Genomic DNA, 71097 nt, shown 5'->3' with positions numbered 1-71097 from the left:
CAACTATATGTGGCTATGGAGCAAGTTTGCAATCAGAAAGAAAAGTCTGCAGTGGAAGATACGGTAAAATATGATGCAAATATATTGCAATGTGAAATGGAGTCATAGTCCAGGAAAATGTTATCGGTGAAAAAGAAGAAAGGTTTTGCCCACATTCAAAGGAGAAATCTATTTTAAAAGACTGAGCAAAGAGAGACTCAAGCCTAATGTGTGGATGAAAAGGATGGCCGCTGAGATAAACAAAAGAGAAAAGAAAAAAGATAATGCATTTTTGTAACTTTGTTTACCAGCATGACTACTTTGCATGACTGTCTTTTCTGCAAGCCCTTAGTTGAAGACAAGGGTGCTAGAGAAACAAAAAAGTATATATAAAATGAATTTAAAAAAAGTTATATGCAATTAATGTTTAAAAAAGATTATAATGAGAGAGAAGAGCTATATTTTGTTTTGAAAAGTGAAAATGTGAATATTGAAATATGTATGTTTGCGAAGTACACCCTGAAATATGTTTTTAAAAAATCTCTCTGCTAATACTGCCCCACATGCAATCTCACTTTAGTCTTTTTAGCTGCTGCCATATTTTTTTTAATGACATGAGCTGTATATTTACATTTCTGAGCACTCTTTGGAGGCTTGGCAAACATTTCTAGGAAGGACAATTGTTTCATTTTAGTATGTATTTTCTCTAGTTTATTTGCACAGCTACTGTAGCAACGAAACAAAAGGCTCTCCATTATTTGCTTTATTATGTTCATTTTTATGATATGTTTTCTTTTTTGGCAATAATTCAAGTTATTTCAAGGTTGTAGCAGGGCAAATGGAGAACCTTTGGATTTCATATCATCAATGCCTCACTGTTAAGTAATGTATACAGGTTTAGAATGTCCCAGTGAAGGAGCTTGCTTTATAGGCTGTTCTGATTCACTCTTCAGTTTGAAAATGGGAAAATAAACCTCAAAAACATTGATTGCAGATATGGTGTTGAAAAGCTGAGAGGTTTTGCATGAAAACAACTGCCATTCCAAAGTAAGTCTACATGTGGGATAAAGGACTCAGGTGTGCAGACAGTATGCGTGTATGTAGGTGTTTCGCTATTTTATTTCTAACATATTAAATCCTAGTATATAACAACAATAATGTGAACACCTCACAGTGATGTGTAAACGCATGCTTTATGACTTGATAATCTCTCAAGAGGGGAACAGAGTCTTGACATATCCCCTTAGGCTCCTACCATTGTATGTCATGAACCCAGTCCTGATAACTTTGAAACACTGTGCCGTGGTGTAGAGCAATGTCTTCCTTTGAGAGGCAACTGAAAACTACTCACACTTGCAGTGTCAGCATGAGTGCGTAGCGATAGCTTGTCTTTGTTTTTAGATGGTCAGGTCTTGCATCATAACTCATGGCGTCATCCAGTTGGTTTGTAGGCAGCTCATAACAGCACATGACTCATAGCACCAATCAAAGAAACCCAGAGCTTCCAAAATGATGTCAGTTTAGTCTTTCAAGTGCGAGGATGAGATGCCAGTGTCCACACAGAAAGATCAAGAAGAAAATCACATCTTATATATCTCCTTGTTGAGCGCTCCTCTGCATCTAGTCCACAGTTGGGTTTCCCATGAGTTTCGGCCCTGCTGGTCCAGGGTTCAGCTCAGGCAGCTGAATGGTTGTCCATTCCTCTTACTTTGCAAATGGAATCTCATTTGTTTGAGACCTAACAGGGCAACATAGATCACAGATGTTACAGTTTCAGTCTAAACTGGTAGAACAGGGTCTAGAACTTTCACAATTTACAAAAAGTCAGTGGAAATTTCAAGTGTAGGTCACATTTAAGGCATTTAGTGGGTTTTATTTGGATAGCCACAAAGACGCTCATAAATATTGTGTGCACACTTGCAGAGGTATTTTTGTCACTCACTTTTTACAGTTCATTTTCTAATTTCTTGTCTCATTGTAAGGCAAAATAGATGTCTTAAGTTTATTTCAAATAATACTGCCTCATTTTGTCATGTTGATTAGGAGGAGTTACAATGTTTGGATCGCTAAGTCTGTTTTTGTAAAACACTACCAATCTTTCTAATGTTACATAACCAAAAGAAGCAATTCTTTACATGTTAAATACTGCCAATGCAACATAATGGTATGACAAGTGTATAAAAGATGTGGCACTGCCCTGGGATAATGCTTATTCATATGCATTTTATTTATGTTTATTTATGTTGTCCTTTTGTTTTGTTCAAGCGGACACTGTATGCAATCTGCACCACAATGCCACTGATGGACACTCACTGTATGCTCCCTGAGACACAGACGCTCTGTCATCAGTTACAAATGTTTAGTGGCTTTATGGCTTACCATAGAGTAATTTAGCAATCAGAAATAACTTTATTTTAAAGTGATAAGAGCAGAATTGTTTTAAAGGAAATGCTATTATTCTAAATAGATTTTAATACTGTATATTAAACCTACTTAAATGATAATGTGATATATAATGCGACATGTCTCTAGTAGTACACATAATATTCACCTTCTGTAGCCATTCCAAAGATTAATTTTACTGCCCAGACAGGATTTAAAACAGACTTAGGAACTAGTCTATTGTATGTCAATCTTAGTAGGACAGTAAATGGGAAGAGGAGGTGGTCACTGGAGTATCTGGTTGTATTTTCTGCCGGATTTTGTTTTTGAAATGTTGGACAACACAAAGAACAAACTTAGAACTGTATAAAGTATATTTCAATGGAATGTTCATAATTTATCTTTTTATATTTTGAAGATAAAATAGAAACATATCAATAAAGTGTCATAATTGAACATATTTCTACTACTGAGACTTAAAAATGTATGAATGTCAATGCGATCTAATGTGAACCAATCTCCATAGCAGCTTGAATGAAACACTGATTAACAGTTGTGAGATGCTTTTTCAGAGACCTTAAAATTGCTTAAAATCATTGAAATGAACGTTAAAAAATAAATGAAAAAGTGACATCTATTGTGTTGGTAATTCCTTTTTTGTTTGAGTTAAGGTTTTATTTGACGTGCTGCCTCCGCCTGTCAGACCGCCGCAGTAAAGACATTGATCTCATTAGACATGAAAATAGAATGACAATCACGTCTTCCTCTAAATTGAAAGTTAACACAAGTAAGGGGCTCTGTATTTCTGAGAAGTTCTGTGCCTCAAATGTGCATATGGATAATCTATATTTTCCAAAGTCAAATGTAACTGAGTCATGATATCTGAGAATAATGAGTTCACATTTTCCCCATACTGCTCAATATCAAGTGACTGCAATATGATATTTGTGAAACCAGAAACTCACTGTATGTTCCCATACAGATCTGTCACACTGAAAAAGGCAACCCATCAAAAAAGAAAGTTGGTTAAATATTCATTGTAGGCTTGGCACCATTATTACTATATCGACTTATCATTCAAGATATGAAATATATGATGAGACAATAGATTTTGGGGATCAGTATTTATCATGTGTGCATTTTCTTAGCGGTAATGGAGAGATTTTTGTTATTTTAGTTACAATATGAAATATTTGAACTGCAGAGGGTTGAAAAAGTGACTACTATGGCTGATTACTGGATCATTCTAGTATTTATTAACTCAGGCCTTTTTAAAGATACTGTTTATTTCAAAATGTTTTAGGAGGAATATCTTGCATTATTGTTATTATACCAGCAGCATAAAGTACTTTCAATATTATCATTTATCTCTGTAGCGATATTGTACATAATAAGATTTTATAGTGACAGGCCTAATTTAGTGTACCATTAACAATTAAATGTGATCCCTTGTAATTCTCCAGTACATGTAGTAGGACAATCAAATTTTGCATGATATCAAATGATCTAACCCAGACCAGTAATTAGACCTGCAGTATATTTAGGCCTCAAGTTCACTTTATTTGCGTCTTGGGAGTAATTCATAACATCATTCAGTTATCTGTGGGAAAACAGTATGACTCCACCATGCAAGACGAGAAGGTTGCACATTTGCAGAGTGCAGTGGTTGATGAACATTATCTGAGAGGCATAATCAGTTCTCACAATATTTGCAAATTAGCTGGAGCTGCTCTCACAGTACAGCAGAGAGTCAGAGAGAGGAATAGTAATATAATATGAGGTGATGATTCATATTCCTCGACTTATGGCTGCCAACAATCTCGAGGTGTTCAACATGGTAATGAAACAGGCTGCCATCTCCAGGGAGTCACATCTCATGATTACTGCACATAGCTGCTTAAGAGATTTAGAGCCCTATCACACCACCACAATCACCTATAGCTACATGTGCTGTACGATGCATCATGCTCATCATATAACTGCATTTGTATAGGTATCACGTGGCTGATTTATACACTGGACTGAAAGATTGGTCCAATAAATACTGCGGCTGAATGTTCTCTCTGTCTCATCTGACCATAATATGAATATGGCCCTAAAGTTGTTGGGCTGACGTACAGTAAACTGCGTTGTCTTGGCGTGCTGAATTGATAATTGGAGCGGTGCAGATGAGATAGTTGTGAGAGCCGCTATGGAAATGTCGGCTGAGCCCTCTTGTCAGTTTATCTGCAGTGTGTCAAAACATCCACTCCCCCTGGTGGTGGTACACAGTAATGACTGTGCATGTTCAAACTAAGGGAACAGCTGATCTAATCAATAATCTAAATTAAATTTAAATATCAATATATACTATATATAGGAAAAAATATTTTTATTGATCAGTGTAACAGGATGAATGTACATTAGTTTTGTTTTATTTTTCATATAATGTATAAGTGCTATATTTATCATTTGGAATCAGTTAGGGGCATTGGAAAGACTGGGACTTTGGCTTTGAGCCATCAAATGTAGCACATTTGGTTCCTGGGTTGTTTTGATGTAGCTTTACGTGACCTTTCAGGACCAAAGGGGATATCAATGTAACCATTTACCATTGTTATAATAGACCAGGAAGGCTGTAGCACAGTACAATTTGAAACTACTTCTTCAGTTTACACATAATCTGCATGTTCTGAATGCGATCTAAAATTTTAAAATGTATTTCCTTTTTTGGTCAGTCTGATAGTACCAGTACTACTAAGTTTTGAGTAAAACAGAAAACAAAAACAAATATCAATATTTACACATTTGTTTTGGTTGCCATGCAGGCAGCACAAATGTGACAAATCATCTCCTTGATCTCTCTTTATCTGATTCTAATCTGAATGAAGTGAACAGTGATGCTTCAGCCATATGCCAAAGCTCCAGACTTATTAGAGAGGGTAACACCAGTGCCAGGCAAAGGTGACATTTGAGAGGGAGGCTGAAGGTTGTCTCGCCCTATAGAAGTGGAGGGGAAAGGACCGGGAGGGGTTTGCGCTTGGGGTCCAGCTGAGATTAAATTTCAACAGGACAGCATTCCCAAAAAAAAATTCAAGACAGCCAATGTGAGGCAGCAAGTGAACGAACAAGCCTCTGTATGTTCCTTGAGAAAACAACTGGTCGCAAATTTAGTACGCAGCTTTCGGGGACTTTCACCCAATTGGCAAAGGAAGAGTGTGCCTCAGTTTGGACAACCGGAAAATCACAAGTGAGGGGCAAGATGACAGATAGACAGCCAAGCAACCCGAGGTGCTACGAGACACAAACAATGTAATTTCTCAACCCGTCCTTGTGCTCTGTCAACAACTTTTTCAAAGTGAGTAAATAGGCACATCTGTGAATCTACTCTATATTTTTATCACAACTGGTGCACGTCTTACTCATAGATAAGACACATGGTTTGACAGCAACAGCAAATAAAAAATGGGGTTTATTGGTTTGGTGTTTAGATACACTTCAGTGTATTTATTACGTACAGTAGTTTAAATCACTAACAAACAACTGTCATTTCAGGTACGGATTTAAGTCCATCTTGAAATTACTGTGGCCAAAAAAATTGAATTACTGTTGGGTAGCATTTGGTGCCAACAGTGATGGAAAGCAGTGATGATGAAAGAGGAGGGGGATGGAAGGACTGTGATGGAGAGAAAGACAAACAGCTGAAAGAGCAGCTCAACTGTGAAGAAAAGGGAGTAATTGAGCTCCAAGAAAATGACAAAGAGAGAAGAAAGGACGGTAGGAGATCTGGAACATTGTGGAGGAGTGGGTGGGCACTAAGTGAAAGACTTGCCATCAATGTCTCAGGGATGCGCTATGAGACTCAGCTTCGTACATTAGCCCAATTCCCTGACTCTATGCTTGGTGATCCCAGACGGAGGTCACGATATTTTGACCCTCTACGAAATGAACTCTTCTTGGACCGAAATCGGGCCTGCTTTGATGCTATTCTGTACTTTTACCAGTCTGGTGGGAGGCTTCGTAGGCCCACCAACATACCTCTGGACATCTTCATGGATGAGCTACTGTTTTATGAGCTGGGGGAGGATGTCATAGACCGATTCAAAGAAGATGAGGGTTTTCCAAAAGAAGAGGAGAGGCCTCTGCCAAGCAATGAAATCCAGAGGAGATTGTGGATGCTGTTTGAGCATCCAGAGTCGTCATCAGGAGCACGCATCATAGCCATTATCAGTGTGATGGTTATTGTGGTATCCATCCTCATCTTCTGCCTGGAGACCCTCCCAGAGTTCAGGTTGGACAAAGAAGCACGAGAGGCAAGTCATATATTACTTATGGTAAACGTCACATACAGTAAAGAATAAATACTTTACTGAAAAAGGCTGTTGAAACAAATAATCCAGTTAAAATATAGGGGACAGTAAAAATCTGCGTTCCAAAAATGTAGCCATTGATAGTGGAAATGAAAATAATCTACATGTTTTGCCCTTAGAAAAAAGGCTGGTGCCATTACTAACATGAAGCAAGCAGTGTAGGCTTTGCTATCGATAGCATCCAAACATGACAACTCTTGGGTTATAATTCACTTAAAGGGATGCAAGCAATGGTTGGGTCAGATGTCTCCAGGACAGTGGGTGTTTATGTAAACACTGACGGTGAGTACAGTGTGCTAAAGGGGAAACCTCTGAGACAAGACCTATTGACCAATAAGTTTGCAAGCCAGCCACACTGTGAGAGAAAGTAATGCTGTGATTATTTTAGTCAACTGTTAAATCTGATACACATGGATTCATGAGGTGCTTATGGGTACTGGGAGTTGTAGGGGAGTGGAATACAAATGGTAGAAGAGAAGGAAAACAAACTAAGGTGGCATGGTGAGGTAAGAAAAGGTCAAACAAGTGACCAAACATATGGTAAGAGTTGCGCCAACGCCTTTCATAGGCTTAGAAGTGGACACTAAAAGGTCTCTCAGAATCAGCTGCATACATTGGGTCATGTTAACACATTCCTCCCAGGCTGCTCTGCCTTTGCACAAGAGCACTGCCAGGAAACTACTGTAACATGTATCTGAGTCTGTGGACTACCCACCAAAGCATAGTGACTGTTTTACTGCTGCCAGTGCTCAGCATATGGGATAGCAATGAAGGTGGACATAGATGCTCAGAGACACTCTCATGTTTCCCTTGGAAGATCTCACAGGGTAAATATAGTCTTAGGAGAGACCTTGGTGGAGATCAACAAATACACATACACCATTAGTAATCAACACTTTGACTGACCTGCTACTGAAAGCCATGAGCAGAGGTTAATTTAAAGTACTATAAAACTTAAGATAATGCATTGCTCCCATAATAGATTTAACTAATCCATTTGACAGTGACAGTTGACATTATAAACCACAGTACAGGGCTACAGTACGTTCTGCAGCTCGAGGCTGCAACCTCACATGGCAGGTGGAGAGACAGGTGGACGAAAAGAGAGATTGGATCGACTATGACTGAAATGTAGAGCTGACACTTTTATGATGCTACACCAAAAGTGAAGCTCAATGTGGTGGAGGATGGGGTATAGAAGATCAGTGCTGCTATGTAGATGAGTCAAATGGCTTGTGACTTAACATATAACCTTCAAATGTATGTTTTTACACACATTTCAATTTGGGTCATAAGAACATGTTGAATACATTACGATTTGTTTGATAGAAAACCGGACTAACTAAGTAGGTAGAAAAAATACTTTTGTTAACCCTTCCCTTCTTTTCTTCTCTTAGGAATATTTGTACAAATATCACTCCCTTCCCAAGAATGTCTCAGAGAACATGCCATTGCCACAGAGTGTCTTCCAGGATCCCTTTTTTTTAGTGGAGACAATGTGTATATGTTGGTTCTCCTTTGAGCTCTTAATGCGATTTGCTTGCTGTCCTAGTAAGACATACTTCTTCAAGGATGTCATGAATATTATAGATTTCAGTGCCATCCTGCCATACTTTGTTACTTTGGGCACTGAGTTGGCCAAGGACAATGACGCTACTCCGGCCACTTCCTTGGCCATCATAAGGGTCATTCGGCTGGTGCGAGTCTTCAGGATCTTTAAGCTGTCTCGTCACTCCAAAGGGCTGCAGATTCTGGGTCAAACCCTCCGAGCCAGCATGCGTGAATTAGGTCTGCTCATATTTTTCCTCTTTATTGGAGTCATCCTCTTTTCCAGTGCAATATACTTTGCTGAAGCTGACCACAAAAACACAGCTTTTATCAGCATACCACATGCTTTCTGGTGGGCTGTGGTTACCATGACCACAGTGGGATATGGTGACATGTGTCCAGAGACTGTTTGGGGAAAAATGGTGGGCTCTATGTGCGCCATTGCCGGCGTGCTGACCATTTCACTGCCTGTGCCTGTCATAGTGTCCAACTTCAGTTATTTTTACCACCGTGAGACTGAATGTGAAGATCAAACAGAATACAACCATGTCAAGACATCACTGTGGGAAGATGAAGAAGAGGAAGATGAAGAGGAACAAAAGGAGGAAGAGGTGCAGGACCCAGAGGCGGAATACTATGCCATTGAGGGCAGATACACCCCAGTAAATAGGACTCTGCTGGACGGACCATGTCCAGCTCATGGTATGGAGTATAAAGAAGGAAACGCATGTATGAGAGAACCACTGGTAACTCAAGTGTAAAGAAGGCATGCAGTTTGTATGGAGAGCCATATGTGATATTTTAAGACTGAGCTGAAAAACATTATTTTAGCAGCTGGTAATATGTCAGCGGACAGGTTTTACATTCTCAGGGTTGTGTTATGAATGCTGTGATATTATTGCTTGTTTTTATGTTCAGTGTTTCAAACTCTGATGTCTTAATGTGGGGAACAGAATAAAATGTGTCTCTAGTTCTAAATACCCATGTTTGAAAATTGAAGTACTATACAATATGAACAAAATACACAATGCTCAAATGCTTTCTCATTTACTTTCAATATCACTGTATTTGTAATTTATCTGTACATTTTGTCCTTCTCTGAATACAGATCAACCAGCCATTACTTGTACCTTGTAGAGTCTAGTACTGGCTAATATTACCTCAAGTAACAAATGCTTTTCACAGTTTAAAAGTACATACTGACAGTTTCTTTCTTTTTTTTCTCCTTTTTTTTTTTTGAGAGATGTGATTGTGTGCTTTTCTGTTAAAAATCAGATGAATGTTTCTAATAAAGATTATATTTTATTAATTTTGGGAGATGTCTGTACATTGTAATGTACACAGAACATGTTTATCATGAAGTTATGCAAGACAAGGCATTATTTCAGTGTATCATATTATATGGCATTGTTTTCTAGTTATTATAGTAGTAGTTTTTCTTTTTTTATTTGTTTATTTATCAGGTTCAAGGCACATAAAAAAAGAAAACATGACCTTTGCTAAGAGGTAATATGTTTGTGCCAGGTTATAGCAAGATTGCTAATTTGCACCTTCAGTCCCTGGACAGGTTGATGTCATAAATGACGTAAATGCAAATACAATACAATGTATATTAATGCAGTCATTCATACAACTATAGTCCCATTATAATCCCATTTACACCTCATGTCGCTGCATTCATTCAAGACATGTTATTATTTGTGTACAGGTTAGTGTAGTTAAAAGCCATTGTTTGGTTATACATGTAAACAATGCATAATTTGTACATGATATGATCTCATGTGGAAGGGTGAGCAGAGGCCTATAGGATCTGTAAGAGAATGACTAACTGGTTGTTGTCATTAAAGGCATGAAAATATGTATTTTAGGCCTCAGTTTTGTAAATGTTTTTTAATGTGACTTTCGTTTTGTAGTTTTAAGACAAGTAATAGACCAAAATATTTAAATTAATCTATTGCTGATGTTTTATCAATTTACTAAAATTGCAAAAGCCTGTGGGCATTTACACTTAAAAACAAAACAAACAAGCAAACAAAAAAACACACAAAAAAAAAAAAATTGTTTTATCAATATTTAAGTTAAGGCAGGAATTCTGAAGCCAAAAGCCAAAAAAAGTTGCAAACTTTTCCATTTCCCAATTGTTCAGTTAGTAATATATATATATAAAAAAAAAATTATACTTAAACCTGTCTTATAAGTGTAAAGTAAACTTGTGTTATTGCAGTAGCCTTACAAATTTTCTTCAAATATTATTATATATTATAATACAATAAAAAAGAACATTAATTTGGTCTCTCATGTGACAGTTTATTCATTTTTAAGCTTGATGTTTCCCTAATTGACCACTAGGGAGCAGCACTCTAGTTACATACAACTACATCATACTCACTGAGAATTCCAGCTCAGACAAACTAACAACTACTTGTAATAAATCTCACATTGAAAAATCATAAATTAAAAAATAAATAATAAATAATAATAATAATAATTATTATATAACAAAATGTGCAAACATGTCACATGCTACAAATTAAACAAACAATTAAATAAACTTATTCAATAAATATGTCTGTGAGATTGTACAATAATATAAATATTAAAGCAGTAGACTATTTCTTAATAAATATTTGTGGACTAACCACAGCAGTTTCCATTCCAAATGGGTCATGAGAGTCCAGGTTTACATAAGGTTGTCTGCCGATTCCTTCTGCAGTGGCAGCCACCTCAGACAGAGTGTTTCTAAGAGGCAGAAATCTTGTGAAGGAGACCACATGTCGATCCTGGGAATGTTTTGGGGCCAAAGAAACAGGAAGTCCATAATGGGAACAAATAAAGCGTGTGTATCCATCAGCCAGAAGGAGTTCCCTGAAGGTGCAATCTGCTTCAGTGTAATGGCTCTGGGGAAGAATGATGTCAAATGTAAAAACTTAAACAGAATCTAACTCAGCATGAGCACTGTCTACAGAAGGTTCTCTGTTTACCTGGCCTCTAAGACGTCCTCTGCCGTCAACACATAGAAAGAGAGACGACTTGCGTCCTATGATGACCACCTCTCCAGTTTGAACAGATTTAAGCTCTAACACACCTGCAAAAAAGGATAGTTGTAACAATTTAAGTTTATGAGATATCTGAAAGTCAGAAAATCTGATGTCTTGTTTTGTGTGCTTACTGTATTGAGTTTGGCTGTCACTCCCTGATACTTGTCCATCCAGTGTTATTTGGAGATACATTCCTCTTCTGTGATTGTCTAAGATTGACAAAGAGAACAACTAAATGTCTTTCTTTCCGATGATAAAAGATCATGTAAATATGCCATTTTAAAATACACTTACCTGTGTAAAGATGTCTTTCTCTCACCTGGTTACCAAAGGCTAAAAGTGGGTTTGAGTCAGGAATATAAAATGACAGATTACATGGCAATAAAAAAAATAGGAATAAAACAATCAGTGGGTATCGTTTATCAAAAAACATTTGGAAATTGCAGATTATAAAAACAATAATAATAATAAATAAATAATCATATGAAAATAAATACATTGGTTAGTTTCAATTAAACCGTAAAAAAGAAGCTCAAGTGTTGTAAAATCTTTAGCATGAACTAAGGTCCTGGTCCTTATAAAGGACTCAGGGGCCCTCCTCCCACATGAGTCAGACTTGTGCATAAATGAACCAAGATTTATAACTTTTTCCGCACGCCATGTATGGATTTTATCCGGTTCAAGAGATCCTTAAAAGGTTCAGTAGCATTTGGTGGGACACCTGTCATACCTTAAGACAGTACTAATAGCCACTGCTTGATATTCAGACTACTGCTATGTGCATTTTAAGAAAAACTAAAAATAATCTTTATTAGATATTACTAATTATACATTTAATCTAAAAACAAACTAGTCAATAATATCAACTGTTATATTTCCAGTTATATGAAACTGTAGATACTTACGGTAATCCATGTGTCTTCTGAACTCCTCCATTCATCTTAAAACACCAGCATTCTTTGCCGCGTCACCATTTAAATAAATAAAACAATTGTGAATATAAACAATTACAATGGGACTTGGTGAATGTGGAAGTAGAAGCCGGAGAAACTGTTTATCAGAGAGCAGCTGTGGAATTACCAAAGGAACCCCTTTAAAAACTCACACATTAGCCAATGCTGTGTGTTCTTTCATTTCAGACTGTATTGTCATCCACCCGTATGTTAGCCAAATGAACTTTTAAATAGTCAAAACTCAAACACATTTATTATTTACAATGCTTTGGATTGGAAGTTTATATAGGCCTATATATATAACTATTAAACTGAACACTTTCTCCTTTCCATCTCCAAGTTTGATATTTTTATTAAATTGAGTTAATTTGGCTGGATTGCATATTTTAAGTAACCTAACCTTAACTTATCTCTAAAATGTAATTTAATTAGTAAAAGCAAAGCTTCCTACCTGTTGAGAAGAGCAAGAATGAAGACCCAAGTAAGAAGGAATGCCTTTTTTCTGCAAAAGCATATAAAATCATCCCTTTGTATGCCATTGGTTGCTCCATTGATGTAAGTTTTAAACATTCATGCTAACTTTTTTCCACAAAAGTTTAACTTAGTGCGTGCGTGTGTGTGTAGAGCTCCTAGAGCTGCATGGTGGAGACTCTCCTACTTTGGGAACGCCAAACGAAACGTCACTTCCTGTCAATATATACGCAAACCATTTCTTTTCTATTTGAATAATTAAAAACCCGTGACACTTTTTACAGTATGTTTTAATTACAGCTTTACAATCATTATCATTATAGTTGTCATATAATATTCATTTATCACCACTACTCTCCAATAATATTAATTTAAATCAACACCATTTCTTTTCAAAATTTACACATACAAGTAGCATATCTCAAATGTTCATATTTTAAAACATATTTCATTTTTTAATCTAAAATGAAATTACAGTCTTAAAACTAAGTATGAAATGAACATACTGTTTTAATACACACACATACATACTGTACATACATACAATAGAAAAATGATAAAAATAAAATACAGACATTTTACAAAGTCCTTACTCAAGCTTTTACATCATAGGATGATTGATATCATGATGTTTTGTCTAAAATGTTCATTTTGGCATGCATATTAACACAGATGCTTGAGTCTTTTTATCACTTTGAATTTTCATATAAAGCACTTGCTACTGGTCTCATTGTCTGTCCTATTCACATTTGTGCATCTCTTTCTGTTATGGCTTAAGAACATACAATCCCCACCCCTCCCCATGTGCACTTTCGTCCGTGTAAACCACTCCTTCCCCGACTGTATAGTATAAGATGTTTCAAGAAGTATGTTCTTTTTCGTCAAAAACAAGTTCACCTGAAAGGATGTGTGCCACATTACCCTTTTCCTCTTCTCAACAGGAATGCATTTCTCCATTTATAAAAAACTATAAATTCATTGTGTCAATACTGCCACCTCACACTCAAAAATAGAAAATTAAATCACAATAGGCGATGGTCACTTTCTACAGTCCACTTTCTACAGAGTCAAACAGTGTCATGCCACAACTATGGGTCAAATGGAGAGAAACAGATGGATAAGCATTCACTCTTTTCTCATCTATACACAAGTCGTTCACTCAGTGTCTTTGATTCTTCGAGACTTGGCTCGAATGAGGTTGGTCATCTTCTTCTAGAGTTCATTTTTATTTTGATTCTTAAGGTTATTTTTTCTTCAAAATATTTTTTCACCTTGGATTTTGTTGGGAATGGGATTCTAGAGCAAGAAGTATAAGAGGACTGTGAAAATGTGTGGTGATGATATATGTAAAATGTTGGAAAGGGCTGCTCACCTGCTGTGCTTATCTTTTAACATGAATATGTTCTGACAGACCCCGACTCTGCTCTTTGACCAGAATTGGCTGTTAGAAAGAAATATATACATTAAAAGGATGGTACTTGGGCCTGAATTGGATTTACAGTACTGTTGTTGGTGGCGGGCTCACCTTCACTCTGCACTTTCCTCAGAGTGACTGATGGAGTAGCTATGGCCGAGGCACGGAAGTTGGCAGGTAATGTCTCAGCGGAATCTGCAGTCACCCCGCGAAGGTCCTTCTCTCGGAACATCTTCCTCCATGACGGAGAGCGCGTGAATGTTTTTGTGCCATCCTGCAGGGACAATCACATAATACCAGCTGTTGTATAATAATGGGGGTTTATAGTAATTAGTACTATTTGACAAAGTAAAGACAATGTTGTGACAGTGTTGCACTTTAAATCTTGTATTGCCTGCAACTAAGTAGTTAGTCCAGTGTAAACACAGCTGAACCAGTTGGCTTCTTAGTAATGGCAAATGATAGTGCCACCAAGTCTCTACAGACAAGACCCTAATGTTGCTACGACAATTGAACAAATAATCAAATAACTGCTCCATGAAGACATAAAATCCCATTTGTACATGTGTTTGAGTATATATTTGTTTCCATATTGTTGTACCTCATCTGGCCGCCGCTCAGTTCCCATGGAGATGAGAGCATTGTACTCTTTCTCAAGGAGTTGCCTTGCCTGAAAGAAGTATAAAAGTGTATGTATGTTGTATGTTATTTATGGTGCTATTTGTTATGATGGTTGTATATTCAATATTGTTAACATACCTGTGTATTTTGATTTGGTATCTGCAGTAAAAGTGCCAAATCAGTGTAGTCAAACGTGTCATCCAGTGCCAGCAGGGCCCCATGGACCCCACTCTCCAACAGGTTGTCCGCAAACTCTTTTAGACCAATAGACTGAACCCAGCACATCACTCGCTCATTGGACCACACCATCACATCTGAGAATGAACACAAAAGTTACAACAAAAACAGGAATGTACCATAAACATACCTATTGGTCAAAATTGTAAACCTTGATTCTGATGCTGGCTCTCGTCTCGCCTTCTCTCCAGCTCCTTTCTGTCATAATTCAGGCGTTTCAAACACATGATGCCATAGTGGAGACTGACCCTGAACATGAGAACAAAGTGAAAACTGAAATCTTAAAATATGGTACATACACAACACATTGGGGCCAAACATGTTGAGCACCTGATTCAGAATTTGGCCCCAAAGTGTAATTTAAAACAAAATGTGATACATCTTTATAGATTAATGCTTTGTTTATGAATTTTAGCCCTACTGTAGGCTTAGTGCAATCCTGTTATACACTTGGTTTAGATCTAGTCACTGGTGACTTGAATGACTCTTTGGCGATAATATCAATTTGTTTGATCCTTACCTGTGAAAACTGTCCACCATTTTGAGTTGTCCCCTCAGTTCTTTCTTTGTGAGGTGATCGAGCATGCGAGCATCCACTAAAGATTCCATGAAATAGGAGCGATACTGTGGAAGACCCAGACTGGGCAGCCATTCATTTCCAACCCATTCATGGTTCATGTCTCCATAGGCCAGGATCTGACAGGGACAAAGCGCAGGAGCACAGGAGAAAATGATGATAGTTTGAATGGCCTCTCTTTCCCGCTCCCAAATTCCCTTGCGGATGGTTCCTGTTATTTGGTGACTCATGCACTTATTCTAGTCGGAGATGAAAGAAACCTCATGTCTGAAGCATGTGACACTTAGCTCTTTATAAATATTTGTTTAAGAGAGGAACAGTGGCCCCAGAAAACACACGTAATATAGGTCCAGTCATGTGGTGTGAACTAACCTGATCCCAGCTGAACTCCTTCTGCTCCTGGTGGCCGTGGCGGAAAGGAAGAGCGAGAGAAAGGGGACAAAGAGTCGCAAAGAGAAGCAAGGGTCGCCAGGAGGGCAGTGTTGTGGTGGCAAAGGGGGGTCAGGGTGGTACAATGTAAAGAGCAAGGAAAGCAGAAGGAAAAGTCTTGTTAGTTGAGTGAGAATGAGACGGAGAAACACTACATCAAAACAGAAACTGGGGGAATAGCAAGGGAAAGGTGTAGCCAAACACGCCTAATCAGAGACACAGACAAAGACAAAAACTTAATCAAATGGCAGGATCGAGTGAAATCTCACTCTGAAATAATAAAAATAATTGAGCTAAAAAAAAACATACTATCCCCCACTAACATTTTACCCCAATAAAAAGATATTTATACCACATTTGAGTCTTACTGGTTTGGTGGCAGCAGCGAGAGACTCCATCTCAGCATGTGTCATCCAAATATTACTTGTAGACTGCAAAGACAGTACACAGATGTTTTGTTAAATTCCACTTAGACAAAAGTATGAATGATGTCACTGTGAATGATCTTGTGTTTATTCTGTTTTTATGAGGTAGACCCTTACAGAGCGTGTGCTTGCTGGAGCAGATGGGCTGGTGAGGGACACCATTTCCTGGATGGCCAGGCGTAGTTTGAGTCTGTGCAGTGGGTTGCTGATACCAATCTCTCTCTGGATCTCTGTGTCGGAAAGGTTAGCCATAATGGCGCCACTTTTCACATTGGCACGGCATGCTGCCACATACCAGGCTGGCATCCCAACCCACAGCTAGGAAACGGAAAGCAGTGTACAGTTATAAGTAGAAAGCAATTCTAATAATGCTATTTAAATGAACCATGTGGCCTATTAGAGCAGTGCCAGGTTGTACCTCGAGCCATGTAACAACAGTGGGACCGTCCCACGAGGCAAAAGGCAGACCCTGACGACAGGCCTCCTCCAGCAGGTCGTGTCTGACAGAGAGTGGAAAGCCAAGTTTGACAGATTACTTTAAGAGATTAGGCTGTAATATCTCACCCCATCTTCATGAATAGAAATTCACAGAGCACATTAGCTGCTCAACACTATGGTATTTTTTGGCAATGTTCATTCATGTAATGTAGATGGGTTATATAGAAACAGAGCTGTAAATATTTCAGAAATGTGAAAACAAAATATAGTCACAAAAGGTTTTACTTCTTTTTGCTTCTGCGATCTTTTTCCACAGTTCCTGTCCCAAGTTTAGCTAAGCCTAAGGGGTCAGCTGATCCCAAGTCATCAGATGGAGTAGATGCTGAAAAAAATGTTATGACAAATATAATTTCAACATTTCCTTTTTGGGAATCTGAAATATGATTATTCACAAACCGAGTGATGCTGATTCCCGACCAGGGGCACCCATTCTTCCCTTTTCCTTTTTACCAAAAAGACGTCCAATAGATGACTTAATGCTTTTCTTTTTGCTGGCTTTGTGCAGGGAATCTTGACTAGCAGTTGTGGCTCCATCAGCAGAGAGGCTACACATAGACAAGATCAAAGCCATTGCCATAAATATTACATTTTTGATTCATATATTAATAGTTTCCTTTTTTTATTTACCTGCGAAACTCTCTGTGGTCATCTAGACCTGCACCTGGATGAGTGTGTGTCATTCTGTCCAGTCTCAGAGCTCGGGGAACAGGTGGAGGGGTGGAGTCTATCAGGGCAAGAGCTCGGCATTCTTCACCCTCTTTGCTATTCTATAAAGGTAATTTATAGCATTTTAGTAGTGAACAGTATTTTAATAAAAATGTAATAATCTATAAAGCAACTCTGGTGTGGACCTGTCGTTCTGTCTCCCTGGCAGGAGAGTGGGGCAGGCGAGGGGTGGAATGTCCTGAACTAGGAGGTGAGGGGGACGCTAAGGTGGAGGAGGTGATTGAGGGAGTGATGTAGCCCCGACCCCCCAGAGACGAGGGGGGCAGTGCAGGGGCATCTAGAGCCACACTGCTCACACGGCTCTCGATCTCCTCTGCTCTCATCTCTGTGCTCTCCTTCTCCTCCTGGATCAGTCTGTGAGCAGGAGGAGAACTTCAACATATGTTCTTTAAGTAGTCTTTAAATAAAAGAAGTAAACCCACTTAATCTCTTTGTTGATGGCCTCCAGTTGCTCCTGAAGCATGATGGCCAGAGTCTGGACATCTGTCTGTCCACTGGGAGATAGCAACTCAGAGCCGAACAGTGTCTCCCTGTCATCTTCATCGTCAGAGCAGCCTCCCTCCACTCCACCTTCAAATCCTGGCATTCCACTGCTGTCCCAGTCACCATACTGACAAACACATCAACAGACCAAATGGGTTCACGAAACCACCTCCAAGCAAACAGTTTACAGCAATTTATCATACTCATAACAAAATACTAGTTTGATTTTAGATTAAATCTGTCTTGTTTGAGATTACCTTATTACTATCATCTCTGCTGCCCCATCGGCCCCGGTGTGTCCTCCTGACCACCACACCACCTGAGGAGTTGCCGTAGCCTGCTGGCAGGGAGCCCCCTCCCTGGGGGTACCGTAACTCAGATGAGCTGCCAGGAAGAGATCTTCGGAAAAGGGTGGAAGGGAGAGAGCTCACGCTGCCTGCCCTGAGAACACAAAAGCAAAATACAAATACAACTTAATCACACATAGCTGATAACATTTTGTTCTAAAACTGCCAAAAAATGAATGTCATATGAATATTAGTGATGTGTCAAAAGGTTTGTAAGGCTAGGAACAGGTTAGGTTTATATGCATACTTTAAACACATACTTTCTTTCATGGTTTGAAAATCAGGTACACCAGCTTTAATCAAGACACTTCACCACACTGACTAGTATGAATGTCTCGTGTGTGAGTGATTGGTCATTGAAAGGGCTGATGTTGCAGATTGGCAGCATCACTTCCGTCAGCCTTATGCCTTATGCATCTTGGATCTTGCAAAGTTTACACATGAAATTTCACTGTTGAATTTGAGGGCTTCGAAATATTTATGATGAATATTTAAAAGGTGTTTTTTTTTATTATTTTGAAATTATAAACACATTGAAAAAGTATACCTAAAAATTCATCAACTGAAATTCAGAATAAAAATAATTCAAACAAAAATTCAAAGTTCTGCGGGATTTAAAATTCAAAATCTGATGAAACAAATTATCTTCCATAAAAGAGTAGTGAATATTTTTTGTACCAAAATGACTATGTGACACTGTCGAATTCTATGTGTATCAATAATTAATAAAATAAAATTCAAGAACAAGGTAAGTGCAGAGCAGTGGGCATATGGGCATAAACAGCAATATGGCATCCTTAAAATAAGAGATTAAAAATTTATTCCCAAAACAACTTGAAAGCGGAAACAATTATAGCATGGTTAAAATCTATTTTGAATAATATGTCTGCTTTAAAAAAAAAAAAAAAATTCTACAGCATCACTCACAATGTTTGGCAAAGACAATATTTAGGACATAGAGCAGGGGTTTCAACACTAACCTGGAATAAGAGGATCCAGGCCGGCCCCTGAGCTGGTCCAGCTCCAGTTGGATGCGCTCCAGTTCAGCAAGGAGCTGTTCCTAAAGCACACACAGAGCTATCAGCACATAGCCTTGGCTATATAATGCACAGAACAGGGATATTCTTTAGTAACAAACAGTAATAGAAACTTCACGTGGGCTTTGTCACCTTCAAAGTTGGAAATCACAGCAATAAATGTGAGAATAAACAGAGAGCATCAAGGATTTTAAAAGAAGACTTCACATACAAACAAATGCAAAAAGTGTAAGTACCTTATTTGCAAGAAGATCATCCTGAATCTTCTTCATATTTGACAGTTCTTCTGAAAGTGCATTCTGTACATAAAGTAAAGATTAATGTTAACGGTTCCCCTTAGCAAACAAACACAGCATGAATGATGAGTGAAGCACCTTCTCCTCCAGGGCAGCCATCCTCTCTTTGAGGTGCAGCTGCAGTCTCTCATTAGACTCAGACAGGAGCTTGTCCACAGTATCTGACAGACGCTTGTTGTGCTCGTCATTCATCTTCTCTCTCTGCCTCGCCTGGAAACACATGGACTTGAACACTCAGGAAAACCCAAATAAAAAAAAAAAATTTCATTAATCTGTATCATTGTACCCTCTGAAGCTCCTGGTTCTTTTCCTCAAGTTGGGCCTCCATTTGTCGAAGTCTCTCCTCAAAGTTGCCATGCCGCTCTTCAGCCTAATTTACATTATAAAACAAGAATATTAAGTTCCAATAGGTTGAGGACAACCTCAAGGGCCACAGCCAAATGCCTGAGCTCAGATCAGAATGGGCTGTACCTTGTTGAGGGCTGCCACTCTTTGGGCGAGCTGGGCCTCGATCTCAGGCAGGGTCTCAGCCCTTTGCAGGGTCTGCTGCAGCTTTTGTTTGGCCTCATCCAAACGTTCCTGGAGCTGCCGGTTCTTCTCTTCACTCTGATGATTCACATGATGAACAATTCCTTGTGATTACTAAGCATGTAAGTAATTTTAGCTTATCATTAATGCATTTATATTGGTAAACTGTGATGCCATTCCATTCAAGAATCAGGATGCAAAAAGTATTTTTATTTAGTTCAGTTTTGCTTTCTACTTACTACTGTAAATTCAGTGCCCCTTACCTGTCTGTACAGAGATTCTTTGCTGGCCAGTTCATTTTCAAGCTTGTCTTTAATATCATGGAGAGAAGTCGCCTCCCTTTGGGCACTGAGGTACCTGCACAATAACATTTAAAAGACAGTGGTTCAATTACATAATTTGTATGAAAGTGTACCATAAATATATGATCGGACAGTGTCTTGCATAGTTATGTCTGTCCTTTTTTTCACTATTATCTCTTGTATATTCATTATGAAAAAGGGTAATGAAATTTATGTATGACGTCTGGACTGTATAATTAAGTGTCAAAACACTTTTACACACACATTGTCAGCCAACAGGTGAAGCATATGGCCCTTCTCTTAGTGCCTTGGGTAAGTTAAAGGGAGAATTTTAGAAATTTTATGAAACAGAAAGCATACCTGCGTTCTAGTGTTGTGATTCTTTCCTCCATATCCTCTCTTTGGCATAGAGCCTGAAAACCACAGATATACATACAGAAACACTGATTTATTTTCCTACATATGTGTAAATGCACGACTTTACATGTAATAAATATTTGTATAAATTAAAAACTACATTTGGCTGATACATTTTATCTGACTAATTATAAAATACTGGATTTTGGAAGTATAAAGACAGATCGGCTTGACAGACCTCCTTGACTTCCCTTTGCAGCTTCTGATTGGCCTCCTCTGTCTTCGTCACTTCTCTCCTGGCGGCCGCAAGCTGTTCCTCTATTTCACCAACCTGATGGGACGCCGCGAATGGACACAAGACAGCAGTGATGGAGAATGTATGAGTCAGTGCTGTCATAGTGTAAACACAGATGTAACATTGAGTGATTACAAAGGCCCCTGTGGTAAATCTATTGTTCCAGGGCAAAAAGACTGATGCGATAGATAACTCCACACACTGTCTCAGGAAAATCATAATCTATCTTCTTTTGCTCAGGTATTTGGCCTCACACTGCTCAATCAGTGTTTATAACCAATATATTACCAGCGTTTATAACATCCAAACATACCCATCCCTATGCCATACTTTAATTGTGATTACAGCTGTAGTAACCTAACTGACCACCAGAGGGAAGAGAAAGACTAAAAGCATGTGTGGCCTTTTTATTGTTTTATCTCTTTCTGGGATCCATAGTGGTGAGGACACATCTCTTTCTGCCTTCACATCAGGTACAATATCAGGTACAATAGGGTGCTCACCTGTCGACACATGAGGGCTAGCCTCTCTCGGAGCTGGGACAGTTCAGCTCTCTGCCTCTCTATCTCTCCCTCTCTCTGCCGCTCCAGCTCTCCATCCTCCAGGCTGGAGGAGGGGCCATTAGGAAGGCGCTGAAGTGATGACAACACACAATGAAATGCGAGTGATAAAGAGAGATAATCAGTTAGAATCAGTTGAGCTTCCACATGAATAGTGAGTATATTTAGAAGCACACTGACACGCCATGATACCCATACATCTACTGCTCTACTGACTGTGTGGACGCTAACACAATACACAAACAACTGGAGCCAACATGCATGGAGCCCTCCCTTACATCTTTCCCGCCGTCCACCCCTTGTTGACGTCTTTTAATTTGGTCTCTTAAAGAGATTACCTGCAAAACAAAACAGACCACACCAATTAGAGTACTTTCTTCATATACAAATAAATTCAGTGGTGCCCAGTAACCCATATAATAATGATACCTCTTGAGAAGATGCTGCAAGTTGATCTTCTAACATGGACACTCTCTCAAGGGCCACGCGCAGCCGTTCTCGGACCTGTAAATTACATTGAAAAGCAGAAATAAAGTACAGTTGGAGGGAAAAAAAGATAACTCTGAATCTGATGTTTGTGTTGTTTTATATGAGACATGACAGCACCTTTTCATCTAGGGCCTTGTGGTGCTCAAACAGGGACTTGAGGGCCTTCAGGACTTCCACCTCACTGCTGACCCCTGCTGGAGACTGCGCCTGTCGCTTCACTACAGTCATCCTCAGACTGCGCTCGTGACGGGACACCAGACACTCCAGGTGCTCCAGCAACAACTAAACATACGGAAGAAAGTTTTGACAAAAGGTATAGAGAAGAGTGCAGATTAAAATATACTAAAATAACACAAACCTGAATCACTGAATTTGATTTCACTAGTTAGCTTTTTCATTCAGTGTGTCAATATCTGTGACAATTGTAAAATTGTAATTTCGCTCCAAATTGCACTGTTATACTGTGAGAAAATAATTATATCAGAAACTTAAAGGTGCACTAACTTTTCTGGTAGGGCATTACCACTTGTCTCCATGGAGATGTTATTGCTGTGCTTGTGCTAGGAATGCTTCAAAGTATGGCATTAAAATTATTTGTCATTTTTGAGTGTTTTTATTGCACAAAAATACCTTGAAAAACACGTATTCTTACTTTGAGCCACTTTACAGATCTTACAGAAGCAACAATATCTCCATAGAGACAAGCAGGTAGTGGACCCAGAAAAGTTACATAGCGCAGCGTTAAATTAAGAGGAAAAGCACTGAGGCAAAAGAGTAGAAGAGAGTCGCACCCACACAACCAGAGCGGGTGAGGAAGCCAACACTGAGGCTGTTATCGTGCAAAAAAGCAAAATGGCGCCTAAACATCTTACACGTGTGTTGTTTCTCTCCGCCTTGAGCTCGGCAATCTCCTCCTCTCGCTCTAGAAGCTGCTCTCGGCAAACGTTCAACTCCTTCGTCAAAACTGCAAACTCCTGTGGAAAAGACATGCTGCTTTTAGGTGTGAACAAAACAAATGTACATTCTGCGGGGATGGGTGTTACCTCATGAGTAGAAACAAACTGACAAGGTTTATATTTGTATTGATATGTTTTTTTTTAACAGTGAATATTTGGTCCTTATTTAACCGCTATGGGCCTGAGGCAGTGCACAACATAGGAAGTGTTAATAGTGTAGGCTGCAATAATTTTGGTAATAAAATGTCCTTTACAAACAAGAAAATATGTTCTTTATATTGGAAAATAAAGTTAAATTAGCAATGTAATTATTTTTCTTCAAACATGTTCACAAACGTATCGATGTACTCTTAAGAAATAATAGTATCAGTTATTGAAATTTCTCTCAAATGTGTACTATAAACTAGGGCTTAATCAAATTGAAATCTTGTTGTCAATGATCAGCCTGGCTCTTTGTAACTGAGAGGGCTATGGGCAATCCTCTGTCAGTCTGTATTTCAAAATCAATCATGATTTTAGAATTTATTTTTGATGAGGTAGTGGAACTGAATTCAGATTTGAAAGCATACATTTTCAATCTAATTGCAAAGCCCTGGTAAACAATGGTTACAGTCACCAGACAGACTCTGTGGTGTTTTCAACTCTGAACTACAATCAGAAGGAATACTATTGTGTACAGAAGAGTGACAACAATGATGGCATGCTATAATGGAAAACAAATCTGTTTTTGAACGTTGGAACTATGGATGGACATGGAAGGCTAAATCTAACATTTACCAATAAATATCCTGTGCCAGGGTAAAATCAAACGCCAGGATAAAACTTTTTCCATAAATCAAAAAAGATCCATGAAGAATTTGCTAAAGATGGATAGCCAGAAGTATTGAGCCCTATGAGTCCATTGTCCAGTTTAGACACAGTCTCAGGCCCATTGTGAGTCCATTACTATCAGTCCTAACAAGAAGCACTCTGACTGCCTTAAAATGCCACTGTTGATTGCAAAGGGTAAGGTAGATGAAACAACAGAGATGGTAATCACCCAGCATATATGATGTAAAGTACAATAAAAAACATGTAAATCGCTGACACACTTTCCCCTCCTGCTCATCTGTGTGTGTGAGCACTTGTGGACGGATTGCATCACAGTGTTACACAATGGCCCAGTTCAACAGAGCACACCGCATCTCAGCATCATTCACATCACCACGAGGAACACATTTGCAATGAAATCAAAACAGCATCCTAACACCTAGGCCTGTCATGATATATTGTTGAACAAAATATAGACAATTAACAATATAATATTAAAAATACATTTATACCACTTATTTATAACCCTAAAGCAGGAAACCTACTCTAAATCTACAATATTATTAAAAAATCATGAGCTGCAATAAATAAATAGCAGAATGAGACACTTTAGTACTCAGTTTGTATCTATAATGAGTCGTAGAAGTTTATTCAACCTTTAACAACTTAAATCTTAACATATAGCCAAAAAAAACAAAAAAAAAACAAAGATTATCAGCAGTGCAAAGAAAATGAACAAATAATAAATATTGACTCCCAAAAAATATTTTTCCAGCTTACATGCATTGATCGATCAATACAGTAATTACCCTGACAGACCTGCTAACCCCATGCTCAAGGTTTAAAGATTATTATTGACAATACCAAACTGACACACTAAAATACATGATATGTAGCCTAAATATAAGTAAAGATGGAAAAAGAGCATTAGAATCACTGTCCACAGATGGTGACACAGTGGGCCCATTGGCTCTTGGCCTCGTGGAATTGGTGTCTGCTTTGGATAAGGGTCTGTGTCACAGTTAGTGTCCATGTCCAGCCCTGTAGACTATAGACCTCATGAACTTATGGACAACAAATTGTACTGTAACAAGTCTGATCATGTGGTTAATTTGGGATAAAAACACAATTCTGAAAAAGCATAAGAATACAAATATTATAAGTAGGGATGAATAATACCGATACTGGTATTGAATATTGGATATAAAATCAGTAGTCAGTTTCCTAGTTGGACTCTTCTGACTGATGTAGGCCCAGGTCATTTCATGAACTTTAATTCATACAAAGCTGTTCAGTAAGTACTTTTTTATACTGCATTATTTTTGTCATGCACTACTTTGGATAACAAGAAAAAAAACTAAACAGTGAGAAAATGGGCCAATTGTTGCAGCTACTAAAGCGTAATGCAAAAGGGAGATAGAAGATCATTCACTGCATTAGTGAGAAGATCAACATTAGCAACGAAATGTCTTCAGACGTGGAGCAGGAAGTATTTAACATCCACTCTGTGTCTCAGTATGAACTGTCACTGTTCAGGCTTACTGTCTCATAAGCCCCTTCACAAGAGCCACCAAACCATCAGGAGCAGGAGCAGGATGCTAACAGCTGTTTTGCCCAGATTACATATAAGAGAAATATACAGAGCTAGCACTATTCTATCAGTGATATTCTGTTTAGTGTTTGGTGTTCTTCCATATCATCAAAGCATAACACAAAACCATCTGATAGACTTAGACTAAGACAACACAATACTTGCAGCAGTTGCAGTAATTTTAAAGGTCCTATATTATGTGAAACTGACTCTTGTGAACTTTAAGACCTGTTAAAATGCTGTTATGTTTTCAAAAATATACCTGGAGTTGTGTTTTGTTTTATTCAGCTTAAAGCTTAAAATGCTCTGTTCAATCTTGTGATATCATGAAGTTAACAGCTACCTTTTACCTTTAGTTCGGGGCTGAAATAGTCCAAATGATACTAATAAATGTGTATGGTGTTTAAAAACACAGTGGAGCACTTCCTATGTTACCACAGGACATCACAAGGTTTAACAGAGTGCTTTCACTTTGAGAGAGGAAATAAATATACAGGGTTTGTGTGTTAAACATGTGCTAATGAAAACAAAAAACAAAACAAAAAAAACACAAATCCAGGTATGTTTGTGATGATGAAACAACATTATAACATAAAATAGAAAATAGCATAGTATGAGCCCTTCAATGTCAAAGCAGACCGCTTTTGGCCAAATAATATTAGAAAGTCAAAAAAGCAACAATCTTTGGTAAAATGTCTCATCTGAGAGATTACAGTTCTGTGACAAATATGTAATGGTTAAGGTTTTCAGTTACAAGTTGACGATAATAGAGAGAAAATGTTCATATATTTTAATAATTCTCAATGACAGACTATATCAACTTTTGTTACATTTAAGTTCATGAATGTGAAATACTGTGTGAAATTTAAGTTAGTCTGGCTTTACCATTTACTGTTCTTTTAGAGCGAACTCTTTCAAATTATAATCAGGATAATTTGTAGCGCTGCTATTGGAATTAGACTGGCTGTCCGGCCTCCTCTTGGTCTGAAAACTGCTGACAGAGCCAAACTTTTGCATTTGAATGTTTCTCCGTGACAAAAATAGCTGCATGTGTCTTCAGAGAGTGCATACCTGTGGCAGTGCGATGGACAGCTGCCGCTGTAGAGACTCCTTCTCGTGTCCCAGTTCTCGGAGGCGAAGCTGAGCTGTGCCTAAACTCTCCTGCGTCTCCCGTAGGTTCTCCAACAGACGCTCCCTCTCCGTCAGCATGTTGACCATCAGGGACTCCAGGTTGCCCGTGCTTCCTCCTTCATCCCCACCCCCTCCTCCTCCTCCTCTGGGGTCCCGGCCGCTGAAGCCCCCACCGCCGCCCATGGCACCCCCAGGACCTCCACCCGCCCCGACCCCTGGCCCGCCCGGAGAGGTGGGCCCGCCGCCTGACCCACTGCGCCCATCCTCAGAAATGGTGGGCATCACTTCGCACATCATCATGAGACCGTGGCGTTTGAGCTCACTTGTTACTTAGGAAATATATAGGATTGGGATTGTGCGTGCAAATGTCGTGCCTTGTTTTTCTAAAGTACAAAATATAAATCATTACTTCTTTTCAAAAATAGCATTCCTTTGGTCATGTCCGCATTATAATCTTATTGCCTGGAGACTTTTATACTTTCTTATTTACAGAACGAAAAGCTGTGTGTTCCTATGTTACATAAGTATAGGGCGGCTCTATGGGGAGCTGGTCAGTGGGTGGCTGGGACTGGCACAGGAGAAGCAGGGAGGGGGCGATGGGAGCAGAGGGGAGAGAGGAGGGCGGGTGCTACTCTATTGTGTCCACAGAGCTCCTCAGTGCACCATCCGAGGGAGCTGCCAAAGAGACAAGACAAGGGACAAACAAATGTTAGGTCACTTATTACAGCCAAGCCAATGCATGTGGTCTGTTAGAAAATGTCTAACAGATCATGAGAAATCTACACTTACAGCAAATGCACATTTACAAATTTGACATATTTCTATATCTGTTAGATTATCCCATTGATTATAAACAGATAATATTATGACATTTAATCAGAAATGTGTGTATAGGGTTGTGGGCTGGTTCGAATTATTGGTTGATGGTATCTTGGTCAACCAAAACTTGCAGACTATTAATTTTATTGAGATTATAATGAACTATACATGAGATTACACCAGAAAGGAGAAGTTAGTGAGAGAGTTAGCTGAAGATTTGGTATTTTTTGGTATTTAGATGTAAAACTTCCTATTAAACTCACAAAGTTTAATCTGTCTTTATAAAGACATAATAATACATTGTTTCATAGTCAGCTACCGTTTTCATTAACTGCTGTGCAGATGTAGGGAGTAGTTTGTGTCAGATACATAGAGATACATAATAGTTTTGAGAGTTTTATCCATACCCCCTTTTTAGTTGCCTAATCAACTGGCAAAGCCTCGTCGACCAAGAAGTTCTTTACTTGACTACAGGCTTACAGAGTTAGCACCTTTGTTTGTAAGACTACACAAACAAATTGCAATGTTATCATATTTTTGTATCTCTCCCACCTCTAGTAGAGATCCCCTTAAATTGTCTGACAGTGTCATATTTTACACTGTAAAAAGACAATTTAAAAAAACTTTGCAACAGTTGTATGCTTTATAAGGTAAAAACTTGTTTAGATAGAGAGCAACAAATCCATTTGACATTACAGACCAAGACTTATTTTAATATGTCTATTAATTACATATCAACACTGCATAGAACTGGCTAAAACATATATTACTATTTTTTACCTCATATTTTCCATTTGATCGTTTCTAATTAAATCAAATAAATATGGCTTGAGAGTTCATGAACATTGCCATTTCCAGTTCCATTAAAAAATCTAAGGATTAAATATTTAAAATCTATTATATCTGCCACAGGATTGACTGACATCATGATCTGCAAATGATTTGATCAAGATTTAATAAATATTAATTCAACTGAAACAAGCAGTCTTTTGACAACACTGTTCTTGTTTTCAATGTTTATTGTCTTCATTTACTTACTTCATAGTACCTTACCTTACCTTTGTCACTACTGCATTCTAAGCAAAACAGACCTATTAAAATAGTAGGGCACTCAGATTTAATTCACCCTGTACAGCAAATGATAAGAAACCAGTGCCACAGTCAAGTTTGCTAATTGTTTGTTTTGTTTCTAAATTATAACTCTTCTAAATTACTTTTTTTAGTAGACAATCATCTGTCTCTCCCTCCAAACCATGCGCCAGGGCTGTATAGATTCAGGCAATCAACATTATTATAGTGAGCTGAGCCTCTCTTCTCTCCCATATTCTTCACTGTCTAGTCTACGGTACTCTGGGGCGCGTGCTGGCCTTTATACTTTTAAGTGCTTTGGACTGATTTAGTGCCCCATACAGGCCCGGGTACGTCAGAGACTGGGCAGCGCTATAAGAGTGCTTTATCCAACCAAAATCATCTATTGTGTGAATCAAAACTAGTTACAGAACAACCTGGTCATAAGCTATTATTACATGAAGGCCCATTTTGGACATAATAAAAATAACTGGTGACTGAAGTCCAGCTTTAAATGAACTGTTTGTGCAGGAGAACTGGCTCAAGCACCAAGGAGCCATCATCATCCAACTGACTTTATTGCAAAGACGGAGTAATCACAAACAAATTATGATTGTATTATAACAGAACATCTAACCATAAATCCTCAAATAAATACACAATGAGACAACTACAACACAGACTTCAATTTGAAACTTTACCCTTTGTAACTTTGCAGTGTAGGGTCATCTTCTAACTGCGGCTTATTCATTACCAGCTTTAACCACTGCTCACTGCCATTATCTCCTTGGGCAAAACACATCTACCTTGCCAGTGTGATGCCAGTGTGATGCCAATGTGGTGTGTGAGTGACTGGTGCTAGTGACTAGAAATGCCAATGGCACAGAATGGCAGGCAGCCTGTGGGCAGATACAGGAGCATTATCCTAGCTATTCTGATTATTATTTTAGGTTTGAAACCTAAGGTTTTTTTCAGTATTGCTACATTACCATGTAGCATCAGTGAAACTTTTTTGTGAATTGAATTTGTCAAAATGATGTGAATTGTAAGAATTGTGACCCAACTCTGATATTTATGGAGTTTCTGCAACTTCCAACATTTTAATGGAATTAGCTTGAGTACATTTGATTGATTCCAATCTCTAGTATTATTTAAAATATGGTTTTAAGGTTTCTTGCCTACAATATCAGAAATATGGCATCTTGCATGCTGCCTATTTTTATTTTATTTTTTTTATGAAAAGCTAAATGAATTTGTCAGACATTAAGAACAGGCTTGTAGTAAGTGGCAATGGCTATAAGAATGAAAACAAATAGATTACTGTAAGTAGGCTACCATCTTCTAACAAGTTCAACAGAACAGTGATACAATACAATTGCCAGGAAAAATGTAAATGATTGTGTGTATATCAGTGGCAGAAAATTGTTTGTTGACATTATCCTGACCATTTTGCACACCAACTTTGTTTGTTCAGCTGAGGCTCTGTTATCATTAGTCAATGTTAAATGTGAATTTTAAAAGGAACCAAACCCGAACTAAACACATAACCAGGACTGTATCAAGTAAGCCTCAAGTTCAGGTCTGAACCTAAAAACAAGGTATAAATCAGTATCCAGCCACCAGAATGTCCCATACAGCCCTGGTCTGATCATGTTCATTTGTTACTAGAGGATGTGACTAGACCTCCTCTTAAGCCAAAAGGAAGCTTCAGCTCTGTAATAGACTGACTTCAGCAGTTCCATTGGTGTCCACTCTGTTGTGTGTGTTGTGTCTGCACATGTGGGTGTTTTGATTATCCACATCATCAGTCCAGAAGCCGCCTACTCTAGACTCAACGCTCTGGCTTTACACCCTATTCAATGCCACCAATTAATACATGTACAATTACGCATAGCATCCGATTACGCGTGAACAAATATCTAATTCGAGTAATAAAAAGGGACTGCAAGCTCCTGAAGTAGACAGTGGGGCGGGGAGAGATGGGTTTGCAGGATGACAAAAGCAAGACGGTATTTGCTTTTGCATTCAAAGGCATTTCCTGCAGAAAGGGATGATGCACGCACATTGCTTGGTTATATAGCAGAAACATATAGCTACTAATGATGAACGTGCGCCTTCCCTCTCCTCCCTCCACCTCCCCCTCGCCTTAATACCACGAAACGGTACCCTCCGGGCAAGAAACGCATCATTGGAATCGATAAGTGATTGTCGGCAGCTGGGTCGGGGGGAATCGGAGTCCACAGTGCACTCATTCGGCTTAATGGCCAAATGACGACGCGCATAAGACTAGGCTACTGTATACCTCCATATTCGTAATGTATGGAGGAGAGGTGCATGAGCGAGCTTACGTGCACGCGCATATTTACATTCTCATAGTAAAGCCCCTGTGTGTTAAAATGAAAATGCACCTTGGTGTACAAAATGGAAGAGAGGATGGTGATAATGTCTGTTAATAGGCCGCGTAGTAGCTCCACAGTTAGGCCCCGTGTGACAGCAGACTGAGAGGCTTGACTTGAAAAGCTCCCAACGGCAAATGCTTAGTTACAGCCATGATTAATTATAAGCAACACATAGTAGGCCAATGCAGAGTGGCAGCATCTTCTCCGGCTTACAAGGACTCCCCCCTCCTTCGCCCCCTCTCGCACGCCAACAAACTGATTAAAGAAGCGGAAAAGCGCGCCCCAAATAAACGATACCACCGCACACCTGCCCAAAGCCCGAGTCTATTCCATGTCATTTGCCTCCATTCAAACGTCCCCCTCCCTCCTCATTCACACACATGCACTGTACACAGCCACCCCTCGAACCTTGACAACACCACGTTAAGAGGAGGCATCGTTAAGCGCTACATCCTAGGCGTACGGTCGAGACAGCATCACTTGGCATGCACTATTTTCATCGCGGCGCACGGTTTTATTTGCAATGGGGTAACTGGGTTGCATAGGAAGGGGCGGTGTGAAGTTGCATCCTTACCACAGTCATCGCGGGGAGCCCGTAGTGTCCATGTTTGATGTTAAAAATTCCTCTGGCCCATCTCGGCGGTTCGTTCCACGGTGCTTCTCGCTCGAACCGGAGATAGCGCGTTGATGTCTCTGTTTTTTGCCCCCGTGGCTCGTCTCCACATGTAAACGGCATAGGGGGGTGAAAAACGCGAAGAGAGATGATACGCCACCTTAGCACGGGCTCCCCCCTCTGTCGGATTGGAAGGTAATGGGTCTTAAAGAAACATTCTCTCAGCGTTCTCCGCAGCTCTGTGATTTACGCACACGCACGCCAGCGCGTCCTCGTACAGGCCAATCAAAAGCTGATAAATGAAATGCAATGATAAATCTGCAATTTTCCTTTAGATAATATTCTGTATTTATGGAATATTTAGATTAAATTAATTAAGTGAGAAATTATGAAATTCTAAAACTGAAAATTGTTTTAAGTTTGTTTGAATTTTTTGGTTGATTAATTTATTCAGATATATTTTTACAACTAGGGAAACAATAAAAAAACGAAATTATTAGCATACAAAATTTTATAGCTTATTCTGCTTCTTCACTGGAGCTGGCTTTAAATATACATTTTATTTACGTTTGTTGAGCATACAGCTTTAATACAATGTTATAACTCTGTCTTGGTATATTCTTCCATATAACTAACCCCGTCATGCATATGCTTAGAAGTGGTCATTTACATAGTTATTATCATGCATTAACATGTCCAACATGTAAACAAATTAATTTGAGCGAGATTGCTATTAATATGCATGTGAGTATTGGTTTCCCATCTGCAGATATAACTCAGGTAGTGCAGGAGGGCAAGCCAACATAAGGTGGTGCTGTCTTTAAGCGAGAGAGGGCCTGGGAAGGGATGATGTAATGTGTTCTCAGACAATGATGTCATCGACTCAGACACGGCGAGGATTTAAAGTGACAAAGGCCTTGTGTTTTTTGCACCGAATATAGGCAGAAAGCAGTACTCCATCACCCAAGGGACCTTTACAGAGCGGAATAAAGACTATGCCTGTGCTGGATATGCAAAACCATTATTAGGCAGAATAAACCAATAGCATTTCTGCATTACTCAACAGGTTTATTGATGAATGACAAATTATAAAACACAAACGTTTGTTTTCCATAAATCACCATTTAACATTTACACAAACTGCTTATAAGATTCAAACAATACAAGGAATGAAAGGGTTAATTACAAGTTACAATTACAAGTACACAAAGTTACTGAAAGACAGCGCATGAGGTTTCTTTACATATAAATATTCTTTAAGACTTTTTCTGTTTGTACCCCAATACTACGGAAATGTTGCAGCTTTTTATCTACAATCTCCTCAGTTACTCTTTGTTCTTGTGCTGTTTTGGAAACCAACTTTTTGTTCAGTTTCATTGAAAGGGATTTGCTCATCATACTTTTAATGGCCTATTCTCCAATTACAGTCCGCTTGATACTTGTATGATGTCAGCATTAGTGAGCTCTGTTTGGAGAAGTAGACAGGAACAATCATGTCAGATCATGTAGTGCTGAAATGGGGCCAGTGGAAATAGACAAGACTGGACTTCACTTTCAAACCAGATAATTTCTAATTAACTATGAGGTACAGAGACAGTACTGGTGGAAGTGCTTTTACAAATGGATAGGTTCAGTGATGTTTATACAGAATATCTGATATATTCTTATTAATCATCTTCTTCACAATAGATATAAAGTTAACGTTAATAAATCCACAGAATTCATAACCAAGTACAAAAGTAACCATTATCTTATTTTACAAACTTGTTCTCAGCACGGTCACTCTGGTCTTTCCAAAAGAGGCACTGCGATTCAGACTGCCACAGTTTAAGTGTTCAGCCTGCCCCTCACAGTTGCTGCTCTCACTGTTAGTATCACCCAAACTCCTGCTTTTCCTGACTTCTCCTATTTTATCCACATTTATCTGCTTTTCCTGCTCACTGTTTGAATCTTTACTCGTCTGTGTATACTCATCTCTTTCTATGCTTTTACATTCACTGTCTGGAACCTGGCTGTCTTGTTTTTGAAAGTTATTTTGTACATTTTCTTCATCATCAACTTCTTTTAACTTACAATTTGTGTTTTGTACAGAGTTTTGTTCATTGCATTGTTGATCAGAAATCTGTGCTTCCCCATCTTCAGTGATCATCAGCTCCTCTGTTATAGTCTGCATATTTGAACTCCCATCATTCCTTGTAATATCTGAATCTGAAATACTTATATCACACGCAATCTTATAAAACAGTGAATGATTTTGCTTCATCTTCTCCAAGCTTTCACTGACTTCAGGAGACATCTGGTTGGACTCTTCCAAACCTGCCCCTTGGTGGTCCACATCTGTCAGCGCCTCCTCCTCATGTGGCGTCTGTGTCTCTGAGATCTGCAATGGTATAACGGCCTGCCACTGGCTCGTAGAGAGGAACCACTGGGCTCTTACATCAGTGGATGAAAAATTACTTTCATTATCACCAGTGGCTGCCTCTTCAAGCTTCTGCTCCTCTTTGTTTTTGCTACACATAAAGTCCTCGCTTCCATTTTTCGGGTAGACAGTCAAAGATGAGATATGATACGGTGAGGCTGGACGTCTGAGTTTGGTTTTGGCGACTCCCTTTCGTCCGCTGTATTCTTTGAGATATGTTTTGTTCCCACAAGGACTTTTGCTTTTGTTAAGATCCATTTCACCCGTGTCCTGACACGCAGTTGCTTCTTTATAACACTTGGAACTTTTGGTTTTATCATCTTGTTCACGTCCTGAAACAGCTACCAGTTATTCTCGCATAAAGACTTAATTATTAAAATGAAAATATCAGATTACAGACAGAGCATGTACCTTTTGTTTGCCGTTGCTTCTTTGTGCTTTCATGGTTCCCCTGGGAAGCGCCCTGGCCCTCTCTCCACAGAGTTGGAAGTTGATTGGAGGAACTCTCTCTGACTGCACTGATAGATTGAAAGATAGAAAATCAACCAATCCAAGTAAATTTTGCCAAAAAGTAAAAAAAAAAATCTATACATTATATGGATGATTATTTGATGTACAACTTAAAATAGACAGGAAGTAACTATTAAGACGGTGCTTTATAGTCACTGCAGAGAATGCAATAAAAACGAACAAAAACAAAATGCTTGAACTGCATTGTTGTCTACATTAAACACATTAAAGACGATCTATGATTAACCTTCGTAAATAATAAAACTGTAAATAGTGCAAGTAAAGTATAAAATATATAGAGTAATAAATAGCTGGAAGAACAGAAAGGCCCCACCTTCGTATGACTCTCTCCCGAATGCGCTCTACTCGTCTCAGTTTAGCTTCCCGCTGCTCTGGGGTCAGGCAGAGGTCAGGGTGTGCTTCCAGGGTCAAAAGGGCACTGCTTCGCTCCTCCTGTTCCTATTGCAGAAGATATTACATCAATACTCACCAGATCGGGCTCCTAACAGTTCACCCTGACAATTCATACATACCCTGGTTTCTGGAGCTTGAATTTCACATCCTTCCTGCTCTTGGTTTGCTGAATGCTCTGGCTCCAGTGCTGAGGGCCTGACTACTTCCTGGTGTTGCTGCCTGCTGGTTTTTCTTAGTGGGTGCTCCTTGTTCTCTTCAGTGGGCTCCTGTTGGACTTGTTCTGGTAATGGTACGTCCAGTTCAGGCGGGGGGTCTTCAACAGATACTTTTCTAGCCACAAGCGATGATGGTAGGATGGCTGTGACCACTCGCGTGACTCGTAAAGGAAACGGGGTCTGAGGAGGTGTGAATATAATTAAATTGAAGATGCATGTACACATCTGTAGTTGATATAAAAATAAGTACATGATTACTAGGGCTAGGTGATATGACAAAAAAGTGTATCATGATCAGGATTTTTGATTTATTTAGTCTTCTTCAAAAGAAATAAAAATGGCTTTCAATATTACTTTTGTGAACATAAACAACAGTGGCTTTTAATTAATGCCATTGAAAGGGCCTGTATTACGCTATGTTCCTATCTCTTTAATAATGTTGTTTTCTCATCACAAACATACCTGGAGTTGCGTTTTGTTTCATTCACACATGTTTAACACACAAACCTTGCATATTCATATTTTATAAGAAGTTATTCTCTGAAACAGGAATCACTCAGTTTCACCTTGTGATGTCATGTGGCAATACAGGAAGTGCTGTGTTGTTTAACTCCATACACCTTCACTAGTTTCATTTGGACAATCTCAGCCCTGGGATTTTCAGTCTCAGTCTGAACTAAAGGTAAAAGGTAGCTGTTAATTTTAAAACTGCTGCTTCAGGACATCACAAGGTGGAAGCTTTTTGAGCTTTGGAGATGTAGACAGATTAATAATAAAGGATTACGCCTCAAATGTGAAAGAAATCTGAAGAGGTAACAACAGTCTAACATGGCTTAAAGCTCACCAATTTTGAGTACACATAGGAAGGACCGTTAATGCAAAATACTGTGCAATTTCTTCCTCCAAAATCTGAAGTATGTCAGAGTATCTCATTGAAGATTAGACATGAATGAATCTTAAAATGTGATTAATTGTACAAACATAATTGCAGTAAATAAGAAATTATTACAATGATAATTTCCTACCTCCTCATGTATTTCTGAAGTTTGAGACTGGTTTTGAACACTTGTCATCAAACTTTGTGGCTTCTTTTTATTTGTCAGTTTCGGCTTGTTCCTCCTCATCCTGTCAATTTGCTCCTCTTCACTCATCCTATTCTTCTGAGAAAAAAAATAATTAGTGATGGACCACTCATGCATCACAGAATTATGAACACTGCATATTTTTTTTTACAAAACAGAAACATGGCTGCTCAATAGCGCTGGAATAAACATATGTGTGTGCAATATGTCTAAAAGTACTTCCTATTGTCTGTTTCATTTCAGGATTGTATAATGTGAGCTTGTCTATGAGTGTGAAAAAAGGGGGCTGGGTGGTAACAGCAAGAACACTACCTCCCCCTACTGTGCATAAAGCGTACTGCAACATACTACAACAATGTACTGCCCTAATTATGCTATTTTGCCATATCTGCAATGAAGAACAAAAAAGTATATCAGCAACAAAATACTTCATACCTTAGTTAAATGATTGTTGGTGTCTGCTGTGGTACACTTTGAAGAGGTACTTGAGTCTAAGAAATTGAGTAATATAAAAATAGAGAGGTAAGAAAGATACAGTAATTATATTTTTACATAAAACCTAGTGGTTACATTTTCACCTTAACTAGCCTTAATAAAGCATGAAGAAAAACTTAATTAATAATGAACAAATAGTTTATTAAGAATATTTCAGGCTTAGTAAATACTTAATTAACTTAATTACAAAGCCGTTATTCTTTTAAACTATTTGTTCATTATGAATTAAGTCTTTCTTAATGCTTGATTAATTCTAATTGGTATTATACTGTTACCAGAATATTTGTTATTTTTTGTATTCTGAGCCACTGACCGGGTGCATCTGTGTGGGAATTCACATTGAGCAGGTCAGGCTGGCTGTTTCCTTGTCTTTTCATAGGTTCATTGTGGTTGTAAACTCCCTGTAACCCAAATGTTAATCAGATTAATTATTGTGAATGTGGTTCTTCACATGGTACAGACAGAGCCTTTAGCACTTTGCGGTTGGAATAAGCAGGGAACAGTAAAGTAATACAAAGTACTGTTAGGTCTTAACTGGGAGGAAATAGTTGTGGTTTGTGCATAAGACTGACCCAAGATTACTGACCTAGTGCTGAACTTGAATACACTTTTTTTTGTATTTGTAATCTGTCATACCTCATAGGGAAGCTCGGTCCAGCCCTGATCATTGCTCAGTTCCTGGGGTAATGGCGGCCGTGCAGGAGGTTCTTGATCAACATCCTAAACAACAATATTGTCATGTCAAAGTATGGAATTATACTTTTCTTCAATGTTTGGATGCATGCTTTTTTGACAGAAGACATGATGTTTACCATTGGCAATCCAGTCTGTAGTCGTTCACTCAGAGGAACAGGAGAGCCGGGATGAGCTGATGCTGGCTGAAACACTAATGAAGAGACAGAGAGGTTGATTACAATGTGTATGCAAATGTTTCAGAGTGTCAGTGACATTAGACTGACTGTGATGCCTTTGTACTCCCAAAAGGAAGCGGAAGTGTTCCCTGTTGGTTTTGAGCCCTGATAGAATGTCCTCCATCATCCACAGCTCTCTTTGGGCATGAGACTGTTCCTGATGGGAGGCACAAGTACTTTTTTATCATTACACAATATGTACAGACATGTAAGATTTGAATGCTTAAGTGCTTTAACACAAACCTCTGGCACTCCAAAATTGCAGATATGCTGAAGATGTGAGCGGATTACAGACAGTTCACTTTCCATTCTCTCATACTGGCTCCACACTTTCTCCATTTCCTACAATATCAACAAGCCCGTCAAACTCAGAGACCTGTTTTGTGTCACATTCTGACCATGTAATGTTACTCACTAGAGATACATCACACATTCTTGCTCGAATCGTGACCAAGTCTTCCTGAAGCAAAGCCTTCTGGGTAATTACTTCCTCATACACCTGGGGCCCCTGGTTCTTCCACTCCTCCAGCTGTAGTCGTGACACTTCTAAAGCACAGTGGACACTGTCCTGTAAAACAACACCCGTATTTAAACTTCAGAGGAATAGTCTGCAACTCTGCACCAACTCTGCACCAGAATAAACTTAACGTCACACAGCATGACCACAAAATGGCTGACCTTATCTATTTGTAGCTGGGCCAGCTCCATTGACAAAGACTGTAGCAGCTTGTCACATCCACACAGCCGTGTCAAAACAACCTGAAGACAGGACATCATAGTGATGCAATGTAACATTCAGAACATATTCATAGTCAACACTTACATCAGCATCACTTTCCAGAGGTCTGATTGGCTGACACTCCCTCAGCTCAGGCTTAGTGGGCTGAAAACAACGACACAACAAATACATTACATAACATCATCAAATAGTAATTGTGAAAAACCTTGTCCATTTCTGAAGACAATATCTACTGTAAAACTTTACAGGAAATTCTGCTTCTTGTTTTCAACATCAGCTGCTTTTAGGCTTGGGCAGTCCATAGCACTGTACAGCTTTAGGGCTGCATCAGCTCAAATGGCAAAAACAAACAAAGACACCATATATTGCTATCAAAGCAGCAAAACATCATACAATAACAACAAAAAGTTGTGAGCAATAAAACATACACATACAGTATACATATACAGACAAGGACAGGCAGCAGACTGCGCACAGAACGCAAAGCAGAGCATGTACCATTACTGGCGGCAGCACACACACAGATAAATGGTTGCGATGATGGTGGTGATGGTGGTGGTGATGTTGTGGTTGCGAAACATGTGCAGCTCTGGAGGAGGGGGGCAAAGGAGGCAGTAAGTCTGCATTTGCCCCTGTGGAGTAGCTCTGAAGGCAGAAACAGCATTTATGTAACTAAGAGAAGTGAAAAAGCAACCCTTCAATTAAATTTACTTGCATGTAAATTATAATGACTACTTAAATTGTAATACCTATAGTCATGCTGATGATTTCATTTTGACATGCTTACCTTTCCCAAAGGTCTTCTTCCATTTGGGACAAGATGGACTGATCCATACGTGCTCATAGGCTGCAATGACACAACAGTGGAGGTGAATTTAAAAAATGTGTTGTTACCTTTAAAAAAAAAAAAGATTGGAACATTTGAGAATGTTTTACTAAGACTTAAAAGCACTGTATCTAGATTTTACTGTTCCTTTTTCCTTGCTTCATGCATTCTGAACATCCTAATTATTCCCTGTGATGAGTTTACAAGAGCTTTTCACAGCTCTCAAAGACCAAAGCGGAGTTTTGCCATCACTGTAAAGCTAACAACAATTAGCCTGCTAGCCAACATGCTTCCTGATCATCAGACTATAAAATGGTTTGTAATTAGCTGACTGCACACTTATTTTCACGTCAAGAACTTCTTATACAATATATCTTTACTGGAGCAAGACACATTTTGCCCAAATACTTGGGAGAAATCAGGAACAGTTCTTTCGGTGTCATTTCATTTCACACCTTTTGCCATCTCTCTGTCACTGGTGTAGTAGGAGTGGATTTGAACTCTAGTTTTGGTGAAGCAGGGGCATAGTACAACGTGTGAGGGAGGAGGGCTGGATCATCCTGAGGCCGGATGTCGACCCGGCCTACTGGTGTGTGGGGTCTTGATCCCAGCTGAGCCCTAGAGGGCAAGGAGCTTGTCCCCATGATGTCCGCCGAGCCATGGAGACTGTTCTCAACTGGGACATAGATCACAGAGTCGCCCTGGATTGGAGCTGGTCTGCGGCTGCAGCGGAGCTGAGGGCTGGGAGTACGAGTAGTAGGGCTGTGCGAACAAGACAGCAGAGTGTTGACATTTTATACATCATTAAAGACTGCTAAAGAGGTGTCCAGTTATCAACCTGCAGTTTCTGTGTCGCACACTCCGCCTTCCCCTCTGCTCCGAGTGTGACGCTCCCATCCGACCTCCGCTCAGCTGACCGGGTTCACTCAAGGCTCGGGTGACGTGACGGTGGGTCTGATGGGGACCCTCTCCTTCTGATGGGGACTGGGGCATGTCCACAGACTCACTGCTGTCCACCATGTGAGTGAAATCCTGGTAACTGGAGCAGCGCCTGAAACAACAAAAAGCTCATTTACATTTCAAATGTATTAATAAAGATGTTATGTAACTGTTACTATATACTAGTAGTATACTAGTATGTTGTGCACCTGTTCATTGTGCTGCCTGGCTCCATGGCTGCAGACTGAGTGAGGGCTCGGACCCATCCCAGCATGTCCTCCTGGGTGTCAGCGCTAAAGAAATAGGAGCGCATGCCCTGGTGCACCACCTAGTTTAAAAGTACATGTGCCATTTTCTTTGTTTCTGTCTTCATTATCTTCTTTGTGTTAAACTAAATGAAACTTAAATGTTAAAATATAAGGGAAGAATTACCTTGAAGGTGAATTTCCTATTCTTACATTCTCGTGGTGTGCAAAAGAGTATTTTATAGCTGGGGAGTGGGATACTTCCCAGGACAGATTCTTCTCTGCTGTCTAAAATATGAATTGCTTTACAATCATTCATATTAAGGCAATCAAAAAGCAACTGTAATTGTAACGTGAGGTTCATACTGTACCTTTGTAGTAAAAGAGACAATAGTCAGAGAGGACAAACCATCTCCTCTTCCACAGCTTTAGACCTGAGCTGTCCTGTAAGGAAAAGATGGATGTCTTTTGTTTACTTTACAAGAGCACAAACCTGTGCGTTTAAATCAAAAGTACCTTCTTATAAAGCCACCCTCTGATCACAACGGGACAGTTGGGGTCTCTTTTAGCAGAATGGCATCTTTTTCCAAATGTTTGAACTTTTCCGTCACTGTCCTATTGAGTAACAAAATGATCAAATATTGCAACTCTAAGTCTACATTCATAATTTTTATAAGTAAGATTTTACCGACCTTTTTGACAGGGAAGTAGGAAATGGTGGCTACACTTGATGCTTGGCTAACTCTATCCTGGTCCTCCATTCTTTGAAGAGAAAATTATTTCACTATACAACAATTGTCACTTGCTACATAAAGCATATATGTACACATAAAATGCTCTATAGTCGAAATACATATATTACTATACAGCTCAGACATTAACTCTCTACTCTACTATACGATATGCAGCAACTCTCTATGTAGTATTACTACCACTAGAAACCTCCAGTGGAATCCAGGGCCTACTACGGGTAAGCAGTCTTCTAAACATGCCAATGACATAAAAATAATTATACTTTATTACTACACTTAGTGCTATTTTATCTACATAGAAAGCAACATGCAAACATGCACTCCATACATAGAAATGAAACCACAAACTGTAGAAGCTAATAGTGAATATGGCTAAGGCCTTACCAGTCTAGCTTGAACCCGGGTTTCTCTCTGTCAGTGAAGTAAACTGCTTAGTAAGTATTACTAAGTAACTTTACTCTAAAGTAATCCACATTTCCAAATAATGTAGCTGAGAGTTTTCTTCCCAACTCTTTCTACAATTTCTACAAAGAAACTTATTTCTCCACTGTTCCAGTTCAACTCTAGGAACCATGCTATCCTGTGCTATAAACAGGCTGAGCGCATCCCTGCTGCCCAAACTGACAGGTGACAGCTGCGTCGCCATGGTGGCAGGGAGGGGCCAAGAAAAAACGTGTGTGTGAAAACCAATATGGCAGCAGCAGGAAGGGCTATATGTGAGAGGATGAGATTTAGAATGTATCCTGTAGCTACAAAATAAAAAGAGCTACAAGCAAAACAAGTTGAATTAAGATGAATTGGGGTATATATGTTAAAGTGAAGTGATGATGTATTTTACTGAGTGTGGGACTTGAGCTAAAAGAACATATGGCCTGCCAAAGAATTTAGCAGCATATGTGGTGCAGTGTCACATGTTTGTACACCTGCACCTCCGATACCGACCTGCAATAATATAGTGGGAAACCGACAGAATACAAAGACCACTAGTGTGCTAATGATTTCAAATAATAGAAATTATATAATTTAGGTAATATGAACAACATATTTTTTGAGAATGCAGCTGACAATTATTTTTCAAATGAATTAAACTGTCAATATTCTATTTTTTATTAACTGTTAAATAATCGGACAGCGAGGAGTGTTTTTTCCTCATTTCACGTCATGTTTTAGAGTTTGTGTATTGTGGCCCTAGTCAGATAAAGGGCTCCCAGTTCATTGTCTGTTTACATTGACATTGTACAGTTATTGTTTCGCCTCATACTCGAGTAATCAGATAAAGATTTGAATACATCACTGGTCTAACTGATGTTCTACATGCACTCGTGGGTGACCCAGACCTTTGACATGCACAGTCTTTGTTAGCATCCACCACAGTCTCATAAACCACACAATCAGCGCTTTGTGAGTGAAGAGAGAAGAGACAACATCCTCACAGCCACTGCACTAATGTGGGCGTTGTGAAATATTTCAAAAATCTCCTTCTAATCAGTGACTTTGGGGAGGAGTGGAATTAAAATGCTAAAGAGCGAAGTAGGGAGGACAAACAGCGGGTCTGTGCACCACACAGAGTGCGCTTTGTGGCACCTATAAGATTTGCATCATGTGCACCATCAACTATGTTCAATACATCAAGACTTCAGCAAACAAAAACATACAGGTATCCTATAGGCTTGTGGCATTCTGATATCAAAACAGTTAGCAATGTACAACTGAGCCTAACTCACCTATTTCTTGTTTAAATGAAGACATAATTTTCTGTCATTAATATAATTTTCATAACTTGAACATCAAAACATTTATTCAGTCTGGTTTCTTGTATTGTTTGTAAAACAGAATTTGAGGCAATGGGATTAGTGTTGCCATTAAATACACATAATAAAAATCATTTGTATCCAGAGTAAGTTCTAATTAAGTGAGTTTCAATACAGCTTAAAGAACAATAATATTTTGTCTGTTTACACGTTTTAAAAAACAGTGGGCATAAACAAATCAGGCTAAAAATAATCATAGTGAAGCTGCCATATTGCTGTACCTGACCAATGGTGCCCTCCTGTTGGGGGTGGTATCAGGCTGCATCGCTTGGCACTGGTGAGATCAGCATCTTTCCAACTGCACACTAAAGGCTCCAAAAACCATGGACTCTTCTTCTGTGCTTCTTCTGGTCTCTTGTGAGGATTTGCCGCTTTGTCACAACCACTGTCCCTCATGACGCCCGCATCTTTGCACACAGAGCTCCTTCTTCCTCCTCCAGTGGCCCTCCCTCTCACCCGGCCCCTGACATCTTCTCTTTTTTGTTCCCGGTCCACTCATGCTTGTCAAATGTGCCTTATAATATGTCTACATAAGACAGAATGTAAGCAAAGAACTATGCAAAAATAATAAGTAAAAGTCCTGGTTACAGAATCACTTTTACCACTTCTGTTTCTGGCTCTCTACCTCCAAATGGATATTCTGCTGATGAAAGAAAGGATCAGAAACACATTATGTATTATGCTAAAAACAGCTTGCCTAGATGTAAAGACCCCACTAAAGCTCTGACAAAGACCCAGTTGACACACTCAAACAGGAATTTTGGCTCCACTGACTCAGCGTCTACCCCAAATTCTCATAATAGAAATAATAGATATGGCTGAATGTGTCTACAGGACAAAAAGATTATCTACTCCAGGATCAAGAAAGCTCCAGAAAAAACAAATAAAACACAATTATAAGTCTTGAAAACAAATGGTATTAGGTCTCAGGAGAGCTGGCACAAGAGAGAGAAAGTGTCACAAGTATTTTAAGTGCTTTTGATAAGCTTGAAGTGTATGATAAGGAGCAGGAGTATGGACTCTCAAACCAAAGGCCTCTCTCACACCATAAAATCATAAAGCAAACAAAACGTACCTTTGCCGAATAAAAGATCTGCCAAAATTTTTTGGAGTTAACACAACAAAATATATGTATTGGCCAAATTCCAATATGTAAATGAAAAAAAGTCAATTTATTATTATTCATTCACTCTGCACACTCTCTGGTAATACAAAATATCACTCACTCACAAACCCCATTCATACGGGACCAAGGTAAGCTGAAGTGTCTTGACCAAGGACACATGAAAGCATGCACTGATTGGAGCTGCAGTGTCCATCGGTTTTATGAAAGAATGCTGAAATCACTGATCCAAATTGAAAATTTTGTATTGCCAATATTGTAACAGCAGCTGATGATCCTCCCACCACAAAAGGCCCAGGCATCGGATAAGCTCTTCAGTGCTAACAATGCCATTTTAAAATTAGCAACTCACGTGTCCAGCTCATTTATTTGTGATGGGGTCATGACCCTAAACCTGGAGTTGTCCCGTTCTCACAGAGGCTGACGAGAGAAACTGCAGAGCTTTATGGGCTTCACTTTTAGTCCTCACAGAACCAGCCTGTTGACTGACAGGTGCACAGTTACTTAAGTTCTCCTGTTACAGTGCGCAAGTGTGACAGTCAGGCGGCTTATAGGACTTGGGAGTTCTTTGGCTAATAATTCCCAAAGAAAACAAGCAAAGAAATGCAGGAAATTAAGGGTCAATTACTTAATATTCTGTATCACATTTTGTATTATGTTACAAAAATGTTAGAGCAGCTGTTGCTGCATACATTTTAAATGAAATTTTATAGATTAGATCAGCCATTCCCAAAATCTTGGTCCAATGCCTGTAGTTCCTCATTTTGGGAACCACTGAATTAGATGATACAGTACATGCAACTCTACACTAAAACCATACAGCTGTGGACAGAGAAGCATTAGTGGCTGACCTTTTAGTGAGGAGGATTTATCAGTAAGGTTGGTACTAATGTTCCTCTTCCCAAATTCCTATGTGAATATCTCAATCACTGACTTCAATGCATCTAGAAGAAAAAATAAATAGGCATACATAAAAATGTGAAACTTAAATAGATACTTAAATACCATTTTGTGAATTGCACTGAATCACTGTAATTTTCTATGTGGTTCAAGGTGCTAGAACGCTACATAATCAGTAGAGGGAGCTCTTTGACAAGAATACCCTACATTAGTAAACACACTGATACACAGCATAACAGGCTCCTTAGAGCTTTGACATTAGACTGTTTATATCAGGGGTCTCCAACTTGTTGCTCTCCACCTTCCTCCACGTGGCTCGAAGCTTCTAAATTATACCTATTGTGCTTAATAACTATACAGTAATCAGATTATTTACCACTGTAAATATGTCATTTTGATGCCTTTGATGACCAACTTGTGCACTATTAAATGGATAATGGTTTGTTTTATAGATATCTAACTGTGCCCTTTCTAAGATTTGCCATGGCTCTATACTTCCTCAATTTCAATTTCCAATTTCCTCAAATGAGTGGTTCTCTTGCATTTTCTATTTGGAAAGGAGCTAACCAGAGGAAAAAGGTTGGAGACCCCTGTTATATATAATGCAGACTTGAATAAACAGATGTAAAATAAAGACCACGGAAATGTTTATATTTGCACTGTTGCAATAGCCTATGCAATTTTCTGGAGGTGGCACGTCAAATTAAAACTCATACTTATGAAGATATTCCATAGAGATAGATTTTCATCTATTCTGTGAAATATTACTCAAAGGAACAAGCAGGATATGGCCTTCTTTCGGCCATATGACTTTTGTTTGGCCCTTTTGCAGAATATTTTAAGTTAAATATTCTGATAATAATTAGTGCTGTCATGCGATTAAAAGATTAAAAGAGAGATTAATTAATTATGATCTGTAATTAATCAATCTAATTAATCTCATTTTAATCTCACCTAAAAATTGCTGAGAAAAGCCTTCAATTTGAGGTATTTTCATTTAAATTCATTATTACAATATTGTGGCAGATCAAAAGACTGATATAGAACAAAAAAAGTGACTTTATAAAGTCATTTATTGTTTAACAAATCTCTCCAAATTGGCTGTTGAGCCCAAGTCTCCATGAATAAGAAACTGTTTGCTGTAAAGTAGCAAAGACGAGGAAATCTGAACATAATAACTTTTGTCTAAAGACAATAAAAAGTCCAGTCTTTCCTTAACCATATTAAAAATATTATTGATAGAGAAATGCTTTATATATGAGATCACTGGTTTTAGTCCTGGTTTAGACCTGCTTTAGTCCTACTTTAGTCCTAGTTTAGTCCTGGAATGGATTAATCCTGGTTTTAGTCCTGGTGTTAGTTCTGGTTTAGTCCTGGTTTAGTCCTGGTTTTAGTTCTAGTTTTAGTTCTGGTTTAGTCCTGGTTTAGTCCTGGTTTTAGTCTTGGTGTTAGTTCTGGTTTAGTCCTGGTTTAGTCCTGGTTTTAGTCTTGGTGTTACTTCTGGTTTAGAGGCGCAGAGGAGGAAGCGCGGTTTACGCAGCGTACGCGAGAAAACACGATCCACACGTGGCTCACGGCAGCACGTCGGTGTCCGCGCAGTAACTACGGAAGGAAACGTGGTCCGCGCGTTCTCAGGTTAATGACGATGATGAAGGTGTGTGTGTGTGTGTTTGTGTGTGTTTGTGTGTGTGTCCCCTCATGTGGCAGGTCACTATAGGACAGTAGTGCAGACATCATGAGCCTATGCAGGTTGTTTTCACCAGTGACATTTAAGTTGTAGGCGATTTTATATTTGTTATTTTCTTTTATATTTCACGTCGGGAGAATAATTTCCAAGACACGAATGTGTTTTTACCTGTGCGCTGCTGCCTCTGTTCTACTGGCTCTTCGACCTCGTCCATTGTGCGACTGACGCCGTAAACGTCGCTCTTACTGCGCGTGTTTTGTGTGGGTTTCCGACAATGAGTGGAATTGCCGAAATTAAAAAATGTATAAATGTGTTTTTTGTTTGTGCGTGTGTGTGTTGTTGTCCCAACAACACATAAAAACAGGTTTTATAATAAAGCAACTCGCATACAGAAACACTAAAGTTAGAGATTAAAAATGAGATTAACGCGATTGAAAAACATAACGCGCTAAATATGACTGTAATTAATTAATCGCAATTAACGCGATAATTTGACACCCCTAATAATAATATAATTCAGTAAACACAAAATACACCAAAATAAAGGCACGTTTTTCGTTGTGAATGATTTTAATGCACTGAAAAAGAGAACAATCATGCGTTCTTAGTCTAGGGTGTCTATGGTCTAGTGGTGCTACTACTCTGTCTCCACGACACATTTCTCTTATTTGGGTCTCCTGCTTGTTTACGTGGAAATTCTATTCCTTTGGCTGTAATATTCCCCAGTATGGCATAAAACGTATCTATATCCATGGAATCATGCAGTTGGCTTCCCACTACCGCTTTCAGGCTACCGCATACTTTAACAATAATTAATATTATGGCCTTAACATGCCTTGTGTATCCTTTATAACACAGGCAGTAAAAGTAAAAGAAAAAAGGCTTAAGGATGTTTGAAAGGGATGGACTATTTTACCCTCATCAGGCTGCTGAGAACCGCAGACATCTTGAACGCGCGCCAGTAACTACACGACAGTAAATCTGCTGGGACCAATAGTGTCAGAATAAACGAGAGTCGCATATCATCAATAGGACGTCGCGGCAGCAGATGGGAATAACATCATAAGACGATGTAATTTAGAAGCACCCTCTGAACACAAGTCATCAAGCTGTTGAACAACCATTCACATTAGGCTCATAAATTATCCCAAGCGAGAACCTGTGGATAGAATGGAAAAGCGATTTGCTTTCGTTCTTGAGTCATGTAAGGTTATCACCAGAAACAGAGTCAAATGCGTATTAACTTGGTCCATGAATCTGCCCAGTCTTCGCTGCATCATAAATATGAACCACCGCCTTCTTCTCGCACCTTCCACCCGCTCCGTTTGTCATGCTATACGTGTGTTACTTATAGAGTATAATGCTCAGGCCCAGACGCACGCTTGGGTTACCACTCCTCTACATGCCTGGCATAAAGTCAACACATGCCCAAACTAACATGTCGGCCACCGAGAAGTTTATTCTCGGACGAGGCTGTCCCCTCGTGCTGTTTGCTCTGCATTAGATCATAATTTGTCACAGAGTTTAGGCGCTAAGGCGAGACTGTAAAGCAGGCCTGCTCACTCATTAGAGAAGCCATGCTATGGCCTATGACTTCATGGCCCCCCATTGTGATTTATTTTTTTTTTATCTCTGCGTAACAATCACTAACATAATTATCAGTTTTGATAAACCTGGTTTAAAATAGTTCAACTATCAAACCTGCAAGTTCTTATAACTTTAACCTAGAATAGATCCTTAGCCTACTTACAAAGGCTGAATTGGTAAAATTCACTTGAACAGCTTTTGGTCTTACATAATAAGGTTAACATCTATGTAAGTAGTGTCTTTTGTTTCAGACCAGGCTACTGTATGGACAGAAACGTCAAAGGCATGTACCACCATGATTCCTGTCATGCGTGTTGTTTATCACTGTAGCTCTTACCACTTGTTAAACGGAGCTTCGTGCTATACTGGGCCTCTAGTGAGACGGCTCGTTTGTGTATGTCCACACTCCCCCTCTAGCCACACACTTTTAGGTCTTGTAAAGCTCTGACTTTAGGTGTGAAGAAGCTGACGCCCACCTGTCAAAGGAGGAGAGTGATCTCTGCCTGGGGCCTCTCACATACCAAAATTCACCCTTGAACCACAGGGGAGTGACTCCCACTCAGGCAAATCCATATGGGATCAATAATCAAGCAGTGATCACAACCATTGCAGTGCTGTAGTGTGTCACACAGGCCTACCACACATAAGAACAATAAAATCTGATTATCTAATGACATATTCACACTTAAACCAGCATAAATCCTAATCAGTGAACTCCTACATACAAGAAATATAGTTTATTCAAGATCATATAGATATGCATACAGATATACAGTATTCTCACTCAAGATAAATAAATTAAATACATACATAAAAGGGAACATATCATTTTTGGAGGCGACCTGAGATTAACTAACTTAATTAATTAAAAATGAATGTGGCAAAATTGATTCAATTTGATGGTTTAAACGTCTGCCTGTAATGGTTTTTTAAGAAGTGTACAAGCTGACTGGACTCCTATCCAAAAACCTGGGAGGATTTTTTTCTCTATGGGGGTCTGAAATCTGTATAGTAGAGTGGCCTCCTTTTCATCCCCCTGTCCACTCACCATATAAAAGCATATGACACCAGCGGGCTGGTCAATATAGACACCAATGATGGGGCAAAACTGAACGTTTTTGATTTCTGTGCTTACACCATTAAACCAGACTTCATAACATGAGCCTGACCAGCACAGACCCCATGACTCTTCGTTTTCACCCAGTCCACTAGGCCCAGAATCGGCCCTCCGTGCTGCTCCTTCATACGTTGCTCCAATGAAGACCCAGCCAGAGTACTCTACTTCCCAGTACACTCTCATGTTCCAGATCCCCTCTTTGCACAGGACCTTCAAACAGACATTTAGAAAGAATTTATTTGTCTAACAACATTCACAACTTGCAGCATTCTTCAGCCCTTTTTTTAACCTGCGGTGAGAGCTCATATCTCTCAGGTCGATCCAGGACTGGACAAACTTCTTTGGTCCTTCGACACACTTTAGAGTCACCATCCGAAATCCACAACAGTTTGTTGGCTGTCTTGTCATCAAAAGTTAGGGAAATCCAATCTTAAGTTTGAAAACATGTGAAAGTAAATTGTAACTTGACTGATTTAGCACTGTCAAACAAAAACTAGTATGTACGTACACTTTGTGAGCTCTGCTCTGCAGGTGGGTTCAGGGGCATTTGGATCATAAACAGGGGTATTTTCTTCAAAGCAAAAACAGTATATAAGGAAGGCCAATGTGAAAATGACAAAACTAAAAAAATAACTCACCTTTTGTTTTGCTTGATTTTTTGCCTAAAAAATAAATACATTAATAAATTTAATTTCATTTTAAATTACCTCTAAGCGATTAAGTGATTTCATCACTTAACATTTTTCCAAAGTTGGTAACAGAAAAAATAAATAAATATTACTTGAAAATGTAGTATGAACACTGGACTATGGACTTGGACTATGGTGGCAGATAAACACACACTTTGAACACCCAGCTCAGTTAAAAAAGATTCAAAATTTAGTGGTTTACCTTGTTTGCCATTTTCTGAGAAGATCTTTGTGGGTTTGGGCCTAGCAGGCATCTTGAGGCTGTATGGCGACGCTGTATTTGTTCAAGACTTCAAAACCATTTCATAACGCAAAGCAGGCACTGTTCTTGGCCACAGTGCCTTTTATAACGCAAGTCAAAAATGGGATGTGAGGCTCTTAAGGCGGGGTGAAGGCAAGGATCCATGGGTGGAGGTCAGTGGAATTGGGTTCTCAACAGGAGGTCAAAGAGGATAAGTATGTACTTGACTTTGACATATGGATGGACAGAGGAGAGGACAGATACCTGACACTGGGGGAACTTTAGAAGTCTGTTTAAAAAAGTGAAAGCGGGGAAGGAAACAGTGCTGAGAGTAATGTCACTGTTGTCAACGCAGGACCAAGAGGAAGCAAAAACACATCAGACGTTTCACCATGAGACTAAAAGTGATCTATAACAAGCAATACGTCTGTCAATGTTCATTAGTAAGACAGCTACCACAGAAATAGGATTTGAATTGTGTCCTCATCAAATGGACAATTAGTAAAGCAAAACTGAATAACTCTGCAGCAAATAGTTTTTGAGAGTTAAACCATTATTAAAGAACACTTGATGATTTCAGCGGTTCCACCCCCAATGTTTCACTGACTCAGTTTTGGACAACTTCTGTAATGAAATAAAACCTGACCAACACAAGTCTATTTTGCTCACCATTTAATATTTATTAAGTGTCTTATATACTGTATACATTAAACAACAAACTAATATATTTATAAATGTTATCAAACAAAAAGAGGAATACACATTCAGTAACAAAAACAAACAATCGGTATAGAATGGTCCGGGGTTTTCAGAAAAGCCCAAAAAACTGGAACAGGAATCCATTTGAATTCCTTCTTGCACTGCTCCCTTATCTAAATGTGGCATATCTACTGCATGTATGTAAGGAATAGTGTGCAACCATTAGGAAAATCTGAACTGAAATGGAATATTAGCATATTAGCACAAATGTGTTTTCTGTTAACATTTGTGTTTACATTGTAACCGATAAAATTGATTTTTGTGTTGAACACTGAGTCCATTATTCCTCATTCTTCAGAATTAAAAGGTGAGACTGTGTTCCCACCCAGAAGCCTGGCAGCATTTTCTCACTGAATGTGCCATTGATGTGCTGCAGAAGTTTCACCTCCTTCGCTCCTGTGCTTTCCTCTCCCTCCGTCACTTCTTCCACAGCGTAAAAGTTGAGGATTCCAGCAGGCTGGTCAAGGTAGACCCCAATTGTGGAGGATTTTGGGATATCCATGATCTCTTTGCTCTGACCGTTGTGCCAAGCATGATAACTGGAGCCACTCCAGCCCAAACCCCAGGATTCCTCATTCTCTCCAAATCCACACGGACCATCTGTGTTCCTCCGTCCAGCCCGCTCATAGGCCACTCCGACCACAACCCATCCAGAAAACTCCACCTCCCAGTACCCTCGAAAGCCCAGGACTCCCTCCTTGCACAGAACCTGTACGAAGATGACACAAGATTTGATTTATAGCCTCAGACACCGAGAAGAATTTGGAACAGCCTGACTTTGTCTGTGTTGCAATGCCAAGATTTTTGGCATTGGAATGATTTAAAACAAACACCAAGACAGTCGCCTGGATGGCTTTACAGCTTTATGGCTAGATCAAAAGTGACTAACCCTTGCACTCTCTAATTTTATCACTGAGGATAATAGATGACACACAAAACAAAAATAATGCACAGCACCAATCTATAGCAGCTTAACTTGTGATGACATTAGGACTAAATGAAATACCTGTGGGGCATACTCATATCTCTCTGGGCGATCTAAGACTGGACAAGTGACATCATCGGTTTTACGAGCTACTTTTGCACCTCCTTCTGTTATCCACAGAGTCTTATTTGCTGTCTTGTCATCGAGGGAAAGGTTATGCCAGTCTAAAAGAGTAAAAGAGTAAAAAGAAACAATTTTCAAACTTTTTTTTCATGATTAAGTATGTAACAATATATCTCATTATTAATTATTTGCAAGTTATTTTTACATTTGACAAGGTCCGCTCTGCATTTAGGCTCTGGGATGTTCGGATCATAAGGGGGGGTTTTCTCTAAGGGTTGACACAAAGTGAAGGTCAGAGGAATCAAATGGTGTGACGAACAAGCTAAAGACTGCAATATGCATTCATGAAATAGCTACAAACATCAAGACCTGGTAATAGTTGTTAAGGTCATTTTACCTGCTTCTGTGTTTCCAGATTTGGACTTTTTGCCTATAAGTAAAAAAAAAACTGTTGATACAACATACCAAAATATAACAGAGCATACAGAGCAAGCACATAGATATACTATATGCAACAGTGTGTGTTAGGTGATGAAGTGGGCTTCAGAAAACGAGGTATATTTGGAAAACCATCTGCCTCTGTCAGATCATCACCACATACTTCCTGGAGCCAATGGCCGATTCATGCCAAGAGGTTGGAATTACCAAGACACCTCACATGTTGCTGCATTGGCTCCAGTCACACACTCTATTAGCGTGACAGGACATCGGAGCATGGACAAGCACACACTTTAGTGGGTGAGGATGCAATCAAGCATCAGCTTCAATATATCTGAAAAGTTAGAGCTAGGTTTTATTTAGAGGTAGTCATTTAAAATCTGAAAAATGACTTTGATGTTGGTTCCCAAATAAACACTGATGTCTTTGTATGATTCACACAGCTAGCTTTGCCTTGTAATTTCAGTAACTAATACTATAGTATCAAATTGCTGATCCCAAAGCATTAAGATGTCAATGTCAGTGGATGTTAAGTAATGTGTTTTCATCCCCCCAAAATAAGCTCCATATGTCCCAACAGTTTTAACCCATCTTCCATCATAAGAGGGTAGAACCTGTCAAAGGCAAAGGCCTAGGACACATTGTTTAGTTTACAGAGGTACAAGATCAACGGGAGGCTACATTCTTGTACCATGTGTCTCCTAAATCTACTTGTCATCATTAGCACATTTTTTCAATACAAATCCTGCACAAATGAGCTGATATTTATCTGACAGAGAATGTTAAGCCATCTGTCTGGATTTAGAACAAGGAGATGAAAATAACCACTTTGTCTAGACTCATTACAACCTGATACCACAAAGCTTTTTAGCTGCAGGAAGCCTCTCCAGAGGCCTGTGTAAAGGAGGCCTGTTATTTGCCATAAGAAAAACAACACTACAAATAATTAATTTAGTTAAATATCAAACAGACATTGAAAATAATTTGTTAAAAGACAAATCAGTTAATAACACAATTATCATTTAAAATTCTGTATCACACATGTATTTTCAAATAAAACATTTCAAAAAGGAAAATCAAATCCAGGAACAGGCTTTCGAACATACAAACAAGCACAACCCTCAGAAAGAAAGATAATTTCCCTTTTTGCACAAACTGCTTAGTTGTAGATGCATGCAGACATTTACTTCTCCTTAAAAATGGCAATCCAACTGTTATAATGTTATACAATTAACATTACCTTTGACAGACTTGGTGGAGTCAGAAATAATTCTGTTGGTAGTGGGCATCTTGGTTTGTTTAACCTTTTCTCAGTCTGATGCTACTTGCTATCTCAAGTGTGATGAATGGCTGTCGGCTGTACAGTGAGAGACTATACAGTCTTATATACCTTATAGACAGGATGGAGGTTTAGGGGCTGCTGGTAAGGACACGTGTGGGACAGAACAGTTGCCAATAGGACCAGGGGGTGGACAGTCGCTTGTCATTGGAGCGCAGGATATATGTTTTTTCCTTAAAAAGGTGTGGTAGATGCTTGGATGTATGTTAAGGCGCCTCCTAGAAGTGTACAGACCCCGCCTACTCTTGTAGATGACGACCACAGACATGTTCACATTGCATGCATGGTATATGGGATTGATATTTGTCAAACAGACACACTGCCCCCTCCACACGCATGACCGTACACATGCAGGTGCACAGACACACTATGCAGCTGCAGAGACCAGAGCAGAAGGCCAACAGGTGCAAACACAACATGTGAGTACTTCTGACTTTTCACAAAAATACAACATATAACCAATTGTTCATATGTTATTTTCACCAAAAGGTCTAAACATGTTTTTTTTTCTTCTCAAGCATCAAAAACTTTGTTTGGTTTAGTTTGCAGCACTAGCTTTCGAATAGGGAATAGCTGATTATAGTAAGAGCATCAGCGGGCTGACAACACAAAGGAAGCAGTAATGTTACTTCATGATTTATGTAACACCATGACATGACAGCCTCACACATGTCTTTAACAGAGACTTTTTAAAGAACTTGTCTATATGTACTGCTGATAAAATGGCTCATAAACAGGACATTTACACGGTAGTTCAAAAAGACTGAATGAAGCCCATATTATCTTAAATACTAAAACAGCAGAGAGTCTGAAGGTTGTTCACTTTATCGTATTAGGCTTAGTTACGCTCTTGACCTGTATTAGCACATCCAGCAGTTACCATCACAAACCTCCACACACATGGCTTGAGGAGAGAGACAAAGCTATGTATCTGCTCGTAAACCCTCTCCTGTGATGTGCCCCGCACTGCAGGTGGTTGCACTGAGGTGTTTATGGTGAGGGCACGGTGCCAAAGGCCCAGTCAAGGCTGTGCTGTCCTTCTAGTGTTCCTGCCAACCACAGTTGACTGACTACGGCACGGACTGCAGGGGAACTGACATACTAAACGGGACATACCAGGAATTAGGTGCTGGAACGAGAACAGAACTCCCTAAGGGATTTATTAAAATTAAAAGAGGTTACCCCTCTTTGGATGGAATGGCTCTGCATGACTAAATTGTTTGAATTCCCTTTCGATGTATTGGAAGTCATTAAGTCATTAAGTCAACTAAAAGATGTAGGCCTATTTTTTTCAGAGAAGTAACATGAGTGTTCTGTGCAAAATGACAAGCCTGCACTTCTGTCTCCACTGGAAAGTGAGACACGGCGCCCGGAACAAATGCACTGAGAAGTGCCTCACACCTGTGTTTTATATCAGGCCGCATGTGTACAAGAGGGGTACTGTAAGGTAAAAGATCAATGTTTTCTTCAATATACAGAGAACACAATCAAAAGCATGCTTTCAGTTTAAATATATTTCATAGAATTACAACTAAATTGTATTTAGCCACCTATGAGCAGTTAAGCCCTGTAGATCCTGTCTTATGTAACACTACTGTCCTGTATGTTAGAACCAGATGCCTGTAAACAGATCGATTTCCAAGATGTGCATTTGATTACAAAGAGATGACAGGATAATTATGAACACAAAGTGCTGTGATACGGGTCAAGAGGTCAAGCATGGGTGCACATCCTGCTTTGGCAAGCACCACAGCACGCCCATTACTGAGCTCATTATCTTAACATACCTTACCTAAAACTTCTCATACGCAGCCCCCAGGGCCTCCCAAACCTTTATTGCACTCTTTCATTGGTGTATATAAAGAAACCATTGGCATCATTGCTGTAGTATTTGCTGACAGACGTGAACATTTTGAAACGCTCAACGGAGCGACAAGCAATAAATATGCCAACCAGCTCTCCCAATCAGAGAATCATGCCTGCCACGAGACGCAATGGTAAGACCAAAGGCTTTTCTTTAGGAAAACTACCCACACTTTGATCATTTTAATACTCAGTGTTTAGTAATATTTATTTTATTGCAACAAAGTGCATTTAATTCAAGGTAAAGTGTAATGTGATTTTTTTTAGGATCAAAGTCTCAAGATGCTGCTTCACCAGCAGGTAAGATTTAAGTGTGGAAAACATCAATCCAAATTGTCTAAAAACAATGTGTTTTTTTTTTTTCAGAAAATATTCCAGACTATGATCCCAACATGCCAGAGCCCACATGTAGAGCGGAACTACTAAAACGTAAAACATAGCATTCCGCTGGTTGCTCTATGTTCACTTGCATGTATAATTTAACATTATGTTACTCTTTTGCTGTTGTTTTTTTATTAAAGACTGGATAAACATTTCTCTCAACGCTAAAACGGCAAATAAGTTACTGTGGGTGGCAGATGACACAGCTACAGTGTCGCGCAAGACTGATGACCTTACTTGCCCCGTTTTGGAGACGCCAGACAGATATGAGCATGTTCCACAGGCAGGTTTTAAACAGCAATAAACCATCTAGTTAAAACAAAGGAAATGACTTAAAGATATCTTACCTTCTTCGTTTTTAGATTTTGTGCCAAGAAGGCATCGAAGGCTTCCGAGCGTACTGGGAGGTGAAGTGTTCCGGCTGGGTTGTGGTGGGAGTCACATACGAAGGAGCAGCAAGGCGGGGATGCGGAGGACCCTGCGGTCTGGGGGAAAATGAGGATTCTTGGTGTCTGGGCTGGGGTGGGTCTCACTATCAAGTTTGGTTTAATGGAGTTAGCCAAGAAATATGGGACATGCCTTATGCAGCAGTACTTGGTGTTTATCTGGACCATCCGGCAGGAATTCTGAACTTCTATGGAGTCCAAGATGTGGTCCAGGCAGAAGATAATAGTGTGACAAAGGAGGTGCTCTTGCTATACCAAATTAAGGGCTCTTTTAGGGGAAAAATGTTCCCAGGCTTCTGGGTGGGTCAGAATTCATCTTGTGTCATGTTAAAGAAAGAGTAGTAGATACAAAGCCTGAAATTTAAAGCTCCAACATTTCCAAAACTTATCTTTGTGTACACAATTATATCATTGTATTGAATGTTGAAAGTATTTTAAGCATTTTGTAATGCTCTCTGAAATCTGTTGCCGTTATGTTTTTGCCAAAATACTAACTTTCATTTCACTTGCATTACGCTAAAATATTTTTAGAAAGTTATTTTTAGGGCAATAGATCTGTGAGGACACTTATGCAACTTTATGAAAATATGTATTTCATTGTGATTGTGGTAATTATTATTAAGAAAGGGCATGCATAAATACTAATCAAGTAAGTAAGTTAACGTACTCTTACTAAAAGCTAGATATTCATTGTATAAATTTTCATTATAATAATAGTTTAGTACAATAATAATAGTCTAATAGTTTAGGTGAAACATACAGTACAAGGTCTTCAAACTGTAGCAGACAAAGAAATGGTGCTGTGAAATTGAACAGTTTAGTCGCTTAAGCTGTAAATCAGGTTTACAGCACTGGAGGGCCATCAATCTGAGGGTGCTATGAGAAGCATCTACCTTAGGTTCAGCTGTTGTGGATCTTTCATTCTTCACCTCGGCCTGTTAGTGCTCGCAGTTCGAGCCAGAGGATTACGTTGACATGAGAGCGTGTCCTGAGAAGTAATAAACAAGATCACATGTGAGTGTACAAATGAGGCAAATAAGACAGACTGTTGAGAGGGGCTGCTGACACAACAGTGACAGTTATAATATTTGCACCATAATCAAGACAAAAACTACATTTAAAGCATTACAGGTCAAACAGTTCAAATGTTGTTTAGAAGTGCATTGTATTAAGCATCTTTGCTTAAGTAATCCAAATATGAAGAATAAATTAAAACATTGCAATTGAATGTATGGTGTAATATGTGCTATGATGAATATAATATGAAGCGTAACATTGGTGTGGTAACAATTTCTACTCTGCAATGCCAGTGTTTCTCCCTAGCCTACGCCATCCTACTATACTGGTGGAACGTCAATGGCTGTGTGAATGAACTGTTTGTCTTTGTCTCCCTCTTGTGGCTATCAATGTGCTAAACTTTCAACAAATACACATAGCCCTGCTGTTAATAAAGACATTGGTCTGAACCACTGACTTAGGGCTAACAGAATGTTCACACCGTTGACTGTACATACAGTATAAGGTTCATAGTTATCATAATTTGGACCTGGTTTGAGCCTAGTTTATGTTCCGATGTGGACTTGGTGGTTGGTGGTGGTGTGGTCATGTTCTAGTCCTGGTCTAGTCTAGTGCAGGTTTAGCTACGGGTTTAGTCCCAATTTTGATGTGATCTTTTGGCAAGTGTGAACCAGTTATTTTAATAGATCCATGGAACCAGATCTAATTTCCATGGTGTGTGAACACAAACCAAATAAGCATATTTGCTCCACTAGTTGTACGCAAGTAGCTAACGTTCAGATGAACTTCATATCTTCATATAGAGCCATGTAGGCCTAGTCCTTTTGTTTTAAGTCTGTGACATTATTTGATCTACTTTTTGATCTACTCTCATGAGTCATATATATATATATATATATATATATATATATATATATATATATATATCACTTAGATTAAATTATTTTCAGTTTCAGTCAAAATAGGGTGGTGAAAAAATGAGTACACCACAAAGCAAAAACTACTACATCTAGTACTTTGTATGGCATCCATTATTTTTAAAGACATCTTCAAGTCTTCTTGGCATGGAATGAACAAGTTGGCAACATTTGGCAACATCAGTCTTCTTCCATTCTTCAACAATGACCTCTTTCACAGACTGGATGTTTGATGGAGAGCGATACTCAACGTGTCTCTTCAGAATTCCCAAGATGTTCAATTGGGTTCAGATCAGGTGACATACTTGGCCATGGAATCGCTCACCCTGTTCCTTTTCAGAAAGCCAGCAGTGGTCTTAGATGTATGCTTAGGGTTGTTGTCATGCTGGAAATGTGCACAAAGACCAATGGCACAAACTGATGAAAGCATCTTCATTTTCAGTAGAGAACAATACATTTCTGAATTCATGCTGCCATCAATGAAATGCAGCTCCCCATCACCAGCAGCACTCATGCAACCTCACATAAGGACCACCCCCTCACCCCCTCCATATTTCACTGTAGGCACCATGCATTTTTCTTTGTATTCCTCCCCTTTTTAACGCCATACAGTTTTGAAGCCATCAGTTCCAAAAAGATTGCTCTTGGTCTCATCACCCCAGAATATAGAGCCCCAGTAGCCTTCATCTTTGTCAGCATGGGCCCTGGCAAACTCTAGATGGACTTTTTTGTGATTGGGCTTTAGGAGCAGCTTCTTTCAAGGATGACACCCATGCATGCATACCTCAGATTTTCTTCAACCCTTCTCATCAGAAAATGCTCCTGTCAAGGTGTTAACTTCTGTGGCCGACCTGGACGTCTCTGTTAGATGGTTGCAGTTCCATCTTTCTTAGATTTTTTAACCACTTTTGCAACAGTATTCTTACTAATAAGCATAGGTGGGACCATGTTGTTGTTTTGCAAGTCTCAAGTAAGTCTCAAGTCTTTCACCTCAAGTCTGAATCAAGTCCCAAGTCAAAGACAGGCAAGTCTAATTTGAGTCTCAATCACTGGCCCATAAGTCCAAGTCAATTCCAAGTGGTCTGCTTTGAGCGTCAAGTCATTTCAAGTCTTTAAACCAAAGTACTTAGATTTTTGCAATTTATATTAATTTTAAATGAAATTGTACTTAAAAAGTCATGGTATATTTATATTTGAGTATTTATATTATAGTTATAGAAATGTTAATGTTTCCTTTTTTAAATGTCTGGTCATGCGTCTGAAATGGAAGGATCATGTTCTATGTAGTTTCCCCTGTTTTACTGTACAGTCCCTGAGAAAAGTCTTGTCGCTTATCCATTTTGTAGAAACAAAAGCTTATAACCTGACTTTAAATTAATCGATTGGTTTTAGAAATGTCTCATATGAAGCTAAAACCCTCCCAAATTATGCTCAATATACTAAAATAAATTTGCTTCACTGAAGAAAGATTGATCATTTAATGAACACAGAAAGGTCAGATTTTGGCAAGACAAAAGTCTTGTCGCCTTGTCATATGATGCACCCAATCCTAGATTACAGCTTCACCTGTGATCAGTTACTGATCAATTAATTAGTGGGTGTGTATAAAAAGAACCCCAGCACACCACACCTTCACATCAACTGCAACTTGAGCTCTGACAACATGCCTAAGATCCACCCTGAGACCAAAGCGTTAATTATCAAGAGGCTGAAGACCAGATCCACTGCTGAGGTGGCTGACACCTTCAATGTGTCTCAGCGTCAAGTACAAAGAATAAGAAAAAGATCTGAAATGACTGGAGATGTTTTTGACAAGCCCAGGTCCGGCAGACCCCACAAGACAACTGCTGGAGGACCGTTTGTTGATTCGAAAATCCAAGGCAAGCCCCTTTTCCACTGCAGCAGACTCCACCAGGCCTGGTCACCTCAAGTCCCTGTGTCAACCAGAACAGTTTATAGAATTCTGTCTCGAAATAGCCTCCATGGTCGAATCAGTGCACAGAAACCAGCACTAAAGAAAAGGCAATTAAAAAAACGTGTGGCATTTGCCAAAGCCCACAGCCTGCTAAAAGGATGGACACTGGAAAAGTGGCAGAAGGTGGATTTCTCAGATGAATTACATCACAGCCACCACAAATATTGCAGGAGACCTACTGGAGCCCGCATGGATCCAAGATTCACCCAGAAAACAGTTAAGTTTGGTGGCAGAAAAATCATGGTCTGGGGTTACATCCAGTATGGGGGTGTGCGAGACATTTGCAGGGTGGAAGGCAAATATCAATAACCTAAAATATCAAGAAGTATTAGCTACCTCTTACATTCCCAACCATAAAAGGGGTCAAATTTTGCAGCAGGATGGTGCTCCATCACATACTTCTATCTCTACATCAAGTTTCTCAAGGCGAAGAAGATCAAGGTGCTCCAGGACTGGCCAGCCCAGTCACCAGACATGAACATCATTTAGCATGTCTGGGGTAGAATGAAAGAGGAAGCATGGAAGGCAAAACCAAAGAATCTTGATGAACTCTGGGAGGCATGTAAGACTTTCTTTGCTACTCCTGATGACTTCATCAACAAATTGTATGAATCATTGTTGAACCGCGTGGATGCAGTCCTTCAAGCTCATGGAAGTCATACAAGATATTAAATATGGATCTCACAGCACCACTACTTAATTCACTGACGTTATGCAACATATTTTTGTATTTGAAGTAAATTATTTGTTCAATTTTCTGTAAGTGACAAAACTTTTGTCTTGCCAAAATCTGACCTTTCTGTGTTCATTAAATGATCATCTTTCTTCAGTGAAATTTATTATATATTATTATATATTCTATTATATTATTATACAAATTTATTTTAGTATATTGAGCATAATTTGGGAGGGTTTTAGCTTTCATATGAGACATTTCTAAAACCAATCGATTAATTTAAAGTCAGGTAATAAGCTTTTGTTTCTACAAAATGGATAAGTGACAAGACTTTTGTCAGGGACTGTATATTACTGTATTGTACTGTATCTTACTGTAGTGTAGTACATTTTATGATCCTGCGCTGCCTACGCCAGGGACTGAACCAAGACTAAACCAGGACTAACCCGGGACTGATTCCAGGACTGAAAAGGAGGACTAATCCACGACTTAACTTGGACTAAAACAGGACTAAACCAGGACTAAACCAGAACTGAAACAGGACTCACCGTCAGGACGGGCTCAGTGGTGACTGCAAGAGAAAGGACCGGCTCAGCTCCGCACCTCACGGAGGTAAGCGTGGTAGTTTCCCGATCGCGCTTTGCCGACAAACTGCTCGCGTTTTCTCTCTTCCAAGATTAGTCCTGGTTTAGACCTGGTTTAATCCTGACCCACCCGTGTGTAATTACTACCCACCTATAATACACAATACCTGTTCATACGTTGTAAAAAAAAAAATAAATAAAAATAAAGCATGAAAAAAAAAAAGCACATGGTGGCCCTAGGTCCCATTGACTTACACTGCGCACTGTCGCTCCTGTCTCTCTGTAACTGCTTCAGTTAGCCTTGTCATTTTTGTCTTAAAATGTTCGTATTAACCTGCTCTACATAATCCCGGTGTTTTTATTTCGCTATTTTGTCAGTTTATTCATTATATAGAGCCTGGTTCCAAATTCACCTTTATACCATGGATCTATTAGCTCTATACCCATTAGCATCGCCAGCTTCATTTGACTGGAGATGAACGATATGGGTGACGTCACACTCACTTAGAGTGCACTCACACTTTGGGTGCACTCACACTTTGGGTGCACTCACACCGTGCCCAAGCACAGCTAGCCCGTAAAGCGCGGTAAGTTTGCCCAGTGTGAGCTTTGGCCTGGTTGGAGGACAACAGTGAAACAGTGAATAACAGTGAAAGAACTCTGCTGCAAAACACATGGCAAATCCGCGCTTACCTTCAATAAGTACTAGCTTGATTCATCAGCCGGATTCGCTGGAGAGAAATGAAATTGAGCGGAGGCGCTAGGTGGCGCCAGCCTGGCTAAATAAGTGTAACGGAGTCAAAAGCTTTGCAGCCTGCCGTGGCCCTGTTCGGTTGTGCACGTGCTTGTTCAAAGTCTTTCTTTGTCCACTTCTTGTCAGTCTACTCTCACATGTCTCCTGCAGAAAGAGCCGCTTGGAGCCAGACCGTCTTGCACAGTCCTGTCTTGGATCATGTGAGTGTCTTGTAGGATTTCAGCAGATTTTCAGGCTCTCCGTGGGGTTAGGCCATGGGCTAGGCTAGTTGTGTCGATCAGGTATGAATGTATGTCCAGCTGCTGAAGTTTGAGAGTTTTCTTCTCATCATTTATGCACTCACCGGCATTTAACGCATATGGATAATTAAGACGCGTTCCATTCACTAATGTTAATTTATTATCGTAAGTATTTTATCACACGGCATAAACTTTTTGTGCGCGCTGACACCATCGCTAGCTATAGCGTTGTAACTTCATGTTAACCGCGCAGACAGCAGCACTTTTTGCACTTAGGCTGCGTGCGGATCTGCTCTCATCTGCACCACAGAACTATATTCAGATCTTATTATAGATTATTATTATAGATCCATTCTCTCCACACCCTTCCAAGTAGCTCGCCAAAGGATTTCGTAATTCTACATATTGTGCTGAATGACTCAAATTTGATAAACTACCATTTTAAATGTATCATTCTGATGCCTAACTTTGTATACTAATAAATTGATAAAGGTTTGTGTTTTATAGGGACCTAACTGTTCCCAGTCTAAAGATTTCCTATGCTCAATTTCTTTTTCCGCTAAAATTAGTAGCTCTTTGGCATTTTATTTTTTGGAAAAGTAGCTCACCAGAAGAAAAAGGTTGGAGACCCCTGGTTTAGGCATGGATTTCCCGCCATCTGTGGCATTATCATGTAACATGACACCTGCTCAGGTTTAGTCACTTCTAAGGGTCTAGTCTATGGCTGTCATCTTTTGCCTTTTTAATCCAGATGCAGATTTATGTTTGGTATTTCCGATTGTTTCTTTTTTATAGCTAAGTAAGAAAATGGAATGTCTGTGAGTGATGATGGTGGTCAGAGGGGCCGATGGCATAGATTTGCAGCCTCGCTTCAGTCAGATTGCCTCAGGGCAGCTGTGGCTCCTGCAGTAACTTGCCACCACTGAGTGTGGAGTGAATGAACAAAGCACTTTGGCTTTGAAAAGCGCTATATAAATGTAATTAATTAATTAATAACCACACACTGTAAGTATGCTTACTTTCTTTCAATTTGTACTACTGGGCCAAGTTCAACATCAGCAAGACTTTCAGAGAGAGATGCATTACAGAGCCATAACACTTTAAAAAGTCATGGAAGACAAATTTTAGGTCTGTATCACAATGCAGAAGTTGCAATGATAGAAATACTTGAATTTGCTGTAAAAAGGCCTATATCACTTAAATCACTTCAGCAGGATTCCTGAGGGCCAACAAAAATCAGTCTGAGGGCTGCATTTGGCATAGTTTGGACACCCTGGTGTGCAGCACCGTGATACTATACTCTACCTACATAAATCACACTCCATTGCAGAGAGAGGTTTCATCAGACATATTTGTCAAATGTGTGCACAGAGCACACACATATTTAAGGCCACAGGCCAGGAAGAAGGAGCAGAGCGACCGCTGGAAATGACTGGCAGCCCTGACCGCACACGTGAAGTCTGCTGCAGCTCTGTGAACAGATGAGCCGCTCGTCTTCCCAGTGCGTTGCTCCATTCTGCTTTGTTTTATCACAGGCCGCAAAGAGAAGTCAAGTCTTGTTTTTACCCACTGTCCCAAAAGTTCCTTCAGCACATGATGCTATGGTAAAGCTCCACTAACATCAACTAAACCTTTCCCGTGACCATTTCAAAATAAAACCATCTGCAATGAAGAGCTACTGAAATGACCTTATTGTGAAAATGTTTAAAAATGACAATGCACTAATGCCCAGATGCACAAAACACAAAAAGCTTTCCAGTCTAGAGCATTTTATTTGTTATAATATATTGAACATTACGTTTAACTGAAAGAGCCTCATCTACTATGTTTTATTTAAACCAGAGATAGCAGAAATAGTGATTTTAATATAGTTTAAAGAGAGAAAAATGCAGCGTTCCATTGCAACTTTTGGAAATATGGCTAGTGAAATCAAGAATTTAAGTCCTCAAAAATCATATAAATTAGAGGGACTGTATAATAATGTTATATACAGTCTATGGAATCATTAACATTCTATATATAACCTTTCAGGTGGAGGTTTCGCCACCTAATCTATAATTGTCTCCATGGAAATGTTATTTTGCGTGTCATGATGCCTCTTATGGTGTTAATTATATCTAGCCTACTTCCATAGAGAGGTTCCAAGTATCAATCAATCAAGATCAATTTAATGCCATATTGTGAAACATTATAGATAATAACATTTCCAAAAGGTGGCAGACTCCTCACCAGAACAGCTACATAGCCTACTGGTGGACACAAATCTGTCAATATTCAGATATATGCCAAATTAACCCTTTTTGCATTCTTGAGACCTTTGAAAATGTCATAATATTTTGTCTTTGTAGAGGTATGCTATATTTACCACATTTGTGATCTGAAATGGTGCTGAGATGTGCGCTTTACAGTCATGCTCTGTATCTCTAAAAAATCAAGACTCCAGCTTTTAGGGACACACACTAATGGACAATTAGATTAGAACAATTAGAAACATTTTTTTTTAACTTAATTTATTAAATACCTTTTGTAAAGAACAAATTGCATTAGACCATTATAATATATTTTAATTTTAATATTTTAATCCAAAACCTTATGGATCTTTTGTTCTATTCATGCAATTTCATTTTCTGTGTATGTGTTAATATTGTATTATTCTATTAGGCCTGTGGTCCCAAAGCACTGGCCTGTATCAACGTGTCTATCTGCTCTACTTGGGGCTATATTTTACTTGGTGCCACACACACACCAAGACACAGACAATATATGAGGTATTATATTTGTATTTTGTATCAAATCTGACATATTTTCTCATTACCCAGCTGGGCAGCCCTAATGATCTGAGCTCCCAGAAAAAAGTAAATCTGAAGTAGTAGCTTTACTATGAAAGGCTATTTTAAGGCCGAGTGAAAATGCCTGCAGTTTAAAACGGTTCAGATTTAAACAAACATTATTGAATCTTGCCACACGAGGGAGCTATTGTACTTCTCATGAACAGACCACACCGCGGGCCTCGCTTCAAAAGCGTTGGTTCAGCAGTTTTATTCTTAAATACCATACCTTATCTGATCTTAGAAGCTAAGCTGGATTGGGCCCGGTTAGTACTTGGATAGGAGACCACTGAGAATACCAGGTGCCACAGTGGGGCAGCTGTTGCTGTGTCCTTAGGCAAGACACACCAATCTTGCCTCTATATGAATGTGATGTGCTAATGAAAGATTGGGGGTGGTCAACCTCCCCCAGAGCAGCTGACTCCAAAGCCAACCGTGGAATGAATGAATTATGTACAAAATTGTAATGTGATTTTTGAGCATTGTGCTTAGTGCTTAGGCTAATTATTATTATTATAGCAGTGAAACAGGCCTGTTCAAGGCACATTTGTGGCTGAATATGGCATTTTAGACTTAACTATTTCAATAGCTCAGAAGACTAATTAGACTAAACTCATTCAGTGATTCCCAAACTTTTCACACTAAGAACCATTTTGTTTTTAAAAATGTTAATGTTTGCACATAAAAATGTATTTCAACAAGGAACACCAGTTTGAAATCTTTTGAAAAGATTGGCCCACTTCTTAATTGGGCTTTTAGTCCAGTTATACTACTATATGCTGAAGACAGTAAATGCACTGAAGACAGTAGATGCTCTGAGGAAGGTTATATGCCGAAAGGCATTAGTATTTACTTGTGTGTTGTAACCTAATAAGAAAAACCTATGCGAGTTTGTCATGATATATATATAATTTTTATTAACTGAAGATTTGCTACCCTAAACTGTTTTTACTTTTAGGTTTAGGACTCAATATCTGAGGATGCACGAACTTTACTCTTGAAAAACTTACCACTTACTTTTATTTGGCCCCAAACCCAGCGTATAACAGGACTATTACAGGTTAAGGCCATCCCATTTTTGAAATAGGACACTATGCTATACTATGCTATAGTTTCAAACACCTTCTCAACGACTTGTTAGTCTAGTCTAAGGCCAAAGGAGAACAGAAATGTAGAGAAACTGACTTCAAGCACACTAGAACTGCAAATGGAGCTGTGTTCTACCTTTTTTATTTCACACCTTTTCGTAGCTTGCGTAAACCACTAGGTGTACCTGTACCTCAGTTTGAGAACCAGTGAAGTCATAAATGCAGCTTTGAACAGTAATCTAAAACATAAATGAGCATAATAGAATATTTAGTGCACAAGTCTTATTTTTTGTGCTTGCTGTACTTCGCACACAGCTATATAATTGGTGTAAAAGTAACCAGATGTTGCAGTGTAAACACTGAGCTGGGTTTCCTGTTTAAATTACACATTTAGAGTGTGTACTGTGTTCCTGTCCATGCACTTAAAACTAATATACTACTACTAATAATAATAATTAACTAATTATAATAATAGACTAATGTATTGTCTTTGTTTCAGCAGATTTTCTTCTTCAGGGAAAATAAAAGCCCTCACATTTTACCATCACATACAAATTTGCTGCTTTACTGCTGATTCTATTAGGTTTGTCAAAAGTATTGAAAATCTGATACTAATCGGTACTAAAACTAATACTGAAACTAGATACTCATCTGAGCAAGTATCAATACTAAAAATATTAGTACTAAATTTGAGCTTTCCTGCAGTTTTAGTATGCGTTTGAGTTTTATCAGAGCTAGTTTAAGACCTCATGGTAACAAAGAAAGTACTATTATTTTATGTTGAAAATTACATTCTATCACCAAAAAAGTAGCATTTTTTATCTTCATTGTGGTATCATAATATTGTTTATTGAGCCAAATTGACTTCTCTTGACCTCTATTTCAGATCATGGAGTTAGAGTAAGTTGCAGTATATCCAATGGATGATTCAGTACAACTTCCTCATTGATGGAAGAATTTGAGGAAAGAGTGTCTAGGATTTGGTCACAGAATAAGAATTAAAAGTAGAAGAATACATGACCCAGTATATGACCCCGGGACAGTGAACTGAAACTGACAGAACAAAAGCAGGGTAGTAATATAACAAAATATGTGGACAAATGGAGCACTCACCAGTCCTAATCATTACATACTTATGTCAGTATCTCAGCTTCCAGATGCATCTAAAGTTGAGATTTCAGCATTTCTTTTGAGCATACAACATCGGCTGGATTCATTTCCATACAGACAAAATGTGTATATAAATTGAACTGAAATCTGTATTAGCAGACTCTCCATTAGAGAGTATCTGCGCAGATTCTGGATTAATCACTGACTAATCACATTAGCTACAGGCAATGCTGATGGAACCCCAGTTATTTTCATGTTGCCAAAAAATCTTTCTCCTGCAGTTGTTTTACTCACAAACTCAGAGCTATAACTCACTGTATGCACACACAAATTACATTTTTGTACTTTCTCATTGAAATAATACTGTATTCATACCTTGCAGGTGATGTCATTAACATTGTTTGGGGGTGTGATGCTAAATGTAGGCACTGCATGATCTGGAGTTAGACTTTAAAGGTCCTATATTATGCAAAATGGACTCGTGAGCTTTAAGCCATGTTATAATATTGTTACCTCATCAAAACAGACCTGGAGTTGTGTTTTGTTTCATTCACACATGTTTTGAGTAACCCTTTATTATTACTCCAAAGTTCATGTGTTATGCATGTGTGAATGAAAAAAAAACACAACTCCAGGTCTGTTTGTGATGAGGAAACAACATAGTGCAATATGAGCTTTAATTTCTCACAATTTAACCAGAAAGAGCTGTCATACTTGGAACTACAACAGATGCGCTGATTTTGATCTCAAAACTAAAACTGTATTTTAAAACTTGATTTTGGCATTGTGTCACCATAGTAACACTCTGCCATAGACATACATCCAGAACACCCCACAGCATGATGTCACTGCACAGTATCTTCATTTCATTTTTGCTCTTCTGTGTTTTACTGGAACATGTTTGTCTCTCATTTGATATTCTACTAAATTAAATCCAAATGTATGCCCTCTTTGTTTTGACTAAATTTTCGTCAAATTTCTACCCAATCTTTTCTCTTGCAGATCTACAGTGGACTGTGCAATGATCTGCTGCTTCATTGCATCACTTCCTTCATGTAAAACTTACGTTGTACTTAAGTCAAATTGAGCTTCTGCTGTTATCTACTTTTAGGCCTATCATGATAATTACTTTATTAACTTATCATTCAATATATGAAAACTGGAACAATACATTTTGGGGCTCAGTATTTATCATGAGTGCTTTTTCTTCGCAATAGTGGGAAATTTTTGGTTATATTTTGGCTATAAAATTTGACCCCTACAAGGTTGAATTTATAACTTCTATGACTCATAACAGATGCAAACTAAGTACTAAAGTCTTACATTATAATAATACCAATCCAGTATAATCAATTATGTAAATTAATTAATAAATTAAGAATTAATTAAACAATGTTCTGAAGGTTTGTAAATTCTTGTACCATATCACTGACCCATATCTGAAATAACAGCACTATTCAACAAAGCAAATTGTGGTTTATAAATATTTATTGACCAAGTGAAACAGAAGCATTTAGATATGAAATGTATAAATGACTATGGGCTACTCTAGATTGGTGTTTAAAGATTGGAGATTAGGTAAACCTTAAGAGTTATCTAAGGTTATGTGTAGAATTTAAATTGCTTAATTAAACCATTCTATGATGTATGCACATACAACCAGGGAGAGCGAAGATGTTAGTCCCAGTGTGGTCCAAAGGTCCAATGGTTTGGAGGTCTGAAGTCCTCAGGGTGTCAGGTCTGAAGAATCAAACGAGCTGAGATGGACAGAGGCCAGGTGATCTAAACAATAACTCTAGGCATAGGAAGCGACAGTCTGAAGGAACGCTGTATCCTCTGTTTAAAGAAGAGCAGAAGACACTTTCCCAGTGTCCATGAGGTCTAGTATCCATGAGGTCTGAAGTCAAACTCCTTAACTGAAAAAAAAAAAAACTGACAATATTCACAGCATGAACAGAAAGTCATTAACTTAGATTGTTTGATAAAACAGCATTGTCTTTTATTTTTGTCTTGGTTATGGTTAGTTTATCTATATTTACTTCAGTCAGTTGGTTTCATTGCAGGGTAAACTTTATAAATCTTTTTATAAGCTCTTTTGGAGAATCTTGGTGGAAGAGAAGTTAGATTGTCTCTGCTGTAGAACACAAGTCTCTATCAGTCATAATTTAAGTGACAGCTCCAGGGTCTAGTTAGTGCTGAAGTGAAGCAGGGGATGGTTGTGCATCCACAGTCAAAGGAGGCATTATTTAACCCAATCTACCTGGTTTGGTGAAAATGTACTTCTTTATGTTCTGATAAAGTGGCAACAGCGAAGTGGGTGCCTCTCACAGTTTCATGGGTCAACCTGTAATACTACATTATTTTCAATATTATGATTTATCATCTATATTTACTTCAGAAATATATTGCACTTCAAATTGTGTTATTGTGAAGGACCTTTCTACTGATATAAACTATGAACAGAGCAAAGAAAACAAACATGTTGCTTGTATCTAAGTAAAGAGTATTTGAGTTGTGTGAATGATGACCCAGAGTGTTCCTATAGGGGGATCAGATGTACATGAATAGACTGGATGTATGCGCAGTGAGTGGGTGTAGGATGACTTCACCGTGTTTACCACAAGGTTTAAGGAAGTTTGGATTTGACCTCTCAAGTCCTGATGTCCACTACTCCACTCTTTCTCTGTCATTAAATTTGGACAGAATTTTAACTACTTCAACAAAAACTACTTGGGTTAGATATGTAGATATGATGCTTTTTTCTGATTTATGTTATAATGTGGTTTTCACATCACAAACAGATCTGGAGTTTTTTTCCCAAATTGAAAAACCTCTGTTCCTCGTTATAATGTCATGTAGTAAACTCCATACACCATCATGAGAGTCATTTGGGTAATTTCAACTCTGGAACTGCCAATCTCTGTTTAATTAAAGGTAAAAGGTAGCTGTTCAGTTGAAAACTATGGCTTTATAAATAACATCATAGGGTGAAACAGAGAATGTTTTTGAGGAGGTAACAACATTCATAATTTAAATTTCACAAGAGTGAATTTTGTGCAATATAAGACTTTTAACATCTTTATAGCAGGCATTGAGCAGAGTGGCAGGTGAGCTGCTTGTTGACGCATGCACGTTGTTGATAGTTGATTCTGGAGATATGAACAGGACCTGCACGTCTGAGGATGTCTTCAGTGTGGGACACAGA

The 71097-nt window shown here is 38.9% G+C and overlaps 6 protein-coding genes and 1 long non-coding RNA gene across 7 annotated transcripts; 1 reads left to right on the top strand and 6 right to left on the bottom strand.

The window, feature by feature from the left end:
• The first annotated feature begins 5812 nt into the window (after positions 1-5812).
• On the top strand, positions 5813-9049 carry LOC110159696 (potassium voltage-gated channel subfamily A member 7-like). Its single transcript, XM_055150451.1, has 3 exons — positions 5813-6644; positions 7160-7177; positions 8108-9049. The coding sequence occupies exons 1-3, from the start codon at positions 5976-5978 to the stop codon at positions 9017-9019; spliced, it is 1599 nt and encodes a 532-aa protein (XP_055006426.1). The 5' UTR covers positions 5813-5975; the 3' UTR covers positions 9020-9049.
• Positions 9050-10835: 1786 nt separating this feature from the next.
• Positions 10836-12865, bottom strand: LOC110159733 (fibroblast growth factor 21-like). Its single transcript, XM_020924341.2, has 6 exons — positions 12701-12865; positions 12202-12253; positions 11591-11629; positions 11428-11505; positions 11240-11343; positions 10836-11155 (listed from the first exon to the last, which is right to left on the bottom strand). The coding sequence occupies exons 2-6, from the start codon at positions 12230-12232 to the stop codon at positions 10868-10870; spliced, it is 540 nt and encodes a 179-aa protein (XP_020780000.2). The 5' UTR covers positions 12233-12253; positions 12701-12865; the 3' UTR covers positions 10836-10867.
• Positions 12866-13560: 695 nt separating this feature from the next.
• On the bottom strand, positions 13561-27126 carry LOC110159734 (liprin-alpha-3). The gene is made up of 32 exons (XM_055150165.1): positions 27084-27126; positions 26770-26972; positions 23214-23315; positions 22459-22623; positions 22282-22356; positions 22110-22190; positions 21796-21924; positions 21236-21328; positions 21001-21053; positions 20602-20695; positions 20282-20416; positions 20097-20180; positions 19889-20020; positions 19751-19813; positions 19458-19537; positions 18388-18529; positions 18070-18257; positions 17761-18001; positions 17594-17676; positions 17318-17490; positions 17147-17243; positions 16842-16923; positions 16541-16741; positions 16367-16429; positions 15942-15968; positions 15513-15688; positions 15144-15241; positions 14894-15069; positions 14736-14804; positions 14246-14408; positions 14093-14161; positions 13561-14016 (listed from the first exon to the last, which is right to left on the bottom strand). Exons 1-31 carry the CDS (start codon positions 27124-27126, stop codon positions 14109-14111), a joined length of 3564 nt encoding a protein of 1187 aa, XP_055006140.1. The 3' UTR covers positions 13561-14016; positions 14093-14108.
• A 5785-nt stretch (positions 27127-32911) lies between these two features.
• si:ch211-234p6.5 (pleckstrin homology domain-containing family A member 7) lies at positions 32912-43444 on the bottom strand. The gene is made up of 24 exons (XM_055150527.1): positions 43308-43444; positions 41216-41285; positions 41040-41138; positions 40895-40967; positions 40711-40811; positions 40488-40606; positions 40178-40390; positions 39795-40101; positions 39301-39360; positions 39012-39158; positions 38598-38657; positions 38453-38533; positions 38190-38342; positions 38018-38116; positions 37823-37931; positions 37676-37749; positions 37500-37583; positions 37177-37264; positions 36804-36859; positions 36312-36446; positions 35191-35466; positions 34992-35116; positions 34559-34665; positions 32912-34479 (listed from the first exon to the last, which is right to left on the bottom strand). Exons 1-24 carry the CDS (start codon positions 43349-43351, stop codon positions 33485-33487), a joined length of 3675 nt encoding a protein of 1224 aa, XP_055006502.1. The 5' UTR covers positions 43352-43444; the 3' UTR covers positions 32912-33484.
• Positions 39064-39861, bottom strand: LOC129407876 (uncharacterized). Its single transcript, XR_008631754.1, has 3 exons — positions 39795-39861; positions 39301-39360; positions 39064-39158 (listed from the first exon to the last, which is right to left on the bottom strand). It is a non-coding gene; the product is annotated as an uncharacterized LOC129407876 (long non-coding RNA).
• A 5784-nt stretch (positions 43445-49228) lies between the features above and the next one.
• LOC110159524 (stonustoxin subunit beta-like) lies at positions 49229-50488 on the bottom strand. Its single transcript, XM_020924081.2, has 5 exons — positions 50392-50488; positions 50139-50162; positions 50009-50071; positions 49790-49929; positions 49229-49710 (listed from the first exon to the last, which is right to left on the bottom strand). Exons 1-5 carry the CDS (start codon positions 50441-50443, stop codon positions 49288-49290), a joined length of 702 nt encoding a protein of 233 aa, XP_020779740.1. The 5' UTR covers positions 50444-50488; the 3' UTR covers positions 49229-49287.
• A 613-nt stretch (positions 50489-51101) lies between these two features.
• Positions 51102-56696, bottom strand: LOC110159736 (stonustoxin subunit beta-like; the record flags this gene model as incomplete). Its single annotated transcript, XM_020924346.2, has 5 exons — positions 51102-51898; positions 52196-52338; positions 52443-52505; positions 52635-52667; positions 56606-56696. Coding segments are annotated over 5 exons (759 nt in total), but the record flags the coding sequence as incomplete, so codon positions are not given.
• Positions 56697-71097: the final 14401 nt, after the last annotated feature.

This window comes from Boleophthalmus pectinirostris, unplaced genomic scaffold (assembly GCF_026225935.1).
Source record: "Boleophthalmus pectinirostris isolate CB_2022bp ecotype Guang Dong unplaced genomic scaffold, ASM2622593v1 HiC_scaffold_14, whole genome shotgun sequence".
NCBI classification, from domain to species: domain Eukaryota; kingdom Metazoa; phylum Chordata; class Actinopteri; order Gobiiformes; family Gobiidae; genus Boleophthalmus; species Boleophthalmus pectinirostris.
This window is presented reverse-complemented; position numbering and strand designations above follow the sequence as displayed.

Bases quoted from the DNA above. Each gene is read 5' to 3' on its own strand.
- LOC110159734 (XM_055150165.1), bottom strand. From the start codon at position 27,126: ATGATGTGCGAAGTGATGCCCACCATTTCTGAGGATGGGCGCA. The intron at 22,191-22,281 runs GTATCATTATTA...TTTGTTTTGCAG, and splicing joins TTGCAGCATCTTCTCAAGAG to GTAATCTCTTTAAGAGACCA. The intron at 21,925-22,109 runs GTTGGCTCCAGT...TCATCACTTCAG, and splicing joins TAAGGGAGGGCTCCATGCAT to CGCCTTCCTAATGGCCCCTC.
- LOC110159733 (XM_020924341.2), bottom strand. From the start codon at position 12,232: ATGGAGGAGTTCAGAAGACACATGGATTACC. The intron at 11,630-12,201 runs GTAAGTATCTAC...ACCCACTTTTAG, and splicing joins CAGAAGACACATGGATTACC to CCTTTGGTAACCAGGTGAGA. The intron at 11,156-11,239 runs GTAAACAGAGAA...ATTCTTCCCCAG, and splicing joins GAGGACGTCTTAGAGGCCAG to AGCCATTACACTGAAGCAGA.
- LOC110159524 (XM_020924081.2), bottom strand. From the start codon at position 50,443: ATGCCTGCTAGGCCCAAACCCACAAAGATCTTCTCAGAAAATGGCAAA. The intron at 49,930-50,008 runs GTACGTACATAC...TTCAAACTTAAG, and splicing joins CAGAGCAGAGCTCACAAAGT to ATTGGATTTCCCTAACTTTT. The intron at 49,711-49,789 runs GTTAAAAAAAGG...GTCTGTTTGAAG, and splicing joins GATATGAGCTCTCACCGCAG to GTCCTGTGCAAAGAGGGGAT.
- si:ch211-234p6.5 (XM_055150527.1), bottom strand. From the start codon at position 43,351: ATGCAGCCTGATACCACCCCCAACAGGAGGGCACCATTGGTCAG. The intron at 40,607-40,710 runs GTAATTCTTCCC...CTTTTAAACTAG, and splicing joins ATAGGAAATTCACCTTCAAG to GTGGTGCACCAGGGCATGCG. The intron at 37,265-37,499 runs GTATGACAGATT...TTTGGGTTACAG, and splicing joins GGACCGAGCTTCCCTATGAG to GGAGTTTACAACCACAATGA.
- LOC110159696 (XM_055150451.1), top strand. From the start codon at position 5,976: ATGGAAAGCAGTGATGATGAAAGAGGAGGGGGATGGAAGGACTGTGAT.